The 72,089-nt window shown below is 32.8% G+C and overlaps 3 protein-coding genes across 3 annotated transcripts in view; 2 read left to right on the forward strand and 1 right to left on the reverse strand.

The window, feature by feature from the left end:
* Positions 1–2,030: 2,030 nt before the first annotated feature.
* On the forward strand, positions 2,031–8,721 carry LOC130649373 (uncharacterized). Its single transcript, XM_057455640.1, has 6 exons — positions 2,031–2,284; positions 4,352–4,484; positions 5,074–5,092; positions 5,509–5,827; positions 6,289–6,362; positions 8,375–8,721. The coding sequence occupies exons 1-6, from the start codon at positions 2,062–2,064 to the stop codon at positions 8,489–8,491; spliced, it is 885 nt and encodes a 294-aa protein (XP_057311623.1). The 5' UTR covers positions 2,031–2,061; the 3' UTR covers positions 8,492–8,721.
* Positions 8,722–22,956: 14,235 nt separating this feature from the next.
* Positions 22,957–23,571, reverse strand: LOC130648673 (uncharacterized). Its single transcript, XM_057454729.1, has one exon. The coding sequence runs from the start codon at positions 23,569–23,571 to the stop codon at positions 22,957–22,959; it is 615 nt and encodes a 204-aa protein (XP_057310712.1).
* Positions 23,572–53,551: 29,980 nt separating this feature from the next.
* Positions 53,552–72,089, forward strand: part of LOC130648876 (voltage-dependent T-type calcium channel subunit alpha-1I-like) — a 21,247-nt gene continuing 2,709 nt past the window's right edge. The window contains exons 1-27 of the mRNA XM_057454988.1: positions 53,552–53,817; positions 54,557–54,799; positions 55,298–55,395; positions 56,844–57,018; positions 57,318–57,441; positions 58,026–58,184; positions 59,236–59,328; positions 60,188–60,373; positions 60,915–61,068; positions 61,279–61,677; positions 62,824–63,122; positions 63,508–63,659; positions 64,206–64,506; positions 65,015–65,173; positions 65,365–65,463; positions 65,876–66,178; positions 67,421–67,512; positions 67,645–67,768; positions 68,201–68,269; positions 68,775–68,965; positions 69,257–69,383; positions 70,290–70,418; positions 70,695–70,784; positions 70,963–71,152; positions 71,290–71,432; positions 71,661–71,770; positions 71,846–71,976. Of these exons, the coding sequence (XP_057310971.1) occupies positions 53,738–53,817; positions 54,557–54,799; positions 55,298–55,395; positions 56,844–57,018; positions 57,318–57,441; positions 58,026–58,184; positions 59,236–59,328; positions 60,188–60,373; positions 60,915–61,068; positions 61,279–61,677; positions 62,824–63,122; positions 63,508–63,659; positions 64,206–64,506; positions 65,015–65,173; positions 65,365–65,463; positions 65,876–66,178; positions 67,421–67,512; positions 67,645–67,768; positions 68,201–68,269; positions 68,775–68,965; positions 69,257–69,383; positions 70,290–70,418; positions 70,695–70,784; positions 70,963–71,152; positions 71,290–71,432; positions 71,661–71,770; positions 71,846–71,976 (4,420 nt within the window). The 5' untranslated portion in view covers positions 53,552–53,737. The remainder of the gene's footprint in view (positions 53,818–54,556; positions 54,800–55,297; positions 55,396–56,843; positions 57,019–57,317; positions 57,442–58,025; positions 58,185–59,235; positions 59,329–60,187; positions 60,374–60,914; positions 61,069–61,278; positions 61,678–62,823; positions 63,123–63,507; positions 63,660–64,205; positions 64,507–65,014; positions 65,174–65,364; positions 65,464–65,875; positions 66,179–67,420; positions 67,513–67,644; positions 67,769–68,200; positions 68,270–68,774; positions 68,966–69,256; positions 69,384–70,289; positions 70,419–70,694; positions 70,785–70,962; positions 71,153–71,289; positions 71,433–71,660; positions 71,771–71,845; positions 71,977–72,089) is intronic.

The following is a 72,089-nucleotide window of genomic DNA, read 5'->3' on the forward strand; positions in this document are numbered from 1 at the left end:
CTCAAACGGATCGTCATTATAATATTCTTTTACCACAGGGCGTATTTTGTTGCTAGAAAAGCAACAAAATGGCATAAAATTTTGAGATTATAGAACAGCCTAGCGTCTTCTTCTTCTTCCACAAATTCTAAATATAATTAAATACACCTCTTTTTATACACTTAAGCAAGGCTATTTTATGTACTTGTTGTCAAAAGGAGGGTGGGGAGGGGGGTACCACACTCTTAATTTTTTACCATTCAGAAAAATAATACTCAATTGCATTGTTTAGAGACCCACCACCACCGCACGTGATGTTTGTGTATTATTTGCAGAATCAAGTTCGCATAGCTTTAGCAACCACGTACAGAGAGTAATAAAAGACAGAATATGTCAAACGTTTTCAAAGTTCTGGTTGTACATTTACATTTATGGACATTTACATATATATATATCCTAACTATATTAGGAACCAACATTTTTGGACGGAAAAACTTTCGGGTTTTTTTTTTCCGTCGGAAAATTTTGGTTTTTCTAATTTTTTTATAAAAAGGCCAATATAATTTATATAGGTAATCAGAAAATCAATAAAAAATGCAGGCTTTGAACTTATTATTTTTGTTATTTTTACATTTGGTCGAGGCTTTATCTATAAAATTGGATCCTGAAGACCCTTTTTTAGACCTCGGTTGAAGATAAGCACACTATAAATACTTCTAGCCTTCTTTTTGTTTTGTGTTATTTTCCGTTCTCATCATTTTTAAAATTTGTTAAAATTCGTCCGAAAGTTTTTCCGCCGAAACAATATCCGCCAAAAATTTTAGTTCTTAGTGTACTCAAACTTATTTTAAATTAATTCAAAAAGGAACTTGAACTTTTTTCTATCTTTTGAATGAATGAAAATTGCGTCTAATGTTTTACTGATTGATGTTACATACCTTAAACAATGACGCAATCAAGTATTTTTTATCGCTCCTTAAAATGACAACCCACGTTTATCAGGTTCTTAGTGTATACCGAAATGTTAAATTGACAATTAGCTACCTTGAATACACTGCTTTTTTCTCAATTCGTGCAAGCATGTTATCGTGGGCGTTAGAAGGTCATTGGGGAAGGACGAAGGGTGCAAGGGAAGATCATTCCAATATCTGTTAGTCGTTTTTTTTGAACTTTAGCTGAAATACTTAAAATTATTTCTATAATTTTAGTAAAATACGTTCTCCCAGAAGGAAAAATAAAGATATCACTTTAGCTTTAATTTTTTTTAATCCACACAATGGTAACTCTATAGAATATGCAAGCATTTTTATCTTTGTGTGCAATTTGTTTGCAATTAATAAAAACGTTATCGCGTTTTGTTTATTATACTCAAGATTTCACATTGACTTAAAATACGAAAGAACAGGAGCGGAAATATGGTTAAAAATCATTTTGGACTTCCTGCAGAATTTTTTTGTAGTTAAAAGCTGCATATAAAATAAAAATAAGCAAAAACATATAAATAGACGCAACCTCCCAAACCTATTTAAGTTCAGAACAAGAATGTCCAGAAATAATTATTAACTGAATGCAATTCAAACAATTCTATAGAACTAAACTGTTTTTCTTTTCCATAATTGCCAGTTTTAATGCTTTATTATGGTTTTCGTGTTCCGTATTACGTAAGTTTCTTTCAATTCTAAGGAAACATGAAACGAAGTTAATGATTTTTCGCACATTTTGTATAATGACAGAAAGTGGGAGAACATTCCTTATAATCAAAAGTGTAAAACTAATTATGAAATAATTTTTTTTAATTAAATATAATATATCCGAATGTCGAGAACAACAATAACAAAACTTTTTACTGACGTTAGTTAACAAGGGAGTTAGAAGACAATGACAGACAAAACAAGAAAACACAGAAAGTGTAATTTTTTTCGACTTGATTATAAATATAAACGAAACTGTAATGATTATTAACCCAAAACAATTATAGATGAAAAATTACTAATTAAAAAGTCATTAGCTCTTTGAAGTTCCCCACAATATAAAGTTAATTGAGAAGCTTGTAAATTTTTTCGAATCATATACAACAAAGCTATGATGAAGGCAAGATGTATTGTTTTTGTCTTGATTTTTATTGGTGTTTATTCTAAACCATTGAATTCAGTTGGAGCTATTGTGATACCGAATATTCAAAGTAAAGAGGAATGTAACAGGATTAGAAATACGTATTTCTACCAAAATGTTTGTCGCTGTTTACCGAATCATATCGCAGCTTTTAAACCAAATAATGCCGTCATAGCTTGTTTGTTTTCCGTTGGTAAGTTTTAGCTGTCGATTTCCTAAATCTTTCAAAGACTATGCTGTAAGTTTTAAGATATTTGCTGAGTGAAAGTTATTTTTTTGTGAGAAGTTATGCCTTAAAAGATGCTTTCTGGAAGAAAAATTTTTAAGTATAGATAATCTCTTAAATCATGTTTTAACTTTTCGTAGATTTATCGGAATTGACAAAGATTGCAAGAATTTACATCTCAATAAAATTTGAACTCTGATCTCAACTCGGTGCTCTGCTTTCTGTGGTTAGCGTAATACACTATTGCTTTTTTTAAGAAACATCTGTGTAAACTAACATATATCAAAGCTACTTCATACATGTCAAATATTAAATGTATAGAAAATCATTACAGGTTTGTAATGAATGAATGAAGGAATGTCAAATGCTACCTCTTTCTTCATCCCTCCACCTTTGATCTTGAAACGATAATAAAATTAACATTGATTCTTGTGAAAAATGGATTATTTTTAGTTTTATATTAGAGATTCATAAAAGGAAAAGCCCTGATCCTCTCATGATCCTCCCTTCATATAAAAAGAAGGTGGTAAGTTCGTAGACCAGGAACCAACTTTAATAAAGTTATACCCACTATGTATAAGGTTACATGATATCGATAGCGCGTTTTCATGTAATTTATTTCCTTATAAAAGAAAGGGGACCATATCCTTTGATGGCTATTGCTTTAGTACTGTTCACCTTTAATCCTGGTGCGTCATTTTTATTTAAAAATTGGCTTTCCATTGTTTTTTGTTGCTTAATTTTTTTTACAAGACATTACTGATGCAATGCGTTGGTTTCCATTTTATCTTAAATGGCTGCTTAATTACGCCACAAATTTCTTCATAACACGCACAACTTACGTAGGATTTTAATCGGACTGAATGAACATTAAACCTTCTGTAATAGTCACTTGTGTGGTTCCTTGATGACATTCCCGTGTCCTTACGTGACGGTTGTTGGTTGAAATGACACAGAATTTACTTCCCTTCTGTCATAAGACAGCTCGCGTTGGTCAGGTAGATTGTCCTTAATTACCAAATTGGTCATACTTTCACTTTTATTAGAAAGTTTTTTGGTTTCACGCATGCTGTCACAAATCACCGACTAAATGATGATTAAAAACGGTGACTTACAATAAAAGATTCACTGTTCTTGTTGTCAAGACTGCAGATGGTAAGATTCAAAATTCCATTTCGTATAAGAACGCACGTTCTAATACTAAAAGAGGATTTAGTAACGTTTAAGCCAAAAACTTCAAAAATTTTTCTTACGCATTTATATTGGATTTTTTTGGGCATCAAATATTCTTAAAAAACCGTGGAGTAACCACAGCTAAGTAATTTGTATATAGCGTAAGCTAAGTTAAGGAAACATGATATCAAACAAAATGATTGACCAAGACAAATTTTCGCTGACATCAACAATTTAGCTAGGCCGTCGCCATTTTTCTGAGAACACAATGTAAGTAAATATTATTATAACCGGATTAATTGGCGAATTGATGCATGAATTTGTTTGCTAAATGGTTCCTGCCTAATTACACTTCATGATAATATTTGTGTGGTTTGTGGTAATGTAGATGAAAGGTAAAAACACTTTCTATGCTCACAAGTGAGTTTGTAGTGGGTACCCTGAAATATACGATTAAATGGTAGTAACTATTAATCCAATACTAGAAACGCATTCACACTGCTTCAAGAACTATTACACTGCCCTAAAGTTAAATAAAATAAATGTTAATAGTTTATGTCGCAGGAAGGTGGTTTAAGGGAGACTAATTTGTTAAAACTACCTACCAGAATTTCAGAACAGCTCTAAAGTTAGATTTATGTACATCAAACTTATCAACTAGCCGGAGACTTCTTAACTGTTAATGTAACTTTAACACAGGAATAATATGAAAAATACTAAAACTTCATTCGCAGATATTCGGTACAAGGGCTACTATTTTTTGTACGGGAAAAGAATTCCAGAAATCGCATGTCAAAATCTAAATTTAAAGAGGCTATTTTTGGATTGCGTGAGTACAAACAATAACTTTTCTTTTTGCAGGTGAAAATAAAGACAATCAAAATGTGCCTGAAGGTAGTACTGATGATAGCTTCAGCCTATGGCAAATCTTAGCAATTTCACTGTCAGTGCTGTTCCTGATTGTAATGGTGTTGTCATTCGTGACTTTTAAATGGTGAGAAATATTTTTACATTGAGTGCGATAGTAAATTATGAGAATGGACCTTCCTGGAATTTGATTTGTTTTGATTTGCCAAGTATTAGTAAACAAAATTCAAAAAAATTCTGCAGCAAATATACCACGTGCAACAACCGTTTGATAATTTTTTGTATCTGAACCTCCTTTTAAAAATGAGGCATGTAAGGTAAACCAAAGATTAAATGGCTTTTGATGGTCACGGCTATATAATTTGTCTTTTTGAAATAAAATCAAGTTAAAATTCTGTGCATTGTTAAAAGAAAAAGTATAATATAACAAGTCTCATTCAGTGGATGTGCTTTCTTTGCAAGCTTTGTTATTTACATATATATTTCTGTAAATTCATATTATTTTATGCAATTTATTCTCGTAAGAATAGAATTTTAATTCTTGGGTCTGGGTTAAGATTATTTTAAAAGAGAATACAAAAAACTTTGGAAAAAATGAGTTGTACATTTGGATGTACAGCATAAATGCAATTTATTCTACCACCTGTTCTAGATAATCTATATTAATTGCTGTAGATTATCTGTATCTATCTAAACTTTTATATTTACCTTTTTAGGTACAAAAGGAAAGAAAAAGTAAGTTTATACTTTCTTGTGGTTTTATGAGTTTTGGATTGCAAAAATAAAGATTTGTTAACCAATATTTTTCATTCAGATTTGTTTACACTAACTCAAATGTTTTTCTAAAGTAAACGTCTTACTTAAGCAGGGCACCCACTCAGAATAATGTCAATTGAACATAAACGCTTAAAGCTGAGTGTTCTTCCTGTCCAAATTAACCAGTTAACCAGTCCTAGTTATTTGGAACAAACTGAACTATACGATGGTAGTTCAGTTGATAAAATATTTGGTTATCGATGTATACAATAGGTGTAAAAGAGAAATGTGTAACTTGTGTGAGCCCTTAACGATTACACTGACTTTTACCATATATCCTGTCTAGGAACTAATTGCCTTGCTAGGTATTTCTGAAGTGTCCGTGTTTAATATAGGCAACCAAGAGAACACAACCAACAATAACCATAGATGGTACCAACCTTAACGAATTAGCTCCTGGTGTATCCATAAATTCAGACATCCGTCTACAAACGAGGAGTCTCCCTGGCTCACCGATAAATCACAATACATATCCACAAATGAGGAGTCTTCCTGGTTCACCATTGAGTAATAACAATATCCATCTTCAAATCAGGAGAATGCATGGCTCACCTGTCAGTTTCTCTTCTATGCCTAGCACACCAGTAAATACTCCAGGCTGCAGGACATCATTAAACAATTATGTTGACACTAACTCTCTTGGGATACCTGCTGGTAAGCAAAAAATTACTTGGTTCGAACTAAAAACCTTATTTAAGTAATTGCATTCTTTGTTTCGGTCTTGAAGTCTAACAATGATTTCATTTTACCATTTTCTTAAATTTAGTAAAAGTTATGTTCATGTTGCCAATATAATTGTTATTACTAAGTGCATCTTATTTTGGAACATCTATGCGGGAGTTTTACCTGCTGCGTTTCCCACTCTAGCAATTCACTCCTCGTTATGGAACCTGTAATATTTGAATTTCTCGTGCGTAATTCCCGTCTTATACTAACAACAATCTCTCTTTAGTATCTGCTGATTGTGTTAGGATATTAGAACTGAGTAGTACGATAGTTAAATTTGTAACATGTACATTCAAAAGTAGGAATTTATCATGATAGTTAACTTTAAAACGACTAAACATGCTCCAAGTAGAACCTTCTTGATATAAAGAAAAATCTCGTTGTTTTAGGGAATGATAGAAACAGACAAGTTCATACTGCAACAAGGCAAGAAGAAGAGGACCAAACCATCACACTCGATGAGGTAATATAGATTTGTTTACCTCTCTTTCATATTACCGCCTTATAACATCTTTCCATGTATCTTTCTTACTAATAGAATGATAAGGCATAATTGCATTTTCTGAAGCCTAAAGATATTTAAAATAATGTCATTAGGACACGTTTAAATATTTGCAATCCTGGATAATTAAAATTCGTGACCTTCGTAGACCTTCTTTTGGATTCATTCGTTCTGTGGGTGTGGTATAGAATGTAATATTTAAACGCTCTCTACCTGGCCTACACGTGCTAGGAAGTAGCTATTCTGCAGCCTGCCAAATGCAAGGTTGTGACCATTTCATCCTTTCGTCCGTGTATGAAAAATGAATAAAAGTTATTGAAACATAGGCAGTTGCCTTTTTTCATTAATTTTGTCCACTATCGTGGCTAATTATATAATTAGATTCAAAACGGTTCGAATTTCTCCTAAAGTCATAGTAACAACGTTGTCTGCATCCGGAATTCCATGTTCGTTATGACTTGCTAATTGTGACGGAGTAGAGTGTAGAGGGCTAATTATGACAGGAGAAAAAATAATTGAAACTAATTTTGTCGTGTTTTTGTTATGTTATTTCTCTTTTCGAATGGAATTTCCTTCTTAACCCTATTATACCTGGGAGAGGCACAAAGTGCCCGCGGCCTTTTTGACTGGGCATAACTTTAGATACACATGTGATTAAGTGCTAAAATTTTGTGACTATTCCTAACTTTTATTATTGCTTCTAATAAAAAAAATTTTTCGAATAATTTTGTACTTTGGTGGGGGTATTGCTTTTTTGGGCAATGGTAATTTTTTTGGAATTTTGAAAACCGTTCACATTCATGTAAGAATGTTATAAGATGTTGTATTGGGTATATAATTATTTATTACATGTATGTTGGTTACTAAGTGGTAACCAAGGTGTTGCTAAGGTGATATATAGTTACTAGGGACAAAAAACAGACCAGATTTGAAGGAAATATCGATCCAGCATATTGACGTCATTTGGGATCCCAATGACGTCATTTTATTGTTTTCCTTACCTCGATTATCTTCAAATGTCATGTTCTACAATGTGCCAAGTTTAATGACATGAGCATCAATATTTCTGGTAGAATGGGTCTTTTTATCTTTATGGTTAAAATAAGACATTTTTTGCCGAAATGACGTCATTTTTTATCCCAATGCCGTCATTAAAATTACTTTTCGTGTGAAACACATATTTTGGTATTCATTCCACAAATCTACCAAAAATCAACGCCATATCATTAGTAACACGCGAGAAATTAAAACGTACTGAAAAATTGGGAAAATGACCATTTTTACATGTGTGACGTCATTTCTAATCCCTATGACGTCATCAAATTATTTTTTTACCTGGATTGAGTTTGTACTGTTGTTATTGTAGACATTCTCCAATTGAACCAAGTTTTATCACTTAAGCGCAAGTGGTTCAGGATTTATGACCCGCGGGCACTTTGTGCCCCCCCCCCCCCCAGGGTTACAAGGGCTAAAAAAGCTCAGGTATAATAGGGTTAAGCTTCCAACATTGTTTTGAGGAAGAAGGATATTAAACAGACATTTGATGAGGTAGAAATGGATATCGAACGTTATAATTTCGATATCCGATTTCACCGAATTGAACCACTTTTTTCTCATCTACGTTAAGATAATATACCTCGAGCAATTCTTCATGAAACAAGTTTCATGGTAAATCCATAACAAAAACTTTAACAATTTAATAATTTGAAACCATACAATTAGTTTGTTTAAGGCGTTCAAAAATATTATGATTAAAACCATTTCCCCCCGCCATTATTTTCCTTTGAGCGTTTTATAAAAATAGAGTTCTTTCTCAAATAAAAAAAAGAGAGGATAATAATAATATGATATCAATAATTCCGATTTTCGATATCAAATATCTAAAGTTATTCGACAGAGAAAATTCTTTACGGGCGGATGATAACCATGAGTATTGTGTAATGATAAAGCTAGAACTAGACTTTTTTTTTTAGCTACAAGTTATATGCGCTGAAATAAATCGAAACACTTCGAAGAACAGCAATACTGAAGTTTCCGCATCGTACGAAGATAGAAATCTGTCAAGAATTACGCGAACGGCTACGTCATAACGGCAGAAAAAACAGAAGCAGAGATTGCCTTCTTAAATTAACGCGACGAGAAAGACACAGCTTAAATAAAATTCCGAGAATATGCTCAAAGCAGAAGAAAACAGTTCTTGTTATATTTAAAAACATAGAATTATATGCAAAAATTTAAACATAGAAAAATGGCTGGCCCATTTCTTTTTTCATTTTATTTCTTGTGTAAATATAAAAAAGTTAACTTATACATAAATTTAGAACATTGGTTTTTCTTTTTATTTTCATTTCCTTTTAGGATTGTTGTCCTGGGACTTATTCAACCGTTTTTTTAGTAAACAGATCTTTTAATGTTCTTAATGTTGATTAACCCTTTTCGGTCCGAATGTTTTTTCTTTTAACTCTTTTTTTCTAAATTCGACATGAGATTTACCCGAAATAAGATTTAAAACCGGTATTTACATGGGGTTTTGAGTTGCACATGCACCATACCTTTGTACGCATGCGCAATAGCCTTTTGCGTATGCGTGATAGTTTACATCAATAACAATGCCAAAAATTGTCTGAAAGTCCGATTTTTCCTGATTTTTGCGTCAAAAAAGAAAAAAAAAATTGTAAGAACAATCATAACGGAAGATATTATACTTTCCTGATTAATAGAAATGTAAGGGTGATTTTAAAGTAATGGCGCGAAAATCTAAATATTTGGGTGGTCTGGGACCTAAAAATTTGACTGCTCTAATAGATAAATAAAAACAACTCAGTAAGTATAGCAATTTCGCATACTAAAAACGAGTTATTAAAGTTTTTTGAAGATCAGGAAGAGACTGCAAACTAATTTTCTAATTCAAGGTTGATGAGTAGCGTGTCGTTTTTCCTGGCTGACAGAGATACACTCGTTAACATCTGTGCTTTGGGTGGCATTTCACCACCTTAAACAACGTTTTAGTGCTGGTATCACCAATTTTTCCCTGACGTCATCATTTTTTTGCGAACACGTATTTACATCTGGCTATTGTGAGCCGATTGGGTAAGTAGTGGTGCGTACACCAATATTCAATCAGGACTTTTTCTTGAACCACATTAAGTAACGCAGTTGTCCTTGCAACTAGAATATTTGGATTTTAAAAAGTTTTCATGTAAGGTTTCCAAATAAGAATATTATAATAGTCGTATTTTTAGACTTTAAACAAAAATAAATGGTTGGTGGTGATGCCAATTTTTTTTGTGATTAAAGTGGGGATTACCTGATTAGATCTTCTTTACTACAACTAGCTCCACCAATTCAATCTCTTGCCGTGTAGCTGTAAAAATTTCTAAAGCCTCAACTCCTCTTGTTATTATTTAATGCTATTCTATTATTTAGTTTCTGTAGCATTGAGAGGGAAGTGTAGGGTACAACTCCACATTTAACTTATATTTATTATTGATTTTATATTTCGGTTTGAACGTATAAATACAAAGTTACAAGCGGTTGTCATTTCCTTATTCTCAATTACATTCAATTACCTAACAGGTAACTAAATTTACTTTATGCCCTAAGGGGCATAAAGTAAATTTAAAGTTGCTTATGCTTCGGTAATAAATTATTGTTTTAATACAAACGGATTCTAGGTGAAGAATTAAGTCAAAGACATCATGGACATCAGGAAAGACATCACACATGACTAAACTCAGCCATTCTCACAATTTATCAATAAATTTAGATTTCTTATGCATAACTGATGATACAGCCTTCATTATCTGGTCTGTATGTTATCTCTAGGATCCCCTTGTAAACACTTGGTAACGAACAGACTTGTGTTAAATAATATTTACCGATAGATTATGTTACAACGCTCAGACATGTAGCACTCATTAAAATTTACAAAAAGTTGCACCCTGTAATACCTCCGCGAAGTACAAAGATTTTCCAGTTAGAAAAAGTCAAACAATTTCAGCGTTTGTCCACGACCCCTCACCTGTGGTAACAGTACTAAGAATTTAAACAACAGTACAAAATGTTTGAGCGTACACAATTACATTTCAAAGTTTATTTTTAATAAATTAGTTTGGTTTATTTGATTTGCTGTAATCAAATATTGAATTCATTCACCTGTATGGATAGATTGCGACACCCGATTTTACGTCTGACTAATATTATTACAACTTTAGGTTCTCTAAAACATTCTCTTGTAAAAATGTTATGTATCGCAATCAAATTCATCATCATCGTCTTTATAATAACCTATTTCAATCAGCTTGCATATGTTTTTGTATTCTCCATAAGTTGAAAAGGGATGTGGAACGGTTAAGTCTCTTATTAAGTCCGTATTGCTTTGTGATATCATTTGATTCCTCACATCATTATTTTCTGTTTGAGGTAGGGAATATGCGTAGCACTGCAACAAAACAATAGTTACCATGAAGCATCCCATTTTTGTTTCCCTTCCACCTAAATTCACTTTTTAAAGAATTGTGGAATATATTTTTTCCGTTCTCACATTTTCTCACATTGTAAAAAACGTTGAATTATTAAAGAACTGAATAATTATTTTGCAAATTTGTTAATATAATTTGTTAATATATATTATATTGGCAACATGTAAGAGTTGTGATGGACTTTCTCTTAGAAACGATCTAGTTCAGCGGATGCAAAAAAAATGTTAATAAAAGAGTTTATAGGCCTCCTTTCTTATTTGTCGAGACCTTCTTCAGCCTGATTTGTTCTGAATAGGGAAACTAGTCTTAATTTTCGGCATTATCTAAGAGTCCTGTTGGTATAAAATTGTTGTTATGAAGACCGCATATATTTGAGAGAGAATATTGCAAGAGACACATCCGGAATTGTTCTTATTTTATGATAAATTTAGACTCGGACCATCACTTTGCACTTATTGTTATTATCACTACTATTTACCCAGGATGCATTTAAAGCTCCCATTTGAACTACGAAAGCCGTGCAAGCACAACAACCGCTCAACTAGACAACCACCTAAGATATCAATTTTTTCTTATGCTGAACGTTAAGCAGAAATGATCGAGTCACACTTTTATAGTCTCTGGCATGACTCGGTGTCTGCGAAACCAAGACCATCCAACAAGGCCACCAGTTGGTAAATGAGCTTACTGCAAATTGAAGTGATTTTTTTTCCTTGCGTTTAGCTTTAAGTAACACGCATGAAAATTAACACCAATATATTCATACATGTTGCAGTTCTCACCCGTTCTTTTTTCAATTCATCTATTTCCTAATGTGAATATGTTAAACTAGAAAAAAGCAAAAAGATTCTAATCAGAAGTTTTGATTTTCATTTTAACATGCCGAAAAGCATTTACTACAATCATAGACAGTATAAAAACTCGCGAAATTGTTTGGATAAACTTTAGCGCATCCACGGACTGGAAAGTATTCGCGATTTTCTATTTCGAAGTTTTTCAAACTCTCTGCTAAAATGAAAAAAAAAATTGTTTGGCGTCAAAGCAAGAAATTATACGAAAGACCTTTTTTTACCCTATCGTTGTGAACAAACAATGCAACAACTTATTTTTATGTAAATGACCCCATATAGTTTATGCTAGAAGATTTTGAAAGTTTTGCGAGATAAAGCTCGCAAAAGAAGGTTAAGATTGAAAAATCTGCATATGTTGTCATTTCATTTTATTCCATAACTCAATGGCTAATTTTAATACATCTGCGCATGTTTCTCTTGCGAAGATCTTCTGAAAAAAGCAATGTGGTTCACAGTGGCTCGCATGTGCTTTTGTAGCTGTTGGTTGATCTTGTTGCTTTTATATATTTTGTGATGGTTCGTGGCGGTTTGTATGCAGCTTGTGCTGGCACGCTCGCGATTTACATGTTGCTCTCATGTGGATATTTTGTTCATAGAAAATCTGACAATGGTCAGGATTTTCTTACCCGTAATTGCAAGTGCGAACAAACGACAAATGAAAAATATTTTGAGACATGTCCCCAGTGGGCACATAACGATCGAAATGACGTTATTTGGACGTTAAAAAAACGTTCCCGTGCCCACTGGGTCGTGTGTTACGTAATAAAAGCATCTAAACTATTTGCAAAATCATATTTTATCCTTTTGTATGCTCGAAAGAAACCATCATCGATAACTGGATAATTTCATGCAATGACGCAATCATTTGAGTAAAATACAGAAAGAACACCTTCCTTAATCTTTTTTTTTAAATCCTGCCCCTATCCTACTCTGCATGCTTATTATGCACACTCCTTCACAGAGGCGGAAATAAACTCCATTTCCGATCATCATCTTGCTAACATCACAAATGCCGCTTTTCTAAACCACTGAGCAACCAACAATTAATTTAGTTTATTTTTTTAATTTTCTCTAATTACTCTCTATAGTAAGGAAAGATAATATTGATAACTTTAATTCAAATGTCTTATTTATTCTTTCTAACAAATAATATTTCTGAGCGATAGTGCAGCAAAGTGAGATGTGACAAGCGTATGACAACGTGACAAAAATACTTTAGAGTTATACTTTTCATGATATCATCATTGGCAAAAAAGAAAGAACGAGAAAATGTCAGACGTCTCAAGGAAACGTGTTGCTCTAGCAGCCATATTATTTTTGAGAGGTTTTGACTTCGGGTTGATGATACCGACCATCAATTTAAGATATTTTAGCATGCTAAAAGACGAGAATATGGCTACCTACTACATGGGTATCAATTCAGGTGCATTTACATGCTCAACTTTCTTAGGCTCCTTGATTGTTGGATTACTTTACGATCGGACCAGACAGTTTAAAGTTATATTTTCCTTCCTTACTTTCTGCTCAATATCTGGCTATATCATATACGCATGCGCCAACACACCAACAGTAGCTATAGCAGGCCAAATCATTTCTGGATTTTTTCCTTCTTCCTCAGTGCTTGTGTATGCTGAAATTTCAAGAGATGCTTCTAAAGTAACGAAAGAATTATCTTTCAGTCAAATATTTGATTCACTGGCTACTACCATTGGTTCTTTGCTTAATTTTTGGGCGTTACCTGATTTGAACTCTCAGATTGGAAGTGTTAATATTAACGCAGCTACTGCACCACCATTGATATGTGCGTCGGCGTGTATAATCGTTTTTTTAGTTGTTCACATCGCACTGAGAGATGTCACTTTCCAAGACACTACGGATGAAAGAAAGCCAAAATTCAATTGGAGTCATTTTAGCTATTTCTTGAGCAATTATTTCCTTTTATTAATGTTTATCTTGCAAATATTAGTGACAGGAACATTCTTTTCATTTAGTATATTCACTCAGTCAATATTATCCGAATGTTTCAGCTGTCCCACAAAATGCGGTAGCTTAGTAATCCTCGCATCTTTTCTTGCCAAAATCTTGATATTATTTGCCATTCCACTGATTACTAGCTACATGAACGAATTGGTACTCACGATCATCATGCTCTTGGTTCAAGTTATCTTGATGACTGGAGTTGCCATCACTACCATTATAACAAGAAAATATGTTTGCTATCTAGTGGTATGTGCTGGTGTGTATTCCTACACATTCCTATGGGTTGCTTCGAATGTCTTGATTACTTCAGTCATTGGTTCGCACCTTCCCATACATTTAAAGGCAACAGGACAGGGAATAAACTATTTTTGTTTTTCTGTATCCGGTGTAATCGCGCAACCATTGGCTGGAATGTTTTTCTTCAGTATTGAGTGGTACTCAATCTCACTGGCATTTCTTATTTTGGTTTTAATTACTCTTATAAACACACATTTGTATAGAAATCGTTTTTGCGTATTAAAAAAGTAGCTAAATATTATACAAAGTGAATGTAAATGGAGTAAAAGAAATTATGGTAACGAAAAAATTGTTCGCGGACTGAAATGTCCTCAAAAATGCAGGATATAGCCACTACACTGTTAAAACACTGTTTTTAATGTGGGTCCTGCCTTAAAAATGTATACATTAAGTGTACACCGGCACTATGTACGCAATTTCCTCCACATGGCATGGACTGTCGTAAATGCACTTGCTAAACATGCCCGCGCTGTTTACCAAACCATGGACCGTAATTACAAAGCAAACTCAATAACCGCAAGGCCATGCACCACAGAAGAGTACGATTGGTGTATTGTTGTCAGCTTAATTTCTTTTTGGCAACATCTTTAGTTATTTTTTAAAAGAAAGTACATTTGATAAGTAAATACCAATATCAATATCAAGATAAGCAACCTGAAATTTAACGCAAAATTTTTGTAAATTTAACATCGAGTTTTCCGACTGCAAAAATGAGTTATTTATTTCTACTGGAGAGTTCAGTCGTACTTTATTTGGAAATTAACCTGCCTGGCTAGGTAGCTTTGTAGTATAGCTAGTCTATTTGCCAGTGAGCATAGAGAATGTTAGTTGTTAGCAACAGCTGCTTTGAGCCCAAATCAATTAATAATTTGGGGAGATTTGTGAATCATACGACAGCCTTTTGCTAGAACTATTTTCAGCAAAAAAGTTACTAACACCATTTCGCAAAGATTTTTCTTGCAAACTAAAAAAAAAAAAAAAAAAATAACGAAAATTACTTTCCTTAAATGTTCTTCTTTAAAAAAAGTGTGACTGTAATCATTCTAATAAATAAAATTTGAAGTCATCAATCATATAATATAGTTAAATCACATTTTTTTAATAATCGGTAATAAAGGATACATGAATTACCCACATTTCTATATTATTTAAAAACTTAAAATAATCATTCAAAGAATATTTATTTCAAATACACATTATAGAAAAGAAGATGAAAAAACAAGCATTTTTTTCTCATTCCTTCTCACTAAAAATTAACTTGTTAACAGGCTAATTTCGCGCCACGTTTTGTTTGAAAAATTTAGAACAAAAATTTAAATCGTCCCTGTACGATCATTTACCTTTAAACGGAAAAATAGTAAATCAAATTTGCACAGACAGCGAAGTAAATATATTGCCACCATACCCGTTTGTTAAGAACGGAAGAATGTAATTAGAAAGTAGGCTCTATAAAAATGTTGTGGTTTTCTTTCTACTGAACTTGATTTTAGATCTTTTTATTTGATAAACCCTTTCTTCTATTTTCACAACAGTAAGTCAACATTTTTGTTCGGTCGTTCTTGTGTTAGACCTAGTCAGAAGTAGGTCTAGATACATCAGTTACCTACCACCTTGGTAAAAATACGTTGAGACTAGTTAACTAAGTTGGAAGTTCGCTACTAATTGCGGAGGCTACTTCTATATTAGATTTACCCGTTTAAAACTTTAAAACTTCACTTGTCAAGGCTCAGAATGGAATTAGGGCTTAGGTTTTTAGTTAAAACTTCTTAAAGGTGCTAATTCTTGCTGACGTTACCATGTGGACTATTTTGGTGTACAAACGTGCTGGAGAATGCAACTAGAAAATTTCAAACGCTACAGGCCTGGCCTACGTGTGTGCAAAATTACCATTTGCTGTGAATTTGTTTATATTTGAGAAATGACGAAAGAACTGTCTTTGCCTCAATATTTTGTACAAGATTTTACCTATAGCTATTGTTAATTTATAACATGAAGGTCGATTTAAAGAACAGGTGTTTAATATACAGGAGGATCATCTAACAGTTCAGTCCACTACCTACAGTCACAAAATGGCTATTGTTATTTAACTTTATTAAAAAGTTTCAATCTAAAGGCTAACCTTTAGATTGAAACTTCTTAATAATGTTATTATACCAGAGAAGGAACTGGCTGCACTATCTTAACACATTATTGAAATTGTTGAACATTGCATGCAGGCAAAGAATAAGGAAAGACACAAAGTAAAGATTTAACTTTTCTGCGCTGAAAAAAACACGGCAATGGTCATAATTTTCGATATATTTTTGTAAAACCAAAAAGGTGTTGATGCTTAAGGGTTTAATATATATAGATAAAACCTTTTTAAAAATTATTTTTCAGCTATTTTGCAATCGACCCATGCATTCGCCACCAACTTTATGATATCCCGTGAGTGTATATAGTTAAATATTTTTTAGATACTTTATCTAGTACCCTATTATGGCCGCCCACTAAAGGCGCTTCAAGGTGAATTGAACTAAAGTAAATTAAAATTTGCGGTGCATTCAATTTGTTGGCGGATATAACTTTTGCGTGTGGGTCACGAGAGCCCATTAAGGGAAGCGAAGATGTACCCAAAGTAGCAATGTGTCCCTTTAAATGCAAGTTGCTGCTTCAATCAAACACTCTGTCACAATGTGTACGTTCTTCTGATACCAGCACGTTGGGGTTTACCAAATGTTGCTAAATTGTCGCGATGCTAGTAAAAAAGCTAATCGGAAGGTTGCGATGCATATTTCATTCAACCAACTGGCCCAAGTTGTTCGTGAGCGTCTTTGTTACACACCATCTGGATAAACTATCTGAGTCAATCACTAACATATTGCCGCACGTAGTGTAGTGGGTCGGTCTGCGGCTCTCACATCTGGGAACCGCGGATCGAATCCCGCTCACTGCTTGACAGTATGTTAGTGATGAACAAAGTAGTTCTTCTTCATTATAGCGTCTTTGTTGTTGCCGAGGAACATGGTCTCAGGCACTTTTGGACGACAGGGCTGGCAAAAACATTTTGAATATTGACGTGAATGTTGTTGTATGTTGTCATAATTTTTGTTCATAAGCGTTAATCAATACTTTGTATTGAGGACCGTGAAATTTGTTTGTAAATATCAAGTTACTTTTCTGAGCCATGTAAAATCATATAGTGCAAAGGTACACCCTAGATTAACTACTTAGCTTGTTCCAGCTATTTATGCTTAATTTAAGGTGTATGCTCAGTTGTTTAGAGGTGCTGTTTATACTATCCATCATTTTTTTGTTCTTTGTGTTATGTTTCCCCACCTGATTGTTACTAAGTCGCAACTTGGGTTGTAGCTACCTAGCTATAGTAGCAGCTAAGCTAAAGTAAAAATAACCAAAGGGTTATATAGCTGTAGCTACAATAAGCTATTGTTCATGTTAGTTAAATGCAGCTAAGTGGCAGTATAAAACTTATACTGAAGACGATACTACGCTCTCATAAAATTTGGCTGGCTTGATTTTTTTGTTTTAAAAACTAAGTTACGTCTCTATGCGCCATATTAATCTTGACTAAAAAGAAGTGCTGACTAAGAAATCGTCATAATTATGTAAAAATGAGAAAGCCAATCATATTTCAAAAACCGGTCAGCGATAAAAGATATTTTTCGACGTCTTCTTCTATATCAAAAGGAAAAAAAACAGGAAAGAAGAGTGAATTTACTAAATATATATGCGCACAAAAAATAAATGACCGGGCAATATTTAAATTTGTTTTATAAAAATTATATTTTACTTGATAAAAACCTTTGAATAAAACTTACCGAAAACCTCTCGCTTTGCAAAACATTTTGGTAAACCAATCAGAAGAAATATAAGCTTTTTGCACAGTAAAGTTGAAATATAATATAATGAAAATTGTACTCGTTTCTCGGCAAGGAATATCAGAGTACGACAAAAACCCATATGAAGGGGTGCATAGAGTTCGCAGAATTATTTTCCATGAATTTTTTCCAGCGAACTATCGACGCGAAGTTAAAATTGACACTCCAGCCTTTAGTTTTCAACCGCACAAAATAACTACATATAGAAGAAGGCTAACAAACCCGGTAAACGAGGGCGGGTTTTGTAAATTGTATTTACAGCACAATTTACTGTTTATAACAATTTTTTGTATCGTAGAACCTCTTGATTTTTGAAAATATGCTATAATTCTATTTCCGTATCAGGTGGGAACACTTTTTTTCTCAGCAATTGTTCAATTTAGTAAATGAGAAATTTCGTAGTTGTGCGTCGTGTGATTTTTTAGTGGATTGCAATATGTTATGCTACATTGTATTTGTTTGCCTGATGAATCGACGCAAAACAAATATATTATCCTGATAAAACATTAGATGCAACTGACTTTCGCTTTTAATTGTACTATCTAAATCGTAGAAACAATTGTTAGAACATGGAGCGGGGAGAAATTTCTTATCTCTAACTCACATCATGCCAAGTATGAAAGAAAATTGAAGCAATGGTATTTCTTCCAATATGGTATATGTCCAATAGGGAAAATCCAAAATAAGAATTTTTTGGGTTGTATTTTATAAAATAATCACGTTTTATAATATGTTAAAACTTCTATTAACAAAATTGTTGACAACACAAACATTATCAATTACCGCCTTCTTCTTCTTCTTCTTCTTCTTCTTCGTCGTCATAATAATAATAAAATCCATCCAGTGCGCTAAAATTACCGTAAGTTTGAAACGTAATTCTTCGCTGAATACTGTCATCTTCGTTATTTTCTGCATTTGTATCATCTACATGTCTTATACCTTGCACCATATTATCTTCCTCAATATTTTTCTTTTCTGCTTTGTTGTTTTCTGGTGCCGCCCAACTACTTCCACCATTGTCATCCAAATGAGGTATTGCATATGCGTAACACCACAACAAAACAAAGCCCAACTTAAAGGATCCCATTTTTATTCTTATTTTTATTCTCGACAATGTCTTTACTATTAGTGATTTATATTAACTTTATCGTTTATTAAATACTACTTATATTTTTTCTGCGTTAATATTACTTTGATATGCTTTCCGTGTACAACAAAATAATTATTCTGTGTGAACTATTTTAAGGAGCAGATGAATAACCTCTTTTTTGAAGCTTTCATATCATGTATCTACACTGCTCACACTCCTAAAAATACCCGTTACCAAATCCATCTTGTAATCTGAACATATAAATATACCTTTTATTCCTCCCTTTTTTCTGTATAACTTATAAAGTAAGAAATACTATTTTTAGCAAATATTTATCCCGTGTATTGTCGTGGGAATTATGAAAGAAATAAAAAACTGTGATATTGCATAAAGGAAAAGCGAAAGAGATCGTAAGAAAAAACATCCTCTTCTGGAAGAGTGAATTTACTAAATATATATGCGCACAAAAAATAAATGACCGGGCAATATTTAAATTCGTTTTATAAAAATTATATTTTACTTAAGATGAAAAATATTCTCTCTTTAAACACCCACTCTGTTAGAGAAATGAACAGTGACAGGTTAAAGATTCAACCAACTCATAACTCACCGTGGATCGAAACCTGCTTGCTGTGGGGTAATATAGCAAGTATTGGTATAACCATATCAGTGGCAAATTGGTTTTTAGGCCTTGGTTGGTGAACGGTTCAGACTTTCCAACAGGAAGAGAAATTCGTTCAGTGCGATCAATTCCGCTGACCAACTAAAATCATTATGGTAGGCGATTTCTCATCTATCGAGGCCATGCGTACTTGCTGCTTGCAGGATTATTAAAACAATTTAAAATTAGTTCTGCAGGGTTCAACAAAATGATTTTCCACAATTTTTTGGTCCTGTTAACAGGATATTGTTATTTTTCTTGTGACCGCGCTTCAGACATTCCCTCAGGGCATCAGCAAAAACGTATTTATTGATTCTATTGTTTCTCAACACTTGCCTTGCACACACCACCCAAGTGCCGTTGCAGCCGTCTACGCAGGCTGTGTTTAATTTTTCTACCACAACGTCAAGTCTACATTTTCTCTGTCGCTCGATCGCTTTAGGGGCACTGTATATTTTTCAAGTTACAGAAATGAGTTCTTAGAGTAACTTTGAAGACTTGTTCAAGATAAAATTGAATAAGTCTAGATCATTTTCAGCTTGTCTCTGGTTTGCCACTGACATGAGCTGAGTGTCACCTTTTATGTCGTTTTTAACAAGAAACTTGGCAACATCACTGTTAGATAAGCGTCGTTTAGCTGAAGCTTCCGGTTTTTGTACTAGACGCTCCCAACGCTGGCGTTTCTTTGAGTTTTGGGAAAGCCGAGTGAAACTCCGTTTTGACGCTGGTTATTTGGCATTCTTTAAGTTTGGGTGATTTGTGCTGTGCAAAACCGAGTTAAATGCTTTATATTTGCAAATATAACGGTATGCAGCCAAGTACCATAGTTTTTGGATAAGAAGTTTACAGAAATCTTACGTGTCTTGTAAATGTGCTGATAAAAGGGGTGCCAATGACGAGTTTCACTCAGTTTCAATGCCATGTGGTAGTGGTAATGCTTACCATCTGCATGATCTTCTGTACAAGTAGCCTAGTGTTCAACATTAGCCTTAGACGTCCCTATGGAAAATGCTTCTAATAAGATGTCAGTGAACGTCTTTTAATTTGGAACAACACTTAGATCTGTGTTGAGTAGGTTGAAATATACGTTCTGCAACTGTCTTTGTTCTCAAGCTTCTCATCGCTCTTTATATTGTTTGCCATTCTATGTTAGGTTTTTTGCTTTATTTTATACTTTATTTTAGGCTAGAATAAGAGCTTATTTCTGGTGTTGAGTATTATTTGATTTCACTTTTGTTTTCTTCAAATTTGGCCCTTAATTTTTCTTATCATTTTACTGGATTCGTTAAAGAATAGTAGTGTCAAAGAAACTAGGTTCAATTCTACGTGTGGGTGTAACAAATTCGGGTTACAGATACCTTTATGACCTTCTCTAGGAAGGAAAAGTCTTTTCATTTTTTTTCTTGAAATTCAGACAATTTCGGTCAAAAATAATGGCAGTAAACCCTTTTTACATGTGTAACAAGAGCAGGATAAGTACAAAGCCCCCTTTATCAATGTTCAAAAGTCGTGCTAACACGTTTCCAAACATTGAAGAGGGGGTAGAAAAGGATTATACTGCACTTTCTGTAGCTTACTGCCAATATATTTAACCGGGATTGTAGTTCCATCAAAGTTCTTTCTATTTCTCTTCCCGTCCCGCAGAAACTGTAATTTTTTTTTGATTTCAAAATTGAAATAGTGCAACGTGATTGGGCGAAATAAAAATCGATGACTTTCCTAAAGTTTCTTTACGCCTTGTCTTCGAAAGACAAAAGGTAAACAAACTTAACCAACCTGAGTGATAGAAACACTCTCTCCCAAGCGTCTGTAGTTTAGATTGTGATGGCTGTACAAAAAACCATGCTGGATTTCTTTTTGTTGATTGGACATTTCGCTGAAGTTGTTTTTATCTAAATCCTAAAACTTATTATGGCGATCTAGATTTTTTTACCTAAACCTTCTTTTTTAGCAGCTGCACAGTAAGTATGATTCTGTAACAATGTGGGAACTGTGCTTGAGTATCAGCCGCATGTGATGCAACACCAGGAGCAGGCCAACCTGTTTAACCTTTCGGGAAAAATGAAAAACAAACGATTGGATTCAAGCTTTAAAACGAAGAATAAATATCCTGTAAAAAACCTTCTCTTTTCTTATTTTCTTTTCTTTTTTTCTTATGTTATCTTATCTCATATTATCTCAATTTTATAAAAATTTCGGGTGGTTTTGAATAATGGCTAACATATAAGATTTTAAGAGGTATGAGAACTAAATATGTAGCATGCATGTGAGTAACAGATAACTATAGAAAATCAGTTAGTGTTTTATTTGTGCTGCATAGCAAGAAAGAGTTAATAAAAAAATCGGCAGGAGGGGGCCGGATCGAATATAATTAAAAATGCCTATATGATAGGGCTGTCAAATGCCACCGGACACGACAAATCCCCGCGATATTTACCTAGGGCGCATACTAAAAATTGTCGCATGACCTTTGTGTGTACAAAATTTTTTACTTCTTTACATTTTTGGTGAGATAAGAAAACTTAAATGCAGGTCTGCACATCTGTGAGGCGCGAGGTACCTTGCAACAACCAAAAAGTTGCACAAAAATGCAGCCGTTATTGGCGAGCGTGACCTTTGCGTACCGTTATTATATATGAGTACCCATGCGCCAATGGCTAGTTGATAAAACACTAAAATCTCTGTATAAGTTCATGGAAATGTTAAAAAATTATAGCTGAAAAAGCTATTGTTTCAAACCTTAACACAATTAGAGTGGTGATAACAAGAAAGTATGGTTAAAGTATTGAGAAGCGAAAATTGACTATAGGGAGAAAGCAAAGCAAAAATGGTTGATGTAACTTTTTCTGGTAAAAATAAAAATAGAATTCTAACGTCACCAAAATGTAAGCCAGTTAATTTCTTCTTATTAAAATATTTAAGATGATATTAAAGAGAATCGGATCAGGGTGATGCATGCGAAAATAGAAACTGGGTTTTCCACAGTTTATTACCGGTTGTTAAAAACAGACAATAGTCTAAGCCCCAATAAGGGATGTTTTATTACTTTAGATTTCGGGAAACATATCCATAAATCATAGATAAATAAATAAAAATCATTTAGCAGTGTAACAGGGGTCACAGACGCAGTCGATTATGATTCTGCGTACTCCCCTGTCGTAGAGTTTAGGGCGTTGTCAATAGTAGTTTGAACTTTTAATAAAAAAAAGAAGAAGAGTTAACTTTAAGTTTAGAACTAAATTTAAATTTTGTTTGTAAATTACAACATTGACGTTTTGAAAAAAAAAACACACATTCGAGAGACGAATTAACAATCATTAAAGATCAAGATTAAGCATATCCATAAATGGAATATCTATAAATGTATCACCTGGAGCATGAGATTCCGTCGTAAATTTTGTAGTGGCGATGGTGGTTTGAATTGATTGAGATAATTCGCTTGCCTCCATGTTTCCATTTGAGGCAGAAATAGCTGACAATTCAGTTGATCCATCTGTATTTGTATTTGTAATAGCAGCACCGTACGGTAGCGATTGGGATAGTTCGCTTGCTTCCATGTTTCCATTTGAGGGAGAAATAGATGACAATTCAGTTGATCCATCTGTATTTGTATTTGTAATGGCAGCACCGTACGGTAGCGACTGGGATAGTTCGCTTGCCTCCACGTTTCCATTTGTGGGAGAAATAGATGACAATTCAGATGATCCATCTGTGTTTGTACTTGTAATGGCAACACCGTACGGTAGCGATTGGAATAGTTCGCTTGCCTCCACGTTTCCATTTGTGGGAGAAATAGATGACAATTCAGTTGATCCATCTGTGTTTGTATTTATAATGGCAGCACCGTAAGGTTGCGATTGAGACATCTCGCCTTTCCCTGTATTGGAAAATGTGGCTGAGTTAGCTTGTACTTGATTAAGTGTGTTTTTCATCTTCTTTCTTTTTTTTTTCGCCTTTTTTATTTTCTTTAATTTATGCTTTCTTTTTATTTTCTTCTTTTTCTTTAAAGTCTTTAGACTCTTCATTTGACTTTCATCATTTGATGTGCTTCTGGGAAACGTTATATGTGCAGTTTGCATCATTCTTTCTTGCGATGGTAATAATTCCACTTTAACGAAATGTTCATTTTGGGTTACATCAGCAGATAAGGGATATGACCAGCATACAAAAGGACAGAATATAACAAAAGTTAAGATGAAGTACGACATCCTTGTTCTTCTACCACAATGGAATCCCTGCGTGCTTTTCTTCAGAACATGGCGTACTGATATGTTTGCCTCGTTACTGTACTTATAGCGCTCGAACGATATCGAGTCTCCATTTTACTAAGGAAACGAAAGAAATATTTTACAGCTGCTAAAAATTTAATCAAATTAAGAAACACACAATAATAACCTACACTACCTTTCCATTACGCCCCTTACATTGTTTAGTCGCTCACAGAATCGTGAAACAATATCTGACTAATAACGTCTATAATAATACGGAGACTGTGCTCTTTTGTTTTTTATATTGTATGATGAAATGCCTGATTTTTCTATAATTTGATGTGTTTCATAATTTTTATGTGGAAGATTTGTGAGCAATGGCAGTATAAGACTTGCTAAATAAACTGATTTTCGTTGATTTGGATATGCTCCTCAAAAACAAATCTGTTTTACATTTTGTGTAAACTTTTGTGAGGACGGACCATATATACACTCTGTTTTCCAAAATAATATCTTTGTTGATTCAAATTTACTCCTTATTCTTTTTTGACATTCACGTTTAAAATGGTTGGTAAAGGTCACTACAGATCATCATACTAAGAAAAAAATTTGTATTCTTAACCGGTTAATTTTTTACACTTTTTGCATATTTTTGGGGAACAGGATAGTATATAACCGAATAAATGATTTTGCAGATATAAATTTGATGTTTTTGACACTTCTGATTGAAATAATAAAGGTTTTCAACTTAATCAAACGTAATCACTTTATGCAATGTCAAACAAACCCTAATAACCCTGCAACCGTTTATGAAAAGTACATGATCCTATACATTTTCTTGATCAGCGTTTCAAGATCTATACGATGGAGGCAACAGGTATACAAATTCTTAAAAAAATATTTAAGCCCTTATATCTCATTAACCGGTCTTCAAAACCACACGATCATATACATTTTCTTAATCAGCGCTTTAAGCTATACACAATAGAGGCAACGTGAAAACAGGTTCTAATTTTTTGCAGATGGGTTTCTGACGTCATCAAAATTTAAATGACGCTTCTTTTTCAATTGGCTTGCTATTTATTTAAACAGTAAGCGAGCATTGACAATAATTTTCTTTATATTCGATATTCTTTCGTTTTTATTATTTAATAATTCTGATTTATTTCGGCGCATGCGTATTATACTTACAAATTTACGATATGTTATTGAAGATATTATTTCGGTTTGTCTGTTCAGTATTCATAGCTATGATCTCCCGAAACTACTACTACGCCTACTAAACTATCATGTTCCAGAACTGATAAACTTTCCACAGTAATATTACGATAAGTTGCTCAAAATTGGCATCACGCAGTTTTATTCTTGAGCAACACAGAACCAAAAGACTATAGATAGAATCGCTATAATCTGCTAACACAACAGCTATATACCCTACTGCGAAAATATATGAAGCTTTAAGACATGAGCAATTTAAGTATGGCAACTTCTTCATCTTTAGACAAATATTTTAACGTGTGTACCGGCAATTTTAATTGATGTGGGTAATTTAGTCAACAACTGAGCTACAATGTAACGAACAGTTTGTTGTTTTGTCGCAGCCCTTTTTTGCAGTATAATACCGGGAGATCTAAAGGGGAAGACATTTCCATCTAGCAAGGAGATAAACCATTGATTGATTGATAGACCTCAGCAATAACTCACAGGAATAAATTTGAAAAATGTTTTGCTGATTTGAATTTCTAGAGAAGTATCGAGTCCTGGGTAAAAACAATTAAGCATGGTGCGGGAAGATCTACTTGAAAAACGTTCGAAATAATCTATAAGTTATACGTAACGTTGTAACAATTAAAATTCCAGTTCTTTTTGTTAAAGTCAATGTTTTTGTTTTCTTTATTTAATCATAAAAACAATATTTTTGATAGGAGATCAAAAATAAAATATTTAACTATTTTCTTAAGTATTTTCTTAAGTATTTTTTTAAGTATTTTTTTAAGTATTTTTTTAAGTATTTTTTTAAGTATTTTTTTAAGTATTTTTTTAAGTATTTTTTTAAGTATTTTTTTAAGTATTTTTTTAAGTATTTTTTTAAGTATTTTTTTAAGTATTTTTTTAAGTATTTTTTTAAGTATTTTTTTAAGTATTTTTTTAAGTATTTTTTTAAGTATTTTTTTAAGTATTTTTTTAAGTATTTTTTTAAGTATTTTTTTAAGTATTTTTTTAAGTATTTTTTTAAGTATTTTTTTAAGTATTTTTTTAAGTATTTTTTTAAGTATTTTTTTAAGTATTTTTTAAGTATTTTCTTAAGTTTTTTTTTAAGTATTTTTTTAAGTATTTTTTTAAGTATTTTTTAAGTATTTTTTTAAGTATTTTTTTAAGTATTTTTTTAAGTATTTTTTTAAGTATTTTTTTAAGTATTTTCTTAAGTTTTTTTTTAAGTATTTTTTTAAGTATTTTTTAAGTATTTTTTTAAGTATTTTTTTAAGTATTTTTTTAAGTATTTTTTTAAGTATTTTTTTAAGTATTTTTTTAAGTATTTTTTAAGTATTTTTTTAAGTATTTTTTTAAGTATTTTTTAAGTATTTTTTTAAGTATTTTTTAAGTATTTTTTTAAGTATTTTTTTAAGTATTTTTTTAAGTATTTTTTTAAGTATTTTTTTAAGTATTTTCTTAAGTATTTTCTTAAGTATTTTTTTAAGTATTTTTTTAAGTATTTTTTTAAGTATTTTTTTAAGTATTTTTTTAAGTATTTTTTTAAGTATTTTTTTAAGTATTTTTTTAAGTATTTTTTTAAGTATTTTTTAAGTATTTTTTTAAGTATTTTTTTAAGTATTTTTTTAAGTATTTTTTTAAGTATTTTTTTAAGTATTTTTTTAAGTATTTTTTTAAGTATTTTTTTAAGTATTTTTTTAAGTATTTTTTTAAGTATTTTTTTAAGTATTTTTTAAGTATTTTTTTAAGTATTTTTTTAAGTATTTTTTTAAGTATTTTTTTAAGTATTTTTTTAAGTATTTTTTTAAGTATTTTTTAAGTATTTTCTTAAGTTTTTTTTTAAGTATTTTTTTAAGTATTTTTTTAAGTATTTTTTAAGTATTTTTTTAAGTATTTTTTTAAGTATTTTTTTAAGTATTTTTTTAAGTATTTTTTTAAGTATTTTTTTAAGTATTTTTTTAAGTATTTTTTTAAGTATTTTTTTAAGTATTTTTTAAGTATTTTTTTAAGTATTTTTTTAAGTATTTTTTTAAGTATTTTTTTAAGTATTTTTTTAAGTATTTTTTTAAGTATTTTTTTAAGTATTTTTTTAAGTATTTTTTAAGTATTTTCTTAAGTTTTTTTATAAGTATTTTTTTAAGTATTTTTTTAAGTATTTTTTTAAGTATTTTTTTAAGTATTTTTTTAGTATTGTATCAACACTGTCAATTCGAAAAATGTATTTATTTTTTTTAGTTTAGTATGCAATAAATTTATGAAATATTTCCGCCTATATTTCATTTCTTAGCTCGAATTAATAAATTCGAATTTAGGGGCTGTTCATATGGGAAATATTTCCTCGGTTAGCAGAGAAGTATTTCAGCATGATATAATTTTTACTTTTCTTGGTCATATGGCGGGAAACCTTTCTTCGGGTGAAAAAATACTATTTGATAAGTTTCTATTTTTATTCTTCGATTCTTTATTACCAGAACGGGTAAATGTTTTTTTTATATAGACGCAACTAAATTTGTTAAAAGTTTGTTAACAACCCGACATCTCGACTTGATATCATGCTGAACATTTACTCGGTTCACGAGAAAATAATTCCCATATGAACAGCCCCTAAGTTTAGTCAAAGGAAGGCAGCTTCTGCCACGACACAAAAATACAGTGTCTTGTAAATTCGAAAATCGCAAAGTTCATGAACTTTGAGATGCATTTTTCAGGGGTAAAATTTTTTATTTATTTCGATTCTAGTGTATATTCTTCGTAAAAATATGTTTCAATCATAATGAAATAATAACTTCTACGAAAAGAATAAAAAAGAGAAAATTAGGTCTAAGCATCAGAAGTTTGTTAGTCGCAACAAAGTCTAAAAATATGTCGTGTTTACTGTTTCATGTGTCTGCGGCACGAACTTTATTGCCTTGCCCAAATTTTTTCTTGATATATATATATATCTGTTTTATATTGTCTTTGTAAAAAAAACATATGCGCACGGAAAGAAATAGTCAAGAAGAGGTATATAATAATAATAACAATAATAAAGAAATATATATCGAACATAGAGAAAATTATTGTTAGATATTTCACTTATGGATTGCAGTTCTCACCCCTTTACATTTAACAAGAAAAACCATTCGGTTTGATCACACATTTGGATCATTTCGAGATAGAAAAGAATTGAAATTAGTTGTTTAGTTGTAGTACGGCAACTTAAAATATACTGGGAAGTTCGGGATGGAGAAATGCAGTCATTTGCTGAAACCAAACGAGAAGGCCCTAGGTGAACTCCCTTCTCTGTTTTCTCTGCTGGATGATTTCGCGAACTAACTCACTGAATGATAAAAAACGAACAGGCGGAACTAATGTGAAGCACTTTTTAATGATTCTGGTGTCAGATGTAATTTCGATATGGTTTTAGTTTGATATTTATCTGGTGTAGATATCTTAAATAGATAAATACAAGGCAAATATTTCTTTTAACTCCAGTAATCATTGCCCTTAAGATCTGCAGGTAATGTCTTGTATAGGAGATCTCAACAGAATGGATTTACCAATAAGACGTTTATAAACAACTTCGCAAAGGCTTCATTTTCTCAACTTTATCGTTTTTGTACGTTTCTATTTAGAAATGTTAACAATAATATTTGAAATCTAAGGACGGCTTCTACATTTATCATGTTATGTTATTTGAAAGAGTCCTGAGAAACTGCGAAAATAAATCTTTTTTCTTTTTAATTCATGCTGCATTTGGCAGATTTCGCTAAAGAAAGTCCTCCAAAAAAGATACTTAAGGCTTGATAGTTTTTTAATAAACACACACTTTGCGATTGACTTTTTTTCACTTCTTCTTAATTTATTTTCTTAAATTTCCTTTTATTTTCGCTTTTATTTTTCTTTTTTTCAAAAATACAAATGTGTAGATACTTTCTTTAACAGGTAACTGTCATATGGTGCCCAGTCAAATAAGAGTGGTGCTGTTGCGTGAAATAACCATTTTAAATTTGTAATTACACCAGTGGACGAAAAAATAGCTCTTTTTGTTACCCGACTGTCCTCACAACGATGAACACAAACGAAACTAAACAAAAATTTCTACCGAAGGTGTACAAAAAATGCTCTAATAACGAGAGAAGTTAATGTTTATATTTCTATAACTTATTTTTTAGTGAAGAGTTTTCAATATTTTTAATTTCATATCTTTTTCTGTGAATTCAAATAATAATTCAGTCCATGTTTTGAGCGGTCTTTTATTTGTAGGTGTTTCATAAAACAGTTTTATCTCCTCCCCTTGAACGGTTATATTGAGGACCATTTGATGAAAAGAAAATGACTATTCACAATTAATAACAAGAAAAATTTAGGAAGGCGTGATGAAATTGCAATGTAAATTATTATACGAGTATTTTATTATACATAATAGAAGAAGCAGCTGTAAAAAATTTATGTCGTTTCCTTGATCAAATAAAGACGGGCGTTGCATTGCTTAATTTATTGTAAATTATAAATGTGGTAAAAAACCAAGAATATCAGTGGGAACATCTAGAAAAGCACGCATATCCGATTGTTAAAAACAAAGTTAACACGTTATCCTCATTTCATAGTTTGTTCTGCCAGTTCCTATGTTGGTTGCATCCCTTATCACAGATGATATAACTCAAGATAGAAATTCCGTGAAATTATTACCTAACATAAAGGAAAATAAATGATCCAAAATAGTGTTTTAATCCCACCAACAAATAAAAGTCAAGGAATGCAAGGAACCTGAAGAAAATAATGATCGTAAGATTTCGAAGAAAGCAAAAAGGATTTAAGATAGCAGCATAAAATAAAGAGAAGAGTAAATAAAGAGTAAAAGCCAGATATTACAACCATCATAACCCGAACCTACCATCTAAGATGCAGTCTATTTAGACAGATCTTCTGAATTGCTAATTCGTTCCCGCTTAGAAGCCCAAAGACGGGCACTAAAACCGTGAACACGTACCATGCTACAATCGCCACCAATACAAAAAAGCCTGGAAAACAGATAGGAACTCAATCTAAATGAGTGACCATTGCGATTGGTACGTTCCATTACGTGGATGAGACTTTTATATAATACAAGTTATTAAAAGCCTTTACTTTTTTTCTGAAAAATTATTTTGCTTTTTTTTACAAAGCGGTTTGTTGGCAACTTCATTATAAAGCCTGGGGAAAAGGATCCATTTAAAAACATGTAAAATTTATTAAATTGTATGTTTCTGATCACAATATGATTTGCTGCTAATTTTATTAAATATACACGAACAATCAATGAAAACTTTTAAACAAAATAAAATTAGCGATTAATTTTCATAAACAGGGAAATCCAATTTGACCAATAGTCTCCTGCACTGGAACACTGTTACACAACCTATCAAAATTTGTTGCTTCCATCCTCAGCAAATTCACAGCAAGTGACCACAGCAAAAACTCAAAAGAATTTTCGGAATACATCAGAGAAATAAAGATAGCAGACGACGAATGCAATGTATCATTTGATGTCACATCACTCTACACAAATGTTTCCATAAAAGACACCTTAAACATCCTTAAAGACCTAATCGAAAACAATGCTGCATTCGGTGAAAAGACAAAGATTCCAGTACCGGATTTTCTGTGTTTGGTCGAACTTGTTCTAACCAAAACATGGTATCTGTTTAATAAGAACTTCTACACTCAAACAGACGGAGTTGCGATGGGAGGCCCTGCATCATCAGTAGTCGCAGAAATATACATGAAAGCACACGAGACAACAGCATTAGTCACATCAGACAGACGTCCAAAGGTTTGGAAAAGATTTGTTGACGACGTATTCGCCATAATCAAAAGATCTCATCTAGAAGAGTTCCTTGAACACATCAACGGCCTACATCGACAAATCAAATTCACTGTTGAGCTTGTACACGATGGAAGTATCGCTTTCCTGGACACTTTGGTCAAACGCAAGAATGGTTCCATTTCAGTTTCAGTGTATCGTAAACCAACACACACTGACCAGTACCTTAACTTTCAATCAAACCATCAGAAATCTTGCAAAGAAAGTGTCATATCTTCATTACTGAATCGTACAAACAGCGTAGTCAGTGACAAACAGTAGAGCAAAATAGAAATTCGACGTGTAAGAAATGCATTAATCGCAAATGGATACAGTCATAACGTTATCACGCAAGTAGAAAATAAAATGAAGAGAAGATGCAACGGAGACAACAAGGAAACATCAGAGGAATTTATCGCATCAGCATTCCTAGCCTTCGTACCAGGTACCAGCGAGATCCTTCGTCGAGTTTTAAGGCAACACAAGATCAAATGCATTCTTTCCTCTAAAGACACCCTAAGAAGCACTTTGTCTAAACCAAAAGACAAAATAAACCTGGAAGAACAAAGCAATGTTGTTTACGAAATCCCGTATAAAGGTTGTGATGCAGTGTATATAGGCGAAACAAAAAGAAAGTTTAAGCAACGAGTACAAGAACATATGCGCGCAGTGAGAAACGGAGATGTGAAGAAAAACGAAATTGCGGACCACAGCTGGAGCAGAAGTCATCAGTTTAATTGGGATGAGAAGAAAATCATTGACAGAGAATCCAGAACAACTGCCAGGAAGATTAAAGAAACCATTAACAATGTAGAACGTAACAAACACATAAACAACATCTCGTATCAACTTCCTGAGATTTGGTTACAAGCCCTACAGAAGAAGTAGTTACCTACATCCAGGTCCGAGAATATTAATTACCGTAATTAACTGTAATTATCAGCTCGTTTCTGATTGGTTAATTTTTATGAACTTCGATCCTCTGCAATTATATAAATACATGCGCAACATCATTTTACTTAGCCCGATGATGGAAGAAGGATCTCCCGAAACGTCGCCTACTAAACTATCATGTTCAAGAAATGATAAACTTTCCACAGTAATCTAAAAATTGTCCTGTCAATGTCACTTTGTCCGTTATTGGCAGGTCGTCATATCAAATTTTGATGTAGTGCCAAAATAAATGTTTTCCAAACTCACCAGTTGTATAAATATGTGATTATGTATGTGATAGTGACGAAAAGTCATCATACAGTATCGACGTACATGCTGTGTAATTTGCAGAGCGGAATATTGGTAATTTACAGACCGGAATATTTCTATCTTCCTATTCTCTGTTTCCATTGTCATATGATGACGTCCTAGGTCATTCTGTCACATCTCAATCAAAATTGTCTTGATTGAGTAGTTACTGACATAAATGCGCATAGAAATACCAAGTTTCATCCATGACAGCTACTAACACTAAAGTTTTCAACCTCGTTCCCAGGGCATTTTGCCTTGTTGAAAAGTTGATAGCGGCGAAAAGGCCCTGGAACAGGCTGGTCGCATGATCGCTTATAATTTAAGATAATTATACCAAAAAAATAATTTATGAACAGTTCTTGCCCTGCAAAAATTTATTTCTGCCCCGTGCGGGAGTTTTATGTAAACAAGAGTACAACAAATATGGCGGTCGATTTATTTTGTAGAGTGGATAAAAATACTAGCTAAGGTTTAGCACTGACTTTAAAGAAGCTAGTTTTTGAGAAATATATTAAAAAAGATACCATTTTTAGTTCAACATGATATGAAGCAAATTTATCTCGATAATTAAATTAATATATATGCGGTGTTTGTCTTATCCTGCAGAACTACTGGTAGCTAGCTAGCTAGAGGGTTGTACCGTCTAAATTACGTGAATATTTACCTAATAGTTAGTAGCCACATATATCGATGTTGTTAAAGTCATTACCCTACTTGGATACAAAACTAAATGTTGTTAGTCAATGTTTGAGTTTTTTTTTTATAATTGTGATGACAAGCCGGCTGTGTTCTCCTTAAATCTTAATGTGGGCAAATTAGCTAAATTATCTGTTACATTTCTGAGAAACATTTTGTTGGCTAAAAATTTTGCAGCTGACTTTCATCGTGACGTGTGTTGTTTATAATTCCTAAACCTCTTCCGACAGGCAAAAATTGCAGACGGAAAGCCGTGTGCCAGTCTATTCCAAACTTTTTTTTTCAGGTAGAGACATATTTTGAAAATGAAATTAAAGTATATATATAACTTGCATATAGTTTAGATTTAGAACACAAACAGTAAAAAAGTTTTTAACCATAATTTGACTTTCTTCACCTAAGGTCTGCATTTTTTTGCCTGCCGATTTTCTGATTTTTTGGCCATGCACAAGAATCTTTAAAATGTAAACATTGGAGCTCATGTATATAGGTAGGTAAATATGATGAGCTTATTTGATATATTAACCAGCCCCATGGAATGTACAATAAGTGAGGCACTTGAATGTAACCAATATTGTGCTTTTTTTGGCACTGCCTTTTAAATGAAGAAAGCTCTTACAAATTCGTCATATCACAAATTTTATTTCTATTCACCTATATACTTGAGGATAGAAATAAAGAATGATTTTGTATTAGCTATACTTTCTAGGTTTCAGAATTTGAGCAATTTAAATGAGGCTGATAAGGCTTTTGTAACAAAACTTCTAAATCTTGACCAAATATGAACAAACAAGTAAGGTTTTTGAACAAATAATTCTTCTAAGGCCAATAAATGTCCTACTTTTATTTTTGGCCAGTGATTGATTATGCTCCACCAGCATATTTTTACATATCGTGGCCAAGTACAAATGGCATATTTGGAATTTGATTTTCATTTTTCCTTAGAGAAATCCTTTGTGTTCTTGACACCTGTAAATGTTCCTAATAATTTCTTACATTCCTATATTTTTTTTAAATGATTGCAAATAGTTTTTAAAAAAATAAAAAAACGCGAATTTCCAAGAAAGACATTTCCTTCGACTATTGTCTTATTATGACGTCATCACTTCCTATAATGACTTAAGTAGTTATGACTTAAGACTTAAGTAGTTGTAGTAGACTTAAGTAGTACTTATGACTTAAGTAGTTACATAATATTTGGGTTGACATGTCAACCCAAATATTATGTAACTACTTAAGTCACAACATATTGAGGCTTCCTTGTGCTAAGTTTCGTCACCTAAAACTAAACTGAACAAAAGTTACAGCCCGCAGGCACTTTATGCCCCCTCCATACTTTCAAAGGCCAAAAGAGCCCATACCAGATAGGGTTAACCCTAACCCTAACGGTTTTCATTTTAGTAACTCCTTAAGGCTATGTTTCATGGCTATGAGACTTACTGGGTTTCAATATTTATGTATTGGACACCTGCATGACAAATTTTTAGGTCCCATGCCCTTTAGAGGCTTTGATATTTTACTCCTTCCCCCCCAAAAAAAAACAGATTTTCCGGCAATTTTTGAAAACTTTTATGCCATATATGTAAAAACTGGAACATATGTGAAATAACTTTTATTTAGCTTTCAGAAACTTCAAACAGAATATAAAAGAAGAAGGTGGCAAAATTGAAGCTTTTATGACGTCACAGAAAATGTGCTTACACAAGCAAAAATATCGTACAGGATTGAACCACAACGAACAATATATTGTGACTTCAAAGTTTACATGGTGCACATTTAAGCCTTATTAAAAGAAAAGTGTAAACAAATAGTATCCCTCTTTTATAAAATTATACAATATTGCATACAATATATTGTAGCAGTAAAAACTTCTCTTTTGGAACTTCGTGACCCAATTGCTGTCTAATTTATAGTGACAAAATCTTACTAAAGATTTTACCAGAAGATGGATTGATCTATTCCGTGCCAAACCTTAACTTTCAGAAACAGCATGTTCTGTTTATTTTTGTTGTAAATTGCAAATGCTGGCTACATTGAACGTAAACCATGCTATAATCTTTTTTATAGCTGTTTTGAAAAATGATATGCACGTTTGCACAAATAATTGAAAACAAATAAATAAGGAAAAAGAAGGATATTGAAAATAGAATAAATAACCATTATTATGGTATTGTATGTACGGCTTGCTGTTTCATCTTTGCAACATTTAGAAAATTAAAGCTGCTTATAGTATTGCTATATTGTTTTTTGATTTGTTGAAAAAGAAGTAGTTCTTGAAAGAACAAAATAAAAACTTTATTTAATAGTTTATCATAATCCTATGTAAATGAACCCATGTAAGAAATTTTTATTAATGTTCCAATCTGTTTTAAAATGTTCGACTTGGAACTGCTTTAGTTTCTTCATTTTGAAGGCAAAGCAGCGGAATATTTAACGCACACAGAATTTTTATTACATCAAACAGATTAAGAAGTTGTAAAATATTTATATGATTTTCTTGATGAAGTAAAGACGGAATATTGTTTGTTTTCCCTTGTTTTGCTAATAAACTGTAAACGTTGAAGCAAAGCAAATATATCTGAAGAGAAGCAAGCAGGAACCCAATTGTTGAATACAAATGGAGATGTCGTATTTCGTCTTATTTTTCATTTTATTCTGCCCTCTCGCATGCTGGTTGCATCCCTTATCAGATCGTGCGACACAAGATAGAAATTCTGTAGAAACGGAATTATTACCATTACAAGAAAGAATACTCGAAAATGATCGTGTAACTTTTCCAAGAACCAGATTTCAAAAAAATAAGACAAAATTAATAAGGAATATAAAGAATCGGAAGAAAGAAAGAAAACGAAAGAAGTTGAGGAAACTTAAAAAAGCCACGGCTCCTCCCGTTGCTGCTACCACTGAGGGTGCAAAAACAATCAAACCCTATAAATTGACCACCAACACGATCACAAACAGCCCATTTAAATTGCAAGCTAATTCTGTCACCGTTACGAGCACAGAAACAGATGCGCTCTCTCAATCAGAACCTAACATCACTGCTACAATGAGTACAAAGACAGACGGACCAACTGAATCGCAACCTATTATCGCCGCAATTACAAAACCTAGAGTGCACAAAAAGACTCAATGTTATTTGCCTCAAGGTCGTACATTTGGACAATATTCATTATTAAATCTTTTAAATGCCGAACTTGAATAACAATAATGTCTCTAAAAGTAATCCGTGTTTGTTACTATATTGTAAATTACTGATAAAATCTGATTGAAAGACTTCGGTATTAAATTTTAGACGCGTCATACATTTCACTGATTTCCCGATTTGTTTAGATTTTACCCAAAATTTGGAAAAATCGAATTTGGGGCGTTCTTGCACGCTAACTATGTAAAATCCGGAAAATATGTTAAATAACTTTTATTTTGCTATGAGAAACTTTAAACAGAATTTAAAATGTCTCTCTAGAACTAAGTATTAAACTTTTTAGTAGATAGTGGTATTTTGGACAAATGTCAAGCTTTCGATGACATCAGCAAAAATATATTGCAGCTAATTTTCTCCTTCCATAACATTTGTTTGATTTACTTTTAGAAAGCTTGTCAAATGTTATGGAGAGAGTTGGAGTCAGCTCTTGTGTCAGCCTCTTTCCAAAAGACTAATCTGAATGCATGACCCACATGTAAATACATCACCGTGATCTTCTCCGTGATGTCTTCACCAAATGTCATCCAAATCCACACCTATATCCCAAAACTTTTGATATTGTAGAAACAATTTTGTCAAAACAGCAACAGGCAAAACATGCCCTTGCGTCAGATCCAGTAACTATCCCCTTGTCGGCTACAATTGCTTAAGAACACAAACTATTTTATGTGAGTGTTATTTCCATGTTTTTTACAAGCAGGTTATAATTCGAAATTAAGATATTGTTAATCGAAAATACAAAGAAATGAACAGGGAAAAAATAATGACACAAGGTTAAGTGTTGAAAGTAAAAAAGAAAACAATTTAAGCGAAGAAACTTTGGCGAGTGGAAACTTTCGCAATTGGCGATTTTGAGACAACCTTGCTGAACAAATTTTTTAAATAAGGTTTGATTCTGCGTGAAAAAACGTTTTGCGACAGGCCAAAATCAAAGAAATTAATTTAATCAGTAAATTGCAACTGAGGTATATACTTTAATTAAAAGTCTGCGTCCATAACTGTTTTAAGATATCAGGATATCGGAGAAATCCTTCTCCCCCCCTCTCCCCCTCCCTCTCCCCCTCCCTCTCCCCCTACCTCTCCCCCTCCCTCTCCCCCTACCTCTCCCCCTCCCTCTCCCTCTCCCCTTCCCTCTCCCCCTCTCTCTTTCCGAATTAGGATTTTTAGAAAGTGTTAAACATGGGTATAAACTTCAATTTTTAAAATATCCAGTTAAGACCCAGTTTTTAAATAAAAAATCATCATTGAACGAGGAACACTTTGTCACTGAAGAAATTACATCCCTTTTAGAATCAGGTTCTGTACTAGAAACTTTAATTGCATCAAAAGTTGTGAATCCCCTCTCTCTGTTAGCTATAATTCCGCCGGAAAAAAACGACTTATTTTGGATCTTAGATATGTTAATTCACATCTTAAAAGGACAAGTTCGATGACTGGCAGACATTTAAAGAATTTACGAAAAAGGGAAAATTTTCTTCTAATTTTGACCTTAAAAAAGGTTAGCATCATCTAGATATTTATGAAGAACATCAGGCGTACTTAGGTTTTCAGTGGAAAATTAATAGGAAAATCAAATATTTTGTTTTCACTCTATTGTCGTTTGGTTTGTCAACAGCTCCATACAACTTTACGAAATTACTTCACCCTTTAGTATATTTTTGGCATAACAAGGGTGTTAAAATTAACGTTTATTTAGACGACGGCGCTGGGCTGAGCCTTCGTATCCAGAATGTTATAAAATGCTTGTTTAGTGAGTGTTACACTGTATAAGGCAGGATTTGCAGTTAACAAACAGAAGAGGTGTTGGAAACCCACCAAAAATCTAATATGGCTTAGATTCACTTTTAATTGTGATACAAACATTGTCCAAGTCTGTAAAAAAAGAGTTTTTTCTTTATTTAAAAGTATCTCGAACGCAACCACACACCCGCATATCTCTGCAGGAAAATTAGCTAAAATTGCAGGCAAAATTGTTTCTACAAAATTTGTTTTGGGTGACATTATTTGCTTAATGACAAGAGAAATCAATGGAGTCAAAGAAAACAGGACGTCATGGAATGCTATCTTCAATATACTCGATTTCTCAGAGGCACTTAAGGAGATTATTTTTTTAAGAGATAATTTTCGATTGCTTAACTGCCGGTGTTTAGATAAGAAAACTTTTAATTTTAAAATATTTTCTGACGCTAGCAATGTAGCAATAGGAGCAATAATATCCGCTAGATCTTTAAAAAGTCATAGAATGTCTACTTGGCGAAAAATGAAAGCTATAGAGTTTGGGATAGAGTCATTTAAAGAACTACTTTAGTACAAGTCTGTGGTATGGTTTACTGATAATTACGCAGCTTCTAAAACAATTTCATCTGGGAGTAGTAAAACTGAATTACAAAGAATTTCATTAAAGATAATTAAATTATCATAAGCTTATGGTATCAATCTTATAACCAACTAGATACCCAGATCCCTTAAAAAAACGCTGATAAAATTTCAAATATTATTGATTACGATAATTGGGAGACTAGTCCAGAATGTTTCCAGGTAGTCAGCGCAAAATGAGGACCTTATGCAATTGATTGTTTTGCTACTTTTCAAATGAAAAAAAATGATAGATTCTATTTGAAATTTCTATGTCCGAGAACTTTAGGCGCAGATGCATTTTGTTATTCTTGGGAGCATGAATACAACTACCTAGTACCTCCTGTAAATTGCATTTCTAAAACCATTGACAAAATTGAAATAGAAAAAGTTAAAGGAGTGTTAGTAATTCCACTATGGAAATCAGCCAATTTTTGGGCATGTCTCAGAACAATGGAAAAATTTAAACCATTTCTCAAAGACACATTTTTAATAACAATACTTCAACTGGCTCAGACAAGGCGTTTCAGAATTCAGCATTTCAGGACTCGATAGTTATAAAATTTAATGGCCTTGAAGATTGATTCTACACGGCACAGGTGATCGCACATCAAAAAAAAGGCACAGGGTGCCATTGATAAGGAAAAGCACAAGGCGCAAAATTGGAAGCTATATAAATCAGAATACGACTCAAAAAAGGATGCCAGAAGTTCAAAACGGCACAGGTTGCCAAAAGTTAAAGGCACAGGGTGCCAGAAGTTAAAAAATGCATAAGGTGCCATAAGCTAAAAAGACCCAGGGTGGCAGAAGTTATGACTTATTATTTTTCTTTACTTTTAGCAGTTTTGCCAGAAAGTAACGAAATTCGCCATCAAGACTTACGATAGAAGAATAGAAGCAAAGATAGAAGCAAAGAACACGAATATGAAATGTTGTAATTATCAACGTCAATTCGAGAGATGGCGCTGTCAGTTTCTAGAAATTAAAGCAAATGCTTTAATTAAACCCGATTTATATCTCGCTTTACCTGGTATCGTTAATCCAATCTGGATTAATCTAATCATCCGTGTCTGCTATAGAACGTTCGTACTACACAGTTAAACATGTGCATTCGTTATTAGATACAAATCCTTGCGGCGATTCCAGTTTGTGCAAAATGGTGCTGGAAGCAGGTAGGAGCCTGTGTTCGAAACCAAGAATGAAAAAAGAACCAATAACGTCTGATCACATAAAAATGATTTATCATCTTTTTTATTTACATAAGTTCAACTTAACGAATTTCAGGACTATTGTAATGATTGTAATTGGTTATAGTGGTTTTAGTAGTGGATATTGTGAGATATTATAGTGGTTGTATGAGATATTTTGAGATATTATCTCTCAAAAGAGACTACCTCTTTAACGATACCCACGTTGAATTCTTCATAGAGAAGAGCGAAACCGACGTATACAGAGACGGACATTGGTTGTTTTTGGCCAAGACATGGACTAATTTATGTCCTGTTATGTTGCAACGAAAATATCTCGATCAGTATAAAATTCCGGAAGAATCAGATGAATTTATGTTCAGGGCAATCTCGTATTTTAAGTCTCTCAATGTCTACAAACTTTGCAAGTTGAATAAACCAATAAGTAACACAACCGCTAGAGAAAATGCTTTAGACGCTGTGAAACACGTCGGACTTAATAAAAAGACTTTGGATTGCATAGCTTAAGATCTGGTGGTGCAACTGCTGCAGCAAACTACGAGATTAAAGACAGATTATTTAAGAGACATGGCCGATGGAGATCTGACAGGGTCAAGGACGGATATGTTAAAGATTGTCTAAGTTCACTGCTCTCGGTGTCTGCTAGTTTAGGAATTTGAAACTTCTGTCTCTGCCACGGCATATACTACCAAGTCTGATAACCGGGTATGTTAAGATACAGTCAATGTACACTTTGCTTTGGCATGTGACCAAGGAAATAAGAGGGCAGAATGAGCGGGAAAATATAACACATCGTTAGTTTGTTATGTACACCCGCCCTCCCGCCTTAGTGTGAGATTTCTTGAGTAAAATAATTATATATTTTTTGTAATTCTTTTGTTAATTTTATATTCCGACTGTATAACTACCTAGTCTCATTTACTACACTTGTATCACATATACGAAGGTTATACAGAGTTAATAAATCAAGTTATTTTCGATTGAATGCAATGAATTAGAAAATAATACAAATTCACGTGGGGGTAATTTCTAGAATTCTCTAACAACACATTTCCATCGAAAAAAGTGATATGATAAAATACATGAATTAGTTTATGATTTTTTTTATTTCAACTCTTCCAAGGCTTTAAGAAAGTTTTTAAAAAACATCGAAGAGTTTGCCACATTTTCCGATTTGAACGGCTAAAAAAGCAGAGCGTTATAGCGCCAGTATTTTTAGCACGGCTGCTAATGTTCACCACGGAATTCGCTAACATACAATAAACAGGCCAGAAAAAATCATGCTTATAGCTGTAGAGGTCGACAAAGAAATCTATGGCCATCCGGTCAACTCTGTTAACACCGCATTTTTCTTAGTCTAAAATAACACCAAGGGGGGAGGGCTATAAATCCGGAACTACTTACGCTAAGGTGGTAAACCTTGTGGAAAGTTTTATTACAAACAGGTTAATAATAAATTAATTTGATAACGTCATAGGAAGCAAAAATGACGTCATCAAGAGATTTTCCCAAAATATTGATGCTCTTGTCATTATGCTTGTTGTATGTATAACATTGTATTTAAAGATGCTTGAAGTAATGAAAGCTAGATCGCTATCTCTTTTAAATCTGACTAGTATTTTATCACTAGGACCCTTGCATCCTCTTAGCAACACCTCAGTAACCCACCTGGTAACCAACATACATGTAACATATAATTTTTAAAATCAACACGACATCTTACAACGCTTTTAGCACTTCCAAAAATCTGTACGGAAATGCAATAATTTTTTCCCAAAAAAAATTCTTTTTCATAATAATCCTCAATAAAAGTTATGGAAATTATAGTACCTAATTCTAAGAGAAACAAAAGTTATACCAGAGCACTATAAGCCCTCATCCCCCCCTCTTCCCCACGATGGTAAGAGGGTTAACAATCAACTTTTCACAACCGCTGTTGATGAGAGAATGAAAGTTCAGCTGCTTAACACGTTATCTGAAAAAATCTATTTCAGTGATAGTTCATCTTTTTTAGAAATATGATAAGGTATACACGCTGTATATAACATTAAACGTGAGCCAAGAAACGGTTTGATGAAGAAAGCTTTCTCTCCGTCCTCGATTCCATGTCGCTTTAATTGACACTTTGGCTCGCGCTTAATGCTTCATGTAGCATGTTATGTAAGCAAACAGGCCTAAATGCGGCTTTAAATATGGTTTTCACCGTTTCGAAGACAAATGCCATAAAGAAGGGAAAAAACTTCATTAAATTTAATGCTTCAAAAATGGCACATCAAGCGATATCATGCAAAGTAACAGAGGACTTTAAAATAAACAATATTATTTTCACTCAATTTTTTGAGGAATGCAGATTGAGTAATAAAGAAACTACTAGGGAGTAATTTCTTCCCAGTAACAAGGGCTTAGAATACTCACTTGGGTTGCTCCATAAAGGCCGTTTGGGTGCCTTTCTGACACTTCTTTGCCGGATAGCACGACTGATGGACAGACGTATACGGGTATTATAATATAGATTAAAGAATGATCACAGTTTTTCTACTTTCAAAAGATTAACTTTAATCTTAACTGTTTCAGTTTACATCCAATGTCAAAAAAAGAAATATGTTTTCCATAAATACCTGACACATGACGTAATCGCAACCTTAAGTCGACTTGATAGTCACACCCTGGACTGAAATTAAATTTTGTCATGTTGTGTGTCTGGTATGTCATTCATGGACTAACAAACCAATTTACTACAAAAAACAACAATATTTGCATTCGTCTTATCCTATATCTTTTATTTCATACGCAAAAAAAAAGATAAAAATATACATAATTTATCTTTTACAAATGAAAGTCGAATAAAAAGACCTATTTAATAAGAAGATGAAAATAACAAAAAAATATAGATGTTTTGTAAGAGAAAGAGAAGAACATCAAAAGAAACAAAAAACTCAAAATAGATAACATTAATTTAAACAAATGGAGAAAATTTGTACACTTGTTAAGTGACATAAGTTCGCATTAAGAACATATAACACTACATTGGCGTGAAAAAGATTTAAAAGACTTGTGAGAAAACCTACAATCTTATTTGACTCACTTTATGGAAGAAGTAATAAAGGTAGGGAGTCACGTGGAAAAATTGATCAAGCGTGACACACAAATAATTATAAATCAGCAAACTTGAATGTAGATCTCCTGGTTAGTTAATTAGTTCTTTAAAAATCAAGAAAAATGTTTTTGTTTTGACTCTTCTCCTTTGACGATGTAAGTACTAACATTTATTTATTTATTTTTTTACCAATGATAACTGTTCAATTCCTATTGATACTGCTGTCAACGAGGATCATGCGAAGGGGAGTCCTAGTGCATTTAAAGCTCCCATTTGAAAGTTGCGAAAACACAGCAATCGGTCAATGGACAACCGCATATAAAATCATGCGCTTATACTGAACGTGAAGCAGAAAGGATAGATTCATGTGTTTATAGCCTGCCATGAATCAGCTGGGGTTTGAACCGAAGACCTCCCGCACTAGAAACAAACATCTACCACAAGACTACCAGTGTGGCACGTTTTCGTAAATAAATTGATAGATTATATGTTACTTAAAAATTTATCTACACGTATAGTTCATCTGTAAAACGACTCGCTTACCGTAAATCCATAATTAAGCTCCCAGACCATTATTTAGTTTTTGAGCCTTTAAATCCAGTCTAACATCAATGCAAATAACGTAATCAAAGATATGCAAAGTTGAAAAGATATTAACAATTTTTATCACGTATTATTAAAAGACAAAAAAGGTCTTTATTCTTAAGAATGAGTTCGTTTTTATGGAACTTTTTACGTATTTTCATTTCCAGAATATTTATGTATAAGAATTAAGATTTTAAATAAGAATAACGTTAAATTTGCATTGATGTAAATCTAGCTTTAGGTACTGGGGTAATTCAATTTGAGCGCTTTTTAAATTTATTGCAGGAGTATAAACTTTGAAAACATGCACTTATTTAAAATCTAACGTAATTCAAACAACAACAAAAAACAACTGGAGAGGAACGTTGACCTTTCTTGTTCCGTACTATAAACGAAAGAGTAGGACTATTTTAGTGCTTCTTCATTTTTCTGAAAACAAAATTACATTGCAGAAAATCAAAATATTAGAATCAAAATTAAATGTCGTTTTGCCTGAAAAGATTAAGCACCTGTTTCCTAAAGCGCAGGAGTGAGCGCTTGTTTAAGAACGGGGAAAGGGGGCGGAAGCTGTATATTATCTCTCTATGACTATCATCCCCAGATTTAGCGACAGAAAAAGTATACATATTATTATGACTAAAATATACAAAAAAGTTATCTTGGTAAGTACAATGATCTCTAAAGTTGGAAAAGATGTATCATTTTTTTTCAGCAGGTTACGAAAATACTTAACAGCTTAATAGAACGAGATTAAAAAATATTGTCAGATTTCACATCCAGATTGTGCAAAATAATATTCATTCGTAGCTATGGAAAAAAGCGAGGGAGTGATAAAAAAGCACAATAAGTTTTGGGCAGCTTCAGATTCTAAAAGCCTGTCCCCCGTGCTTTCAGCTCGCGTGAAGAAACATAGCGAGGGTAGAGTTCTCTTGACTAAATCCTAAGTGGAGTTAGGGTAAATACAAATAAATAATTAGAAATGAAGTTTATAATACAGAACAAAAGCTTGTATGATCGATAACAATGATTTTTAGTGAGCTAGCCTTTCACAATAAATCTTATTCTGTATAAAAAAGGTTTCAAGTAATTCATGAAAGATTCTATTTTTTGTTCATACATGCCCATTCTATTAAGTAAAAAAGAAGGACCATAGGGGTATCTTAACCATATGTAATCCTTTTAAGCTATGCTAAATGGTAATGGTACTCACTGAACTTTTATATTTATATATTTTTATATTTATCTATCAGGCACCTGCATTCCAAATGCTTAGGTTCCTACCACTAAGAGCCTGAGATATTAAACATTGCTCGAAACTTCCCCCTAAAAATTTCTTTGAAACCCCTATAAACGGGAAAATATAATAACTATTGTAAGGATTATCCTTAGATCTTAAAATTTACACTAAACTTTACTTCATAAAAGCGAACGTTTCTGTCAATTTTCAGCAGGTGTTTAATCCAATTTTCCAACTTTTTTTCTGATTTTAACCAAAAATTAGGAAAAATCGGATTTTCAGGCACTTTTTGTTAAAATCCGGAAAATATGTTAAATCACATTGCTTTTAGAAACTTTATACAGATGTTAAAATTTGCAGTAGAACTAAAGTAAATGAATTTTAAGCAGACGTCACAGAAATAGTGTTGACATAAGCAAGAATTTTATTGCTGCTCTTTCGTTTCTTTTATCCTATAAGTTCGATTCAATTTGGACGAGCTTAACCTGGAACGAATATGATTAAGATTTTTAGAGAATGCCACAAACAAATAACGCGCCTTGGTTTTAGCCATAATTTTTTTATTTTTTTGTTTACGTTTTATTATCAAAAATAATATCTGTTTTTATTTTAAATCCCTATTCAGAAGACTAACACTAAACCAAACGCAACACCTTCGACAACGCAGCAACAACCATCATTTTTAAAGTTCTCGCAGGTCGATTTTTTCTCGCCACATAATATTGCCTCTGATGTAACTCGCCGGGCGCGTTTTAATTATGCGAGTTCCTACGGCCAATTAAATTCGTCACGTAACCGATCACGACTAGGTTTTTGATCAGGTCGTACAAATATATGAATCATAACAGATACATTCCATTTAGATATTTTTTGAGAATAAAATTTTCTGCAACAAAACTAAAAAAATAAATATATACAATATTTTTGTTTGTTTAACGGACTTTTATGTACCAGCTGTTTAATGGTTTTTGTGGGAACTAATTCTTGCAAAATTAAAAAAAAAATGCGAAATTTCGTATTCCCGCAGGAATTAATTTCTTTAACTCTATTTATTTTCGAGTCTGAGTAAGGCTAAATCTACCCGCTCTCGATATCTTAGCATTTGCCTTAAGCAATCTTGCAGAATTTTAGAACAGCCTTTGTCTTTACTAAGTTGATAACCTTTGCTCGTGACCCTAAACATAGAACTCAATATGGCGGGTGTTGCAAAATATGTTAAAACGGGACCAAACCAAAATTGTTCAAAGAATAGTTTTTTTTGTTTGTGAAATCAGAATTTCAAAAATTTCACAAAGAGCCATTTCGTCGTGTTTTTTTGTATAGTTCTGTTGGCGGATGATACCAAGTCACCAAATTTCAGATCGAACTGGCCAATGGACAGATTTTACCCGCCTCTACAAGATTACGGTTAAGTATTAATGAAATTCATGACTTTCTCGGAGACGCTGGATCAAAAAAGAAATACTGTATTTATTTTTAAATAAATTCAACAATTTTAAGTTAATATTTGATTAATTTTTGTCAATAGGGTCCCCTCAAATATGCCTATTTGTTGAATCTAAGTAAGTAAGCAAGTAAGTAGCGGGACGTTTTAACGTCCTTGGGAATTCCATCCTGACGGTTGGCTCTTCCTCCCCTCCAACTCCAACTATGTTACATTACCACCAGAGATACGTACAGCATTGCTCTAACTTGCTTCCTTGCCACACAAGCCGGTTAGCAGTCAGTAGATAGCACTACATGGGCAACACTGCATTTAAAGTGCGATTTTTGTGAATCCGATTTCAAACAAACACTTTGTGATTGCATTTTTCGGTAGAAATATTACTGAGAAATAAAGAAACGAAGATTTTTTTCTGGCTAACAGTGTCATCTTATTTTACTTTACAAATGTCCTCAAGGCTAAAATCTATCTGTTATCAACACGTCTTCAGTATGTTTGTTGTTTTATTAAAATAAAACTTTTATCGCAGCGCTAAGATTAATTGTTGTTTTTATAAATGTCAGGTCTAATGATAATCCTAATAAACCATATTAAATCCAAACGCTGAAAGCCACAACTACTAATGTTCAGTGATCACGTTTTTCACAGATTGCAGATTTCTGACATCATCACAATGACCATATGTTTTACTAAATAAAGCTATAGTTTCCTGTTCCTAATTCTATTTTTGTACCAGCCGTGTCCATCATATGTTGTCTTAGATAATACATATGGTTTCGTTTGTTACTGAAAATACGAATCTGTATATTACTAATCCCCTCTGTTCGTGCTTAACATGCTACCTCAACAGCGAGAGCTTTTTTGTTTTTGTTTGTTCCTGAAAGTACAAATTTGTATATTAATAATACCCTCATTTTGTCTGTCTGTGCTCAATATAGTACATCAACACTCCTTTGTTTTTTTTCCGCAAAGTCATTAAAAAAGCAAGGGCTTGATTTATTTTATTTTAATTACTTTATTGTGTTTTATTTACAGGGGCTGGGGGGGGGGGGGGGGGGTGGGGGGGGGCTTAGGCATAGTGAGAGATTTTGAGATTTTAGTGACAATCAACTTGCGAAGAGAATTGCCAAAACAGCTGGGGTCCGGGAGGCGCTACAAGCCACCTGGTGTGGTCCAGGGGCGAAGCCCCAGGAAGCCAACTCATTTTCAGAGTCCTAAAACACGTAAAACGGTTATACCTTGGACTTGAGACTAAAAAATCGCATTATTTAGTGAGATAGCCTGCAGGTCCTCAGCCCCCCTAGGCCCCTCCCCCTGTTTAAATACACGGGGAGTTTTAAAATTTATTATCTGTTTAGATGTTTAAATAAAAAAGATATTATTATATCATAAACAAGCTTTTAGGCTATTTCGACAGCTACAGCTATCATCGACGAGGAATGATCGTAATCATCTTTGGCTGTTTATACTTGAGAATATAATTAAAGGATCGAGACCAGCTAATACGATCAGAGCAATTAACTTCTTTTTTTCTACGGACCTGAATGGGAGCAATAGATTGATTAAAATCTTCCCTCTCTAAAAGTTCGCTTTATGTTACATTCCTTTTTCTTTCTGTTAGGTTAGTCTCGAAGCATTTTTGTACTTTTTCTAAGTATTCGCTTTTCGAAGTACGGGTAAACGTATTTCTGGAAGTTGATAGGAAATACTATTGATATGAGTATTTCATACAATGCTATTTATGGTTTCTTTCACTTTTCTTCCTGTCCAACCAGACTCTCAGTCTATGATCTTTTTATTGTCCCAGTCAATGATTTGTTCATTCCTTCAGCTATGGTTTGCAATCTTATTTTCGTCATTATCACGTTGCGTAGGGCTCTTTTGTGCTCACACGTTGTTTGCGCATTCGCTTAACATAAACAGCATCACATTCCTTACACGAGCTTTGTACAAAATATTACATTGACTCTCTAGACATATTTTGTCTTTTAGATGCGACAGTATACTACGTAGCGTGTTCTTAGATTGAAACACTGGCTTTATTTAATGCCCGACGAAGTATATGACTTGTCCCTTGTATATATGACATACACACTGCAGCTGCTGGTTCATTTCAGGACCCTTCCCCTCAATGTTCTTATCAGTGAAGTGAATAGCGATAAGGGCATTCTTTGTGAACGATCTAATGTAATAACGGTGAACATGTTTTATTTTTGTTTTCTTACTGTTTTGTTTTTTGTTGAATTTACTGTCACGTCGTTTAGCCGTATATAAATCTTAAAATTAGTTTTCCATGTGCAGAACAATCCTAAAATTGGCATTTACTACATATTACACACCTTAACTACAGCGCTTCAACTTGATGTGCGGCACGATTTACCTATACCTAAAAGCGCTCACCCTGGCGTTTAACGCTCTATTGCTTTTGGATTAACCAGGCGTTCCGACGCTGTGTCTTTCGACTAGTCTCTATAGTAACAGCCGCATTTTGTCGGTCAGCCAGAATTGGGTCGTGCTAACCATGTACGAAATCTTTCAGCTGCAACTAGCAAATGCGATATATTTTTATTGCCTTTGCTGCGATGGCGAATTTTCTACGGACTAAGGTCTGGTATATTAATAATACCCAGACTACGTTTGTTTATAACGCAAAACACATTCATGAAAAAAACTCGAAATATTTCTGCCAGGAACTCGATATATTTTAACGCGTTGCTGCATATTAACTTATCTCTGGAAGATTGGACATTGAAATGTCTCAATGCAAAAAAAAATATGATTTAATAAATCAATTTGCGAATTAGCTTTTATAAAATAACCACCAATCTACATTGTTACTAATTTTTGAATTTGTTGAAAGTTACGTTGTGTGGTAGTTTTTATTTATTTTATCCTCTTTTGTTTTATTATATTGCGCTCTTTTTTGGCATAGCCCCCGTCCAAGCAAATTGCTTACTTCATGTCAATATTCACGAAAGAGCGATGTGAGAAATATGTACTACGAGCGGTCCACTGTGAGAATTATTTACCAACTAACAAATAATGACTTATATTTTTGCTGACTAGAAATTATAAACCGGTTTATATTTGTTATATTTAAGGAAAGTAGAGTACGTCAGAAGTCTCGACGTCGGTTTAAGTGTTACAAGAATGAAAAAGACGGTAATTGCTGGTGCTATTAATAGCACCTTGTACGATTATTTCTGCATGCATAAAATAGATCCCTCAGAAAAACATTTCATTTTTGTCTAATAAAGGCATAAAACTAACATTTTTTTTCAATTCACATTTTAGTTTAGTTAAACGAGGCATAATAAGAAAATGATTCTAATATAATTTTTCGTACAATCAGCGGTCCGCAAAATTTGCAGACATCAGCCTAGCTAGAGTTGATTTGTTTGTAAAAAAAAGTTTTGCAAATGTCAACACTACTTTAGTATTAATGCGCTTTCATTTTAAAGAAAGAATCAATTCAACAGGCCAATACGGAGGTAAAAATACACTAATGGAACCTTGAATGTTGTATATATTATTTATATCCTCATGTTTGGTCATTTTTTTTAAAAAAATCTTATTTCAACCTATAGGTTGTCTAAAATAGCGTATTATTATGACTACACTTGACTACAGTATTATTACAAGTTCTATTGCCAGCGCTTGTGAATTGAATTAACAAGAGCACATTTTTTTCTGCTTTCGATTATCCTTTTTTTTGCGATTCTACAAAAAATTCTAAAAATCCCAATCTAGTATAAATATTTCGTTAATCATATTCTCTCCTATTCTATTATTTCGCCATTATATTCTTTCTGTATGGTTTATATCTAACTATGCAGCTTTGTGTTACTGTAGCTTTGTATCTATAAATATTGGGCAACACAAAATTTAAAGGTCGTCAAACTTTTCCTGTTAAAATGTTCTTATCAAGCGACAAACTTGCTGAAAATATATTGGAACCACAATTGGTAACCAAAAAAAATAACACAACAGCATCAATTCTCCAATACTCCGCAGTCTGGAAGGTAAAAAAGTCCATTTTCTTTTCTGTACAAACCTAGTATGTTAAGCAGAAATTAGAACGCGCTAGTTGCACTTTTTAACATGCCTGAGTTATGGAATAATCCAAGTCAGGTCCCACAAAGTGTGGAAAATTAGAAAAACAAATGTGATGCTGACGTAAGCAGCAAATGCACAACTTAAGAGTACATATTCATAATTTATCATTTCAAATCTCATATTATTCGAGATGTTACTATGTTGTTTTACCACAGCCACATGCGGGTTTGTGTTATAATAAATGAATTAGCATGAGAGTATAGGTTTATTGCACAAATATATTTTTTTAAATTTACCTAAAAACTATTTATTACTACTACGAATAATAATATTGCTTTCTCTTATACAAATAATAATGTTTACCCTTCCATAACTTCTGAAACGCTTTCTGGAAATGGAATCAATCTGGCACAATTGTACAAGAAACAAAATGGTTGGTATAATGGTTGGTCAAATTTGTCTGAAGTATTGTCGGCTTGAAATTCATATTCCTAAGTTGAAAAAAAACTTTTAACAGTCTGTTTGAAATTTCCCAAATCCAAATGCAGGTTCTTCAAAATTTTTTGATTTTTACTTATTCAGTAGAATTTAAATGACAAATATCGTCTAAACATCCGATTTTTCCGATTCTCAGGTAAGATCCGATAAAATCGGGAAATCGAAACGGTTGCGTGTCCAAACTATATGTTCTTGACAAAATAAAGTTATAATTTTAAGCGGCAACCTTAATCAAAATGGAAGTTATTATGTTTTACAAATAATTAGGATTTCTCAGAAATTAAGGGGAAGTTTCGAGTAATAGACAATATCGGGAAAATTTGGAGTTAATTTGTTAAAGAAACATTTTTAAGCATTTTACACTCTGTTTTTTTTTATTAAACTTTATTATTCTGGTAATTGTTGATAAGATCAGTAAATTTAGCTTAGCCTTTTCCCGTTTTATTGTTCTTATAAAAATGTCGAAAGCAATTATATTTTTAATGTTCTTGATATATCTCTTTTATCAAGTTTAGCCCTATTCTAGTTGAGGAATCCCCACGTCGGAGTTTTCGCAGCGTAACTCCTGATTCCAACACAGAATTCACCTTTAATTGGGTTTAATCCATCGGTGCTAAATAATACAAAAATTGCGTCATTAGTAGATTGCAAAAAACGCCCTTTGTTTTAAGGAAACAAAAGTAAAAAAGTAGTTTAATCAGAATGAATAAATTTTTCCTACCACTCAATTATATTTTTAATACACGCCGTTTTTATTTTTTTACCCTATTTTTACGTTAGGGCATGCTGCGCCATATGAACGTCAAATACGCCCATAAGTGCGTCTTGTTTCAACTTGCAATGATATGAACACACAAAGTGTTAGACAGTTTGTAATCATACATATTGTGAGAGATATTGTTATTGTTCATCCATTTGATGTAAAGCAACTGTCATTAATCATCCATTTAACAACTTTCATACCCCAAAATTCTTGAAATTCAGTTGGAAGCCTTAACTTTAATTATTTATGGTGGAAAGAAGTAATTCGACACAATTAGCGGCCGTGAAGCAATCGAATTTTGGCTTACGTCAGCACCAAAAACAAGTAAAACAGAAAATAATTACTTAAAAATGTCGAAAATTCTTACCCATGTTATTATCCAATAAAATGTAATATAAACTTACATTGGCTAGGGTACCCTATGGATGTTAAATAGTAGTTTCAGGCAATCTATTTTTATTGCAGTTAGCTATGAATTTATTATTATTTTTGAATAGCCCGAATGTACCAGGAAGCAAAAGATAGAGAATAAGATTTAAGGTCTCGAAAAGCAAAACACAAGAAAAAAGAAATCCCTTTATGAAGTAAAAAAAGAGAATTATGTCCAGGGTGATGACATTATAAATGTATAAATTTTAATACGCACGTTATTTAATTAGAAAAGTAATACACCTTTCCCGAACTTATTTGCTTTGATGTGCCGCAGCTCTTTCTCAACTTTTTTAAAGAAAATGAATGTAATTTCCGAAATCCTCACATAAGAATTGATAAATCGTGAAATTTTCATATTCATACATCAAACAAACAACCTGCTACAACAGTTTTTTTTTAATTTTGTACTAATTAACCTTTGCTCGAATATGAGGCTTATTAGTACAAGTCCAAAATTAGGAAGGCTTTGACCGTAACAATGATGCCACCAAAACAGCACTTTCCCATGTCGAATTAAATTGAAAATTTATACACACCAATTTACTGATGCTGAAAATGATGTTAAGCTCAAAACATCAAAATTCCAAAATTTTAAAAACCATGTAATTCAGGAAATTGACGCAGGAAAGAATTCTAAAATTGTGGCCTTTCTCCTGCGCATTAACAAATAAAGATTTTCGAAATAATAATAAGAGAGGGTGTAACCATTTTGTTACTCTAAGCAAAAACTTTAGGCTTGAAATTATGCAAATCAGGGCTGGCTTGAGATTCTTAAAAACTGTCAACCACATATGCTTTGTTAAGAAAACTCAAAGAAAAGTTGAAATTTAATAAAAAAACAAAACAAGAAACTTCCCTTAAAAGGTTTCTTATTCAAAAAACTTGTAATATTCGCGGTTTAAGAATATATTTTTGATGTGGCGTAGAAGTGATATTATAGAAAAGGAAATTGTGAAGATATAACAGAATACGTGTGTCGAATTACACTTGAACCGAGAAAAATTTATAGATTTATAAATTATGAAAATTAAAGATAATAACTCAAGAGGTGAACGCTGTCGTGTTTTTCTTAGCATCAATTTTATTATTAAAAGTGGGAGTAAAATTTAACTTTTTAATGAAATCTTTTTTTATTCTTTTTCTTTGCTTAAACATTTAATTAAATAGTTCTTCTTTTCTTTATTATTTCAATGAAAAAAGTAAAAACAAAACAGACAGAAGAACGAAGGCTGTAAGGAGAAGCTATAAAATATAAAAACTTTATAGGAGGAAGAATACATTATTTTTGAAATGTTCATATGGCAACGTATAATGAATGAAACACTGAGCAGGATTCACTTATCACACTAGTGAAATATTGTAATATTACTCTCGTAATTTTTGTTAGTTTTCACAATACGACGTAAACGATATCTTAAATGTGCAAACATTAAAATTTAATATTTTTTCTTAGTGTGTGATAGATTATTTATTATTTTTATAGTAATCTTTCACTCAAATGGTTTTATTCATCAAAAAATAGAAATCAAGATTCTTGTTTCCTCATTCTTCTTTCTTCTTCTTGTTCTTCTTCTTCTTCTTCTTCTTCTTCTTCTTCTTCTTCTTCTTCTTCTTCTTCTTCTTCTTCTTCTTCTTCTTCTTCTTCTTCTTCTTCTTCTTCTTCTTCTTCTTCTTCTTCTTCTTCTTCTTCTTCTTCTTCTTCTTCTTCTTCTTCTTCTTCTTCTTCTTCTTCTTCTTCTTCTTCTTCTTCTTCTTCTTCTTCTTCTTTTTTTCAATTTAAAATCTTTTTAGTTCGAAGTACAGCTGTTATTGTCCGTCATGTGTAACTTTTTGCATATTTTTTTTAGTATAATTATGCAACAAATATCACAACCGCATACCAAATGGATAGAAATCAGTGCCAGAAATACGGAAAGTAGTAGATAAGAGTTATAAATAATAAAAACAGAAAAAGTTGAAGTATATATAACATTTTGAAACCTTTTTTAATGTTGACGCTTGTATGTGAATGATTCATACATCAGGAAGAAACAATGGCTGAAGATTTTTCCTGGTTCTTTCTTTCAGTTGACAATGCTGTAAGAAAACGTTTAATCAAGTTTGTCAAATGGAGGTATAATTTTTTGTTCTGTTTTTTTGTTTTTGTTTTTGATGTTGCTTTTGATGTTGTTTTTGATGTTGTTTTTGATGTTGTTTTTGTTGTTGTTTGTTTTGCTGTTTTGGGATGTGGTTGTTTATTTCTTTTTTCTTTTTGTCCTTTTTGTTTCTTGTTTTTATTAGGGAAGGGGTTCAGGTTATTTCTTTTATTTTTTTTAATGATTTCTCCCTCCTCCTTCTTTGTTTTGTTTTTGTTTTGTCTTGAGGAAGACTATTCTACTATACGTTTTATTTCTTCCTGTATATTTTGATATTCATTCATGATTAAATCCAACTGATTGTAGTTTTGTTTTTAATGAGGTAATTTTTTCAGAAAATCATGGTTCAATCTTTTTTAATTACTTTAGTTTTATATATATACGATCCATTTGGAGGATTAAGAATGCTTATTACGTGTTCCGTTGGACAACTTTAAGTATTCTCAAACAGTAAAAAGAGGCGAATGAAAGGTTTTGTTACAGAAATATTTCGAATGTGTTTAAAGAGATAAAACTTCCGCAAAAATAACGCACGGAACAACTTTAAGGAGACTCGTTTCTCTTTTCTTATAAAGTCTAGTTGCCTCCTCGATGGCCCTTGAACACATAAAAAGGAGAGTGCTTCAATTTTAAAATATGGACGCTGTACTTACATTTTTTTTGTTGTTGTTAATAAAATAACATTGCCTTTGTATGATTTTTAAATTCTCTTTACAGATGGTTCGAACGCATTGTGATTTTTGTTATCATCTCTAATTGCATCATGTTGGCGTTGTACAATCCACTTGATCGCCAGTGTCAGACGCAGCTATGCCAAGTATTGGAAAAATTAGAATATTTCGTATTTGCCTTTTTTGTAGTAGAAATGTTAGTTAAAATGACAGCTTTGGGAATTTGCGGAAGAAGAGGATATTTAAGAGATAAATGGAACATCCTTGATTTTCTAATTGTCATCACTGGGTAAGAAATTTAATCCTGTCTGCTTTTTACTTCGGAAAAAACATCTTCAAGACATAATCTTCCTATTATCAAAGTGACATCAAGACTAGCATACAATATCCTTTTTGTCCAGATTAGGCTAGGAACTGTGTTCTTTGTTTCTGACTGCTAAATTGCCAAAACCATTTGTGATCACCTTGGCTTTTCAATTCGTTTCAATTGACATGAATGTTTTATTTGAAATATAAATCAAGGAATAAATGAAATATTTGTATCTCTCTTAAAACGTTTATTCGGTTATGCGTTATTTCAGCTTAGTTATAAAGTTACATGTATATGTGCTACATTTGAACGACTTTCGTCGTAAAAATAATCAATTAAAACCTGTTTTAGTGAGATTGGATAAAACTTGAAAATTACACACGTATCAAGTTAGAGCTAAAGAAAGCTAAAGAATGATGTATATCTCATAATCTAAAACCAACTTCTCCATAGACCTATATGTTTACGTTATTTTAGAATTGTTGACATGAGTGTAAGCCATCGTGGAAGCTTTCTCACGATAGTTCGCTTAGGAAGAGTTCTTCGACCACTTAGAGCCATCAATCGTGTTCCAAGTAAGTCGTTGATTATTAAACCGAACCGGTTAAACTCCTCACATTCCGTATATCTCGCGCACATATTAAAAATCCGGCAAACGCGTTTTACGCAATAAACAGACCAGCACTTTGCTCGCTGGTTCAATATTTTTCTTCGAAAAGTATATTACAAAGAAATATTTCAGCGAGACTCATTCTGGATGAAAACATGACCAAGGCTGGGGAAGATAAAAATTCTAAATATATCTATATGTTCCAGTCTGTAAATTACACACATATTGGAAACATAGCCAGTTTGTTTTTCGCCGCCATCAGCTCGACTTTCGTGTAAGCCATTAAAGTCGAAAACCAGCAGCCATTCTGTAGTCCCTTTAACGTTGAAAATTCGTAGCTATCTTATCGGAAATGTCTTTAAAGTTTTTTAAGACTATAGTTGTTGATGAAAAGAAGCCCTTTTGTAAGTTAGAAGTACATTCACGAATACCATTATGAGAAGTGTCAAAATCAAGGATTAAAATTGAAACAACTATTGTTTAAAATCATGCAGCAGCTTTTTGATGTTAAATCATCCTCAGTGCTAAAAGCGTATATATAATTTCTTACATTGTAGATAAACACAGTTTAAAAGTAATTAGTAATTATAAAAATTGAACGCAAAAATATAATTAAGTTACAACTTTGCGAACAAAAAGTTTTTTTGATTCTAGTGGATTACTTTAAAGATGGAATCTTTACAGTAATGAAAGAAGCTTCTAGATTTTTTCCAAAGTTTTGTGGTGTTCCTGAAAGTACTTTTCACACAAATTTATGACTAACATTATAGGGGAGAGTCTCTTCTTCAACTTAATTCTTTAATCTCATTGGTTAATTACAAATATATTATTATAAGCGAACTGGACACAAACACAAGGCGAAAAATTAATTTAATATCTTTTTCTTCATTCGCGCGGATATTTAATAAGATTAGTTAGTGGGCCGTGGAAAAATTCACAAGTCCGCCCTTCTTTTTTATACCGCATCGCGTTCGTCTCGCTACTTGCGGTAATATTTTGCGTGAAAGACGTATACGAGTATTATAATATAGATAACATGAAGGTGAGTTTAAAGATCAAGCTGTAATTCAGCCAGAATTGCTACAATAATAGCCTTCTTTCCTTCCTGAAAAATAAGATTCTAAAGATCTGTTATATTATACACAAGCTTGCTATCCTGGGGACATGGGCACTAATAATCTTCCCCCGTCTTGGGGAAAATTTATTTAGCCACAATAGCATACTATAACAGAAGCACTGCTGGTATTAACAGATTGCGAATTTCCTCTTTGTATTTTTTTTTTAATTCCAGAATTTTATTTCTTTCAAATATCGTACCAAGTTGAGCCTTTGTACGATACGTTTTTTTTCAGTTCTGTTACGACATAAAACGCCAAATCCGCTATGTTATTTCGATTTTTTATATTTATATAGGTATCCGTATTCTGGTAACCCTTCTTATGGACACTGTCCCAATGCTAGCGAACGTTTTGATACTTGCTTTTCTTGTCTTTTCGTGTTTTGGTATCATGGGTGTTCAAATGTTTCAAGGGAAACTAAGAAATAGGTGCTTCATGTCAGAAGAAGATTTTAACAAGACGAACAACAGGTAAAAAAAATTCTACGTAATGTTAAAATGGTTATATAAGGAAAATATTTGATCAATAGTGAAATTGTCTTTTTTAATTCTCAAAGGATATCTTCATTCTGCTGTTTTTACGTAAAATGAGGTACTTACTTACAAAGGACTTTATCGTTACCAATATATCGTTGCTTTCTGCGTTCTTAAGATTATCTTCTGATTATCTTCTGATGTGCGTTATATCAATGTATTTCTTGTTCGGCATATGTGAAATAATTTTAATAACACATGACAAACCACCAATGTACGACCTTTTTTGGTTTCAGTGTTGCGTATCCAGCCTATTTTCTACCTGCGGCATCAATCGATTTCATTTGCCATCTTGAACAAGATCATGGAACAAGATCTTGCAATGATGTTCCCAGTAAATATGACTACAATCTTTGTCAGGTATTTCGTTTGTTTTTTGATTTTTCTTCTCTATGTTACTCTATGTTAGCTATAGTCTGATTTTCATTTAACGAAAGCTAAACATACGGGCGGATTGGTAGCACAAAATATATTTTGATGTCGTAATGTTTCTAAGTTAAGCACAAATGGAACAAACAGCAGTGGATGAAACGCTCGGCGTGCAAATTAAATATTTAAAACTTTCGCGCCAAGGATTTTCGAACGCTGAGAAATAAATGACCAATCAAAGTGGTTCTTTTATTTTTGCTGACAATAAGTTTAAAGATGGTCAACAGCAAAATAAGGATGATGGATGTGCTTTAAAGATTAAAAAAATAAAATAAAAATATGACAGAAAAATAGAAGGCGGATCAAAGAATACATTTACATCTAGATCTAAATTCAAAATCATTCGATTAGAACAAAACTAGAACTGAATCATCTATAGCTTTTTAATTTTTAATGAAGTTTAAACCTTAGGTAACAGTTTATTTGCTTGTAAATTACTTTACACGTTTGTTTAATATATAGTCATGGATACTCAAAATAAATTAAAACTAAACTATAAACAAATTTACTTTTAGTCACATTACAAAACGCACAGTATCTATAATAATGCTACAAATACGACATGTTTGGATGCACACCGATACTACAGGACTTGCAAACAAGAAGGACCTAATCCCTATTATGGTAGCATATCATTTGACAATATCGCAATGGCCTTTGTGTTTATTTATCAAGTAAGAATTTTGGAATAATTTTTGTCATTAATTCATTGTGTTTACTGCATTATTTGTTGAAGCCATACACGTTGGTACAACAGCTAGTTGTAGCGGCTATAATGAAGACGTTAGTATAACAGCTAATTGTAGTGACTACAATGATTATGTTGGTACTACACCTAGTTGTAGCGGCTATAATGAAAACGTTAGTACAACAGCTAGTTGTAGTGACTACAATGATTATGTTGGTACTACAGCTAGTTGTAGCGGCTATAATGAAAACGTTAGTACAACAGCTAATTGTAGTGACTACAATGATTATGTTGGTACTACAGCTAGTTGTAGCGGCTATAATGAAAACGTTAGTACAACAGCTAATTGTAGTGACTACAATGATTATGTTGGTACTACAGCTAGTTGTAGTAACTGCAATGTTTATGTACCAACATATGTTAAAACTTTAAGTACTCTAACGTTTTTGCGATTGGGGCTGCCTTTGAAAATTTCTGAAATTTTAGAATGTCAGATTGGCTAAAACGCTCTTAAATAAAATGTGTTAGAATAGTGAAAGCATTATTTCCAGCTATATTAATTATGTCTGGAAAATGGATAGAGCCCTCGCCAATTCCCTGGCGGCATCCAGGTTCCGTTGGCTCTGTGACATTCTTTCCCAGGATTCCTTATAAGAAATTCCGCAGTGGTATAACTCCAGAAGTTCTATAAAATTTACCGCGCTTGTTTATTCTAGAAATCTCTTAATGGATTTCTGAACATAGGCTCGTATTTTAGTTTCTAGGTCAAACAATGTCAAATATGCGATATTATTGCAATAGCAGTTGGTACACTTATCAATCATAAAAAATGTTGTTGTTGTTGTTGGTGGTGGTGGTGATGGTGTTTATTTAAGGGGTGGGCAGGAAGGGGGGAAGGGAAAAAGGGGGAGGGGCAGTTAATTATAACAGAACTGTCAATGCCGCTGTTCCGAAATTTCTTTGCAATTTTAGTCGTGTTGTTTTCCGTTTATATAAAGTAGATGAGGACGGTGACATTTCATCTTTACTTTTTAAAGGTTGTCACGTTGGAAGGTTGGAGCGATTTGATGTACTTGATTCAAGATGCGTATAGTTTTTGGACTTGGATATATTTTGTCACCCTTATAATTGTAAGTACTTATTTTGATTTGATATCGTTTTCCACTGAGTAGACAGGATTTGCCTGATGGGCTGAAACAAAAGGTAATAGATCAGCAATAGATAAGTACATAAGATTTGTGAAAAACGTTTAGTCATGGAGAGAGAATCTCGTATTGTAAAACATACTGATTGTTTGCCTTATGTCTTCTTTGTAATTTTATGCACAAATACTTCGTGTTCCCGTACCATCAGACAAACATACAAAATGCTTCTGTAAATATAGAAGAAAATAAAGTGAATAAAAGTTTCTTTGTTACACATATTTTTGTTACAAATATATTTAAACTAAGCTTAAAAAATTAGTCTAAAACAAAGAATAGAAATAGTAAAAAATGTTACGATCAAGCAACATCCAAATAAAAAGAAAAAAAGATCAAATTCTTATCATATACAATATATTCGAACATGCTGTTTCAGGAGTCTTTATTTAAGTGAGGTTGCAATGTGACATATATTTATGACGGATGTCTTTGTTTCATGCAAAGAAGCTCTTTTATACTATCATATACCCGTGCATGGCTATTTCGGCCTTCTTTAGCACAATGTGATTCGACTGATCGGACTGAAATTAAGGAGATTTAGTAGTTAGCACATTCGTTTTTACAAAGTTTGATCTCCACTCCCCGCCACGTTATATGTAGCGCTGTGAGTTTATCAGACAGAAATTAACGAATTGCCAATAGACAAGTTAAGGTAATTCCTGTTCCTTTTGGCAATATAATTTGACAAATCAGATGTTAGAGTGAATCTCACCAGCATATTAAGCTTATTAATCACCTATTCGTCATCATTTTGAAGTTTATAGCACGTCATTGTTTTACCACCTAGATTGGATCTTTCTTTTTGGTGAATTTGGCACTTGTTGTTATTACTATGCAGTTCTCAGAAACAAAGCGAAGAGAAACTCGTTTGATGAAACAACAACGTATGATGACCAGCTCACAACTATCTTTGTATTCTGATCTGCGAAACGTGTGGCAGTGGTTAAGACAATGTCGTTGTTTCACCAACAGCGTGAGTAGAAGCAGCTTTTGCTTGTATCAACAACTTAACTCTTATTTGATAAGCAAAACGGATGTAGGAAGAAAGCTTGTTATTGGTTTTTCTTGCTTAATTCTAACATAGACAAGTATGATATGTGTCATTGACTTATACTGACAAGTCTTCTCCATATCATAATAACGAATTCGGAAATCATGCACTAATTAGACTATTTCTCTAGTTGTTGTTTTTTTTGTTGTATCTAGTCAAGAACAGGGAAGTTAAAAAATGTCTAGTAAATTGATGTAAAAACAATTCCCAGCTTTTCTTACCACTACTTAATGAGCAACAAGCAACAGAAAATGTGGCTATATACGCATAAAAATACATTCACTTTATACATTTAAATCATCTTACACAATCATTAAGGTAATTTTCCACTGCATTAGCAATAGCTACTAGAATTTGAAAGGATTTAAAGAAATAAATCAAGATAAAAAAAACTAACAACATTAATTTAAATACCAAATCATACTGAATTAATTGCTGTGAGATTGCTCTTATAACTCTTTAGTTTCGAAGCGTGCATTATATCCATCAACATGTCCATCTTCACCAAAGACCATCCTATTGTGATCAGTGCAAATCACATCTAAACTCTGATGAAGATTCTACGCCTGCGTTAAAGCCTCCAAATATTCAAATCTCGTTTATCAGCGACGATGGCGGTAAGCCGTTTGAACATTTCTATATAATACCAAAGTTGAATATGCAAACAGGCCGTAGAACTTATTCACGAACATTCAATGTCTTGATATGATGATAATACCTACTGCCGACTCTACGTTAGAGATCTAAGATTAAAAACCATAATGGTATATATAACGATGGCCAAAATTGCATTGATTTAATTTTGAAACATTAATCTCATTTTCTAGCTTCTTCACCAAAATCAGAAAAACCTCAACGTGGTAGAAGTATGTCTTGTCCTGATTCTTTTCCAACTTTAGTCAGCTTTCCTTTAAGTGTTCACAATAAAAATAATCAGGGCGGCGATGTTGTCTCAATTCAAAATGGTATGATTGATGTTCCATCTGAGAATAACAACTTTATGTACCCAAAGAACAAAGAAAATACACCTGGAAAGAATTACCTTACTCCAAACCATAAAGTTAGATCAACAAGCATGACGTCCAATACCATTTCAGTTCATGCAGAATCTGTGTCTGAAGTGAAAGTAAACAGATCTAGTTGTAATTCGATCATCTCACAGACGTCGTTGTCCTTAAAAATTAATTCGTCAAATGGTAGTTTCCTACACACCAACTCATACTTAGGTAATTTATTTACTTCTAAAGTGATGATTTCGTGATCATTTAGTTACGGTTGTCAAGTCATAAAGGGCCCGGTATCATTAAGTTACCGTTACTAAGTCACAAAGGTCCGGTTTCATTCAGTTATCGTTACCAAGGCATAAAGGCCCGATGTCATTCAGTTACGGTTACTAAGTCATAAAGGTGCGGTGTCATACAAAAGTGATGCGAATAAGTATTTTTTACTGATCTTGTTACTATCTCGCCTGCGAAGAGTATTCAAATACAGCTGGAAATTTTTGGCTCTCTGAGCACCGACACGGGAGTAGTCGTGTGTTCGAATCTCATCTTGGTAACTATTTTTACTTTTTTTTTTCTTTTTACTATCTCGCCTGCGAGGATAGGTTTCCAACTCGTAACTAACTAAATGTCCCAAATGGTCAATTGCAAAAAGGTATGCTGAACATAATAGTGACATCATAATTTTGATTTTTGTCACCTAAACGTCATTTTAGGCCAAAATTGGTCCAAAAATTAAAACTACTTTATTTTAGACAAAATTTGGCAAAGTTAACAAAAAACGTATGCTGAACATGATGGTGACATTAAAATTTTGATTTTTGTCACCTAAATGTCATTTTAGGCCAAAATTGGTCCGAAATTAAAACTACTTTATTTTCGACAAAACTTGGCACAGATAACAAAAAAAGTATGCTAACATGATGGTGACATCAAAATTTTGATTCTTTGTCACCTAAATGCCGTTTAAGACCATAAACGTTTCAATCGCGCGACTTTTAACCATGGATGATAGGCTGTATTTTTGTTAGCAGAAATTGTAGAATTGGGTCGCATTGTGGATGTTTCATAGTTGTGCATTTTTAATAGCGAGATAGTTTATGCAGCGCCTGCATCTTGTTTTCTTTTAGTAAATTCGCGACACGTAGTATTTCAAAAAATTCTTACAAATTGTGATAGTAAAATTTTCCTTTCTATAGTTCCTTTATTAATTTGCAACCTTTGATAAAAATCGTCATTCTTTAGTTACAGAAGTTTGTAATTATTCAAGGTCCAGTACTATTTATCCCTTCAAAGTATCTGTAAGCTGTTCTGTGAAAGAAGGAACCGTGTCTCCTGTTTTTAAGTCTAAATTAATATTTTTTTATATAGGTACTGATTTCACATCTAAATCACAACATGCAAGCACTTCAACTCTCAAATCTTGCACGAGAAAACTGTCCAGAATGAGCAATGCTGACACTGATTTTGAAAGCAGCAGTGAATTTTGCTATGGCTCCATGTTTGACTTGCAAAACTGTGATAAATACTATGTCTCAGTCGAACAAACAAACTTGCAAAAATTTCGCTCCTTCTGCAAAAGAATATCTGAAAGTTCAAAGGCTTCTCTCTTTATAATGTTGGTGATTATTCTGAACACTTTGTGCATGGCTGTTGAGCATCATAACCAGGTACGCCAGCAGGCTAACTTTTATAATATTTCTTTGGTATTGTCAAGTTTATTTTCAGGACAGAATCTAATAACAGCATCAACTTATAAATATAGGCAAGGCCAAGATTATACATTAATACAAAATCGAATTTCTCTATCTATGTCTTGAACTTTTTTTTTAATTGGAAAGAATTCTGGGCTCTATGACGTAGTTGCAAAGATAAAAAGTTAATTGACATCAACAGCAACAATATCAATATCTCATTTAGTGAAGTTCATTACTCTTCTTACATAATACTTAGCACATTTTCCATCACCCTAAAGATCGCCTTTCAAATCTTGTAATACCATCCTATATATCTTCCTTCCTTCGTTCCTATTTATTTTATTTTCATTTGTTTTAGCCAACAAAAATGACAAAGACATTAGAAGTGTTGAATGTTGTTTTTATCTGGATATTTACAATGGAAATGGTTTTGAAAATAATAGGTGTCGGACTGAGAGCTTATTTCAAGTTAGCTTTCAATTGTTTTGACTGTCTCATCGTTGTACTAAGGTATATATTATCATAACTTAGTTTGTTAAAAGTCAGTTGAAAGTGCTTTGTTCTAGGTATTGACAATAATCAACATTTTATCCTGAAGATAAAGAACGCAACGTACTGTTCCAACGTCTATACCTGGTTCACTAGATAAGAATTATTTATGTGTACATATTTTTAATACAACGCAGTACGCAAATAACTATATTTAAGCAAAAAAGCGTTTACCCAATCCAATTAACTGAAATGATTTTCGTACATATTAACGTTGTCATCGCTTTGACTTTGGGCGCATTTAAAGTTCAATATCATTTTCCACCAGTATTCGTGTGACATAAAAGAGAAAAATAATCCAAGGAAAATAAAAGGATAAAGTTCAGAAGAAAAAAACGAAACCTTTTATATTTATGCGGTCTTAACCCTTCTTTTCTTTACAAACTTCATTTTTATCACAAGTGTGCTAATTTTAAAAAATGCCTAAATTAACTCTGACTTTATATCACCAAAAATATAGTTACTGCTGGTAAACGAGACAGAGGTGACGTGTTGTTATAATTTTAGTATTGTTGAATTGGTGATTGAATCTGGCAGTACCGGTAACTTCACAGTATTTCGTTCATTACGCCTGTTGCGAATATTTCGACTCATCCATCCAATCAGACATCAAATCGCAGTAATATTGCGTACCACTTCATCTGTGATGACATTTTTCGCTTTGTTGTTCCTCTTCATGTTTACATTCGCCATTTTGGGAATGAATATATTTGGCGGGAAATTCGCGTTTCAAAATAGAGTCGGTAACATGGTAACATCAAGATCAAATTTTGATACGTTTCTATGGGCGATGGTGACGGTATTTCAGGTAGGAATGGCTATTTATTTATTTATGTTTGTTTGTAAGCGTAAAATAAGGTAAAAAAGTATAGCTAAATAGCATTACAAAGGCGACTTACGATAAAATAAATGTCATTTTTACGCTTTTTTTTATAAGTATGTTTTGTTTATTAACCCAGATTTTCCCATGCCCATTTTAGATTTATGCCTTTAATTATTTGCCTTGTTTTTATTAAGTAACTAAATACCTTATATTTTACTGTAAATATCTTGTAAATATCTTGCCATTCATGACGAGTAAAAATGGTAAAGCAAAATTATGCTGCCTAAGTCACACACTTTGATTCTCAGTGTGACTGAAATAAAGTGCGGAATGAAAAGCAGTTCAAAGTTGAAGTCAGATATTCAAGTAATCTACCTAGCAGTTGTATACAAACACAATATGATTAATGATCAACGAAACATGTGTCAGTAGTATCTTCGCATAACTTTTTTTAACAAATTAATAGTGAGTTTCTACTTCATTCTCTATATAGATTTTAACACAAGAAGACTGGAACTTAGTTATGTATGATGGCATTCGTGCAACCAGTACATGGGCCACCCTATATTTCATTTCACTGATGACAATTGGATACTACGTGTTACTGAATTTACTTGTTGCTATTCTAGTGGAAGGTTTCACAACACCTTTGGTACGAATCAGTGTAATTTTTATTTTTTGAGAATTTAAATATTGAAGCAAAGTTTTGTAGCATCCCTGAGTCAAATTTCTATGGATTTTAGACAGTACGTTACGAAATGTTGAATATTTTGGAATCTGCTAACCTAAGGAGTAAGCCTTTAGAAAGTAAATTACTGTTCTAATAAATAAAGTTAAACTTAGGAAAAAAGACGAATGGCGCGTCACCTTGAAACATTAGTGAGACAGAAGAGTAAAAAAGCGATGAAGCGAACTGCAAGTATGCCTGATATTAGCACACCTGTAAGTAGCATTTTGTTTACATTTTATGCCAGACACGGGCCATTATATTCCTTAAGTGTTGCAACCTTTTTATTTGACTCATCATATGAGGTGTCGGAAAAAATTTTTTGCTATTAATAAAAGCAAAATGGCTTCACCCTTTACTTTACTTAGTTTGTGTTTCTTCATTTTCATTTCAAGAAAACTAACTTCACAAAAGAAAAGGTTAAAAAATATCTTGTATAGTAATCCATTCATTAAATTACTTTAAAAGTCAAATTATTGAAACGTCGATCGCAATTTCAAAGGATTGGAAGTAAATGTTTTTTCTATCGTATCAGAAATATTTTTATCAAATTAACTATAAACCAGTTCAAATTTGTAAGCAGGGTATCATGCACAGAAATAACATATCCAGGATTCCTTTATCTAGAATAAAACAGGCATCGGTGCTATCCAGCTAGCAAGCAGCTGCAGATTAGAAAATCGAAGACGCACTTTGGGCGTGGTTAACATTGGCCACCTTAAAAATTTATTTGCAACCACAAAGGGTAACACCGGAACTAACTTAGATGAAGATGATGGTATCTTACATGTTGACTGTGCTCGAGAAAAACCGAAGAAAAACGACCCGGTGTTGCTATCAGTTCGGTCAACAAAACATTATGAGGATGAAGAAGAAACGGTTGAATGGAGAACAGACTGGGATGACTCAACATTATCCCTTGACGAGCAGGTACTTTTATGAAAGCTAATCAATTGTCAAAAGATTTCATTTAAAATTAAATTCCATGAACACTCGTCACTTTGTGCAAACCTTGTTATCATTAGCACGAAAAAATATCTCCAACATGACTGGATAAGAGAAAAAACTTAAATACAGTATATTACTTTACATGTAAAAACATGACTATGGAGAGTATTCAGGAGTCTGGAAAGTGACAAAAAAAACAACAAGTGTTCAACAGAAAACATTAAAGTTTCGAAATATTTTCGAATGTTATAAAAATACAACTCTTCTATAGGTAAAAGAAGTATTTCATCTGTCTGTGACATGCAAATATGGCTTATTAATCACGATTTTCTTCGACTTTGGCTATTAAACATCTGTATAATTTTTAAAACAAACAATCTACACAATCTAAATTAACTTTTATTATCATGCACCCCAGGCAGGAGCGGCTGACAGAAAATTTTTGGATATTCGTGTAGTCGTTAGCTCAGAGTCGAATATCTCAGAAGATATCTATATCTATATCGCACTCCATCTTATATTGTTCTCGATAGTAGTACACAAAGGACAAGCAATCCAATCAGATGGATAGCTGGAAATAACTGAAGCGCGAACCTTTTAAAACAACAAGAACAACGAAAAAGACAAAAACAAAAACAAAATAAAATATGAAGAGGTTTGCCGCTTTAGATAATGATTCCTTTCCAATGGTGCATGATAAAACAGATATTCAGCGCGGTAAAATCGAATATCGTAATTATTAAGTCTCGCTTTGTTTATATTTGACTCCGCTGCGCTGTCTATTGTATTAGATAAGTTGTAATTATTCCCGCCTTCCAGATTGAAATTTACAACAAGAGATTTTTAAAAACAAGGTTACCATTTCGCAAAGTTGAAATAAAACATTATAAATATTATTACAGTCTTTATCATTCGCGAAATTAGTCGTGTAAAAATTATGCGTCTATACGAAAACTATTTCAGACAATTTTTTTCGTGGCTGGAAATGTGTTAACAGTCGGGCTGTTTCTATCATAAAATAAGCTTCTTTCTGAATGAATTTTAACGGCGTGTGTTGGGTTCATTAATTTAATAATTGGGTTAATTGAGAAGATCTTTGTATGAACATGTGCTTTATCACTGCCACTAAGAAGACAATCTCTTTGTGTTGATGCTGAGACATTATTGTTGTATGTTTTTTTCCCATATTGGGTTTAATATCTTTTTTTCTTTGCATGTATCAAGTTTCTAGTGAAGGATACGAAAACCTGTCATCCACCTCAATGCATGACCCATAGAAAGACATGGTCCTTGTATATTTTTTCAGAGGAAAACAGGTAAACAGATATTCACAAAATTTAAATCAAAAAATAAAATGTAACGTAGCCAGAAGTCTTCCACCTATTTGTAATTTTTCTAATGAAGTGTTTGTTATTTTCAATTACTATTTCAAATACTTAACCTTTTAGATTTCGATGCGCTGTAGCCAAGATCGCAGAATCAAGATACTTTGATTGGTTTATTCTTCTGCTAATTATATACAGTTGTGTAATGTTGGCTTTAGAACATCCCACATTAGATCCAAACGGACAGGTGGGAAAAAAAGCTCATTTATAAAGTTCTCTCTTTTTCTTTTCGTCGTATAATTAGTCTATTTCAACAATTATGGAATCGGCATTTTCTTGAAAATTTTACCTTTGAGAAAAGTGTTATTCAATATGTGCTTTGTTTTATGCATTACCAACTTAACAGGGCACATTAAATTCACTATGTCCAAAAAAGCGTCTCCCGGGATTTTTAAATATGCTAGAAACTGCTTTCCGCTCTCCCAATCAATATCTATATTATTCGATGTCTATGTTATAGTGGCCGTATACCCCTTTTGATTAGTCTGTTTGTCTGTAACTTTACGTGACAGACAGACGTGTACGCACTCAATGCAACATAAAAAGAAAACAAACCCTTGCATTTATCCACGGGTCACTGTCTATTGCGATTCTAAATACCCTATTATTTGCTTTTTAGCTTCGGTATGTGATTGACACCTCGCAGTTTATTTTGACGTGGATATTCTTTTGTGAGATGATGATGAAGGTAACACAACGCGTTATTCTGTCGTCAATTTCTTATTTCTATATTATTTTTCGCCAAATCTTTACACACTGTAAACAGCTTATCATCATACTATATATTGGTCTTAAATGTTCATACAAGAGCGTAAAGTGACCAGCAACATGTACATAAACCAGATTGAAATCGTTCACAATCTGAAAATCGCAATATGCACCTTCTAACAAGACTGCGTCGCGATAATATGCATATAAAGACAAACAGAGAATTCTAAAGAAAGGAAATGCTAAGCTCACGGTTAACAATGCAAAATCACTTTTGACAAGTGGAAAATGTTTGAATCTATTACCGAAATAACCTATAGAATTGCTTGTGGAGCCGAGCTTTGAAATTTGCGGTCTTCTCTCAACAGATTTGGCTAGGATCGTGACAGTTTTGTCTTTTTGTTAACTTTCTTCTGTAAACGGTAGGCGCATGTATTTAAACAACTTGGAAAATACCCCTATCTTCACTTTGTTTGTTATCTTAGGTCATTGCAATTGGTTTTGCAGTTGGCAAAGATTCTTATATGCGCAATGGTTGGAACGTGTTAGATGGAATCCTTGTTTTTGCTTCTGTTACTGAATTAATAGTAACGTTGTGTTTCAACAGCTCACACACGTTAGAAATCATTAAAGGAATACGCGTATTGAGAGCGACTCGTGCATTAAGACCTTTAAGGTAAGAAGAATATTTAAGAGACTAAATGTTAACCCGTAGAAATATCCATGGCACCTGTTAGATATGTATTTCTTATATTTCTCATTATTTCATGTATTGTTAGCACCAATAGCAAAGTGGAAGCCATTTTCAGTACAATACTGGTATTATTATCCTAAACATTACGCCTTTCAAGTCAAAAAGTAACATATCATAGTTCTCTAAGAAGTCATAAATTATACTTTTATTGACTCGATTGCATGCAGTGTTTTATGCTCCGTTATATCAAAGCTTGTATGCTTTTACATTTAGAATGATTCGTAAAGCACCCGGATTGAAATTGGTTGTTCAAACGTTATTGTATTCGTTGAAGCCGATAGGAAACACAATTCTTATTGCAGGAATATTTTTCCTCGTGTTTGGTATATTAGGAGTTCAGGTGAGGACAGTTTAGGTTTAGTTAACAGAAAGAAGTTGTTTTAACAAAAAAGAAATATGATTTTCAATGTTTTTAATAGAAGTAATGTTCGTAAATTAATGTCCTTTTGCCATATCGGTATAAACTGAAAAAAACAAGACAAATTATTATCCTTGTAAAAAGTGTTTCAGGATAGGTTTACTTTTAGAAATACTTTTCTATGTCAAATTGCTGAGCCAACTAAATATGGCATATGATACGAAAATATAGACTTTTATGACAGTTATAACAAAACAAACAAAGCTTCTTACAAAAAAGTTGAAAAATTAGTCTGGAGTGAACATTCTTATAGAACTATCGTTTGTCTTTGATAGTCTTAAAACAATATCTATTTAACATTTTTTCCTACTATTCCGGACATAATATGAAAACCGGCTCAAAACTGCAGTTGGCAAACTGCTCATCAGATGCACAGACCAGGTAAACACGTTGAAAAGCGATAGTTGTAGTTTTTGCGATGCTTGCTTATGAAACAATTTTCATCACGGCCAATCAAGGTCCTAAGATTTTGCATGTATCAATCCTAAGTGTTAGAGGAAGTTAGTTGCTTGTTGAACGATTTCCAAAATTTCCTGTGATTTTAAATATGGGATAAAAAGTCCAAATAAATAGCATTATTAACATGATTATTGTAGCTATAGAGATCTTCTTAAATGCATATATTTCTTTAAATAATGTTCTAAGCTTTAATCAATATTGCTGTAATATATACATCGCAATCCCAAAGAAAAATAAATGAAAAACACTGGAAATATGAGAACAATTTCAGAATAAACATATAAAAAAGTATAACAACTCAACTGAAGCCAAATTCCTCGTTTGTAAAAAAACAGGGCGTTAAGTTTGTAAAAATCTCATTTTTTTTAGCTTCTTAAAGGAAAGTTCTATTACTGTTTTGGTATTGACTCAGAGAAAGTGACCAACAAAACAGAATGTACGAAGAATCCTAAAGGCTATTGGGTTAACCATCAGTACAACTTCGATAATCTTTTTGAGGTTAACATCATTTCTATTTTTTAAACATACTATTGTCGTGTTGTACAAGTATTTAATTTCTTAGAAGCTCTATTCAGTTCTACTTTATTCCATTGTGTAACGATACATTGTTGTGTGGTCATTTAAAATGCATCTTCCTTCCGAAAATTATTTTTACCTAATGCTCTTTCATCATTATTTGTGCAAATAGTTTTGTTATAGTACGCCAAAATTTGTGTTGAATGGATAAGGCATCCTTATTGTGCATAACTATATAAATGTCTTAAATCATTTTAGGCATTGATGGCTTTATTCGTCGTCAGTACCAAGGATGGTTGGGTGGATATTATGAGAAGAGGAATTGATGCAAAAGGCGTTAATTTGGAGGTAATTTCTGCCTTTTTGTGATTTTTGGTCTGTTATATTTACTTTTTGAGAAAGAAGCTGCAAAGGGATGTATTTTCTAGTTAATCAAAAGCTGTAACTGCAACATGTAGACATTCAGCCATCGAAATATACTTTCGATGTTTTACATGCTTTTTACTGATGTCACTACTTCATTTAGCCGCAAGTCAATTATTCTCCATGGCGATTGATCTATTTTATCTCCTTCTTGTTGATTGGTGGATTCTTAGTCTTAAATATGATTGTTGGTGTAGTTGTAGAAAATTTTCAAAGATGTCAAGAGTTACAAAGCAATAAGGAGAAAACGAAAACAATAATTGACAAATGGAAAGCAAGGCTTATTCAAAATAGTTAGTAGTTACTACACTTTCTTCATGGTTTAAATTGTTCGCCCATTTTCTGTATTAAAAATGAAAGAAAGCTGAGTAAGTTTGACTGTTTGTCCAGAATGAGTGTTTTAGTATATTAAGTTGATCCTGAATTTTAGGTAACACTTATTGGCACAACTATACTCCTGCACGAAAATGGATTTATAAGTTATGTACACATACGTTCTGGGATGTAGGCATCGCTATCATCATATTCACTAACGTGTTTTTCATGTCCTTAGAACATTATCGAATGTCGAAGGTAAGTGTAGATAAAAAAAATAACCCAATGGGTCATCTTGTATATAATTATTTTAGGGAAATTTCTAGTATGAAGTATGCGGACTAGATTTTGTAATCCTGTTGTGTGACACAATCGCATGTTTCAGAACCAATCATAAAAATAAAATTAAGTCATAAAATCAATAATACATTTGCTACTCTGATATGTTTGGGGTGTTAGGTAACCCCACAAACTATTCTATTATAGACCTTTCACGACATACTGGAGATGAGTAACTTAATCTTTACAGCCATTTACGTTCTTGAGGCTGCTTTTTTAATCACTGCTTTTGGACCAAAAAGATATTTTAAAGAAAAGTAAATTATTTTTCATATTTCTTTTTTCATTAAATGCTCGGCCAGTTTAACATTGTGGTTTCTGCTTCTGTCTAGATGGTATTGTTTTGACATGCTAATCGTAGTGGTATCAATTGTGGGCATAGTATTAGAGAACTTGGACATGGAAATGCTACATGTCAACCCTGCCGCAGTAAAAGCAATGCGGATGCTCCGTGTTGTGAGAGGTATTAATCCAAGCAGCGATCTAAACATTCCTTTGTACATGTATCTAAAGATTCGAGCATGCATAATGAATCAAAAACATCTCCGCATCGTGCTAAAACCTTATTTTTCTTTA

The sequence above is a fragment of the Hydractinia symbiolongicarpus genome, chromosome 7 (genome assembly GCF_029227915.1).
Source record: "Hydractinia symbiolongicarpus strain clone_291-10 chromosome 7, HSymV2.1, whole genome shotgun sequence".
NCBI lineage: Eukaryota > Metazoa > Cnidaria > Hydrozoa > Anthoathecata > Hydractiniidae > Hydractinia > Hydractinia symbiolongicarpus.

What these genes read in the sequence shown, in the direction of transcription:
- LOC130648673 (XM_057454729.1), bottom strand. Translation starts at nt 23,571, where the DNA reads ATGAAAAACACACTTAATCAAGTACAAGCTAACTCAGCCACATTTTCC.
- LOC130649373 (XM_057455640.1), top strand. Translation starts at nt 2,062, where the DNA reads ATGATGAAGGCAAGATGTATTGTTTTTGTCTTGATTTTTATTGGTGTT. An exon ending in AGCTTGTTTGTTTTCCGTTG is followed by an intron (nt 2,285 to 4,351) that starts GTAAGTTTTAGC and finishes TTCTTTTTGCAG; the next exon opens with GTGAAAATAAAGACAATCAA. An exon ending in CTCTCTTGGGATACCTGCTG is followed by an intron (nt 5,828 to 6,288) that starts GTAAGCAAAAAA and finishes TCGTTGTTTTAG; the next exon opens with GGAATGATAGAAACAGACAA.